Consider the following 72,089-nt stretch of genomic DNA (forward strand, 5'->3'; position numbering starts at 1 on the left):
CCCTGTAACCTTTGTTTTTTCAGCGATCATATATATATATATGTATATTCACTTAAACAAACAAAAGTTATAGGGACTTTATAGTTAGGTTCTGAATTTACTGGCTCAAAACCAGAAAAATTTGTGATCTATTGTTAGAGTTATTTCAAGCAACTGTAACTCGCAACTTAAGACACCAATAACTCACGCCCCAGTCATGCACTGCTTTCTCTTCAATAATTTGACTTCTAATGTTTCACTGATATTATCAATGCAGTTATCAAAGATGTCATAAGTGTTGCAATGAATTGGGTAATTAGCAGTGCATGTCAAGGGTATGAATTATAGTTACCTAAGGGCATGAGTCATAGTTACTTGTGATAAATTATAATTGGCAAATTTCTATGTTTTTTGCGAGTAATTTCAGAAACTAATTATAACTGCCCTACAAACTTTGTTTTTTAGTGAATTTCTATGATTTTTTTCAATTCAATTGCCTAACTATACCGTCCCTGTAATCTTTGTTTTTTTCAGTGAAGTTCTATGTGTTTTTTTAAGATGAGTCATTTCAATTATTTTAAGTTTATCCAATCACTGCAGTGCATGACCTGCAGCCAGACCCTGTGGCCATCACCCTATAAGCACCAAACTCTGCACCACGCATGGCCAATGGCCTTGCGTGGTGGGGGTTGGATGTAGTATCTGTGACCACCCCCTTATAAGCACTGAACCATGTACCACATATGGTCTTTGGCAGTGCACTGTAGGGGTTGACTGCTGGACCTGCCCTGCAGCCAGGCCCTATGGCCAACCCATATAACCACTAAACTGCACACCACACAGGTCCTTTGGCCATGCACCGTAGGGGTCGACTGCAGAGCCTTGCCTGCTGCCAGGCCCTGGTGCCTCTCCCCTATAACCACTGAACCCTGTACCACATGTAATCTTTGGCCGTGCACAGCAGGGGTTGGCCACAGGGCCTGGCCTGCGGCCAGACTCTGTCCCCAGCTACCCACATACTACCAAACCCACTCTGTGCACAAACTGTGGTCATGTACATCAGGGGGTTGGCCACTGCGGCCCGGCACCCCGGCACTGCGACTGATTTCCCCACCCACATGCTGTCAACCGAGCAAATTGTTTTTATTGGGTTCTGGACCTACAGATCCAATCTGGATCTGTGACTACAGAGCAGATCCACTTAAGATTTACATTGGGGAAAGCGCAGAGGCATGAGACCCCCAGGACTCATCTCCATATGTGGAATATTTTTTGAGTCCCTCTGGCACATTTCCATCTGTCCCGTGGGGTGGGTCAGGATACCTCTATCTGTTCACTGTTATTTTTTCCCCACTGCACTGAGCTGATAAACAAAATAGTGACAGCACCTTTTCTCTCTGGGTGTGACCTGCCAATCAGATTCTTTCATTGGCATGTGGATCCACATATCTGCCGCAAAAGGATCTGTGGAGGATACACCTCCCTAGGTATCTATATTTCTTGTTTCCTTTAATATCTCAAAAACTACTGAATGGATTTACACCAAATATCAACAAGCTCAATATGTGCTCCAAGATCTAGCTACTGGCCGAATTTGGTGTCATTCAGTTCAGAGGTTCACGCTGTAGGCATGTCTAAGGACCCCATGGGAAAATGCATGTAGAAAATGCATTCTGGGAACCCTCCTATTTCTCAACCCCAGATTGACAGATCACCCCAAAACTTTCAGGATGACACTGGAACTGGCTGTTGTATGAGTTTTCAAAATGTCAAAAGGATTCATCAAATGCCAATAAAATTATTTGAAAACAAAGAAAAATGTTTTTTCTATGGAAACTAGTTCCTAACTATAATTACCTTCTGGCTACCACCACTATATACACCCAACCCAAGTGCGTTTATGAGTCTCTGAGTGGTATTGTAAGTGGGTACATAAGTCTGTGAGTTTATCAGGGCATGCATGAGTCTCTGAATGAGTCTCTGAGTGGGTGCATGAGTACCTTAGTGAGTCTATCAATGGTTGCATAAGTCTCCAAGTGGGTTTGTAAGTGGGTGCATGAATCTCTGAGTCTATGAGTGCGTGCATGATGCTCTGAATGGGTCTGTGAGTGGGAGCATGAGTACCTTAGTGGGTCTGCAAGTGGGTGCATGAGTTTCAATGTCTATAAGTGCATGCATGATTCTCTGAGTGGGTCTGTGAGTGTGTGCATGAGTACCTCAATGGGTCTGTGACTGGGTGCATGAGTCTCTGAGTCGGTCTGTGAAAATGTCTCTAAGTCTATGGGTGTGTGCATGAGTCTCTGAGTTGGTCTGTGTGTGGGTATTTGAGTACCTCAGTGGATCTGTGAATTGGCAAATGAATATTTAAGTGGCTATGTGAGTGGGTGCATGAGTGTCTGAGCGTGTTTATGAGTGGGCACCAGTGCTTGAGCGGGTCTATAAATGAGTGCATTACTTTCTGAGTGAGTGTTCCTCTTTTATTTTTTGCCAATATGAGCAAATTTGTTGTGACTTTCCACGGGGGCTGTACAGAGCATTGCAATGTGTTCCTGAATATCACACGCAGTAAAAAAATAAAAGACTTTTGAACTTATTTTCTGACTGTCAAACATCCCTATATCACACCTCTGGAGTCAGGTTACCTCCACCCTGATCCCTTAAACCACGTTCTTTCATAATTTTCAGCCAAGGGGCCAGGTCCAGTTTCATAAAATGGAGGTCATAACTTTCTACTCAGGCTGTTCCCAGCCAATCACAGCATTTCTGTGTGTGCATGCATTCACAATTTGTCTGCAGAGATTCACAACAAATAACAACAAGTGTGGTCTCAGGACAAAAAGCTACTTTTCTGCCAAATTTGGTGTAATTCTGTCCAGCGGTTTGGGCTGCATACGTTTCTAAAGACTCCATGGGAAAAAACATGGGAAACACACTATTTGACTCCCCTTTTTCTCAGCCCCCACTTGACAGATCATCCTAAAACTTTCTGTGCACAACAAGACCAAAATTGAAACTTTCAAGAAAATTGGTCAAACAGGACCAAAGTTAAACAACACTTTTTCTATGGAAACTATGCCCTAACTATAACTACCTACAAGTGACTGCCAGTAGGTAATATGGGGGTCACCAGTAGGTAGTTATAGTTAGGACAATTGTTTTCCATAGACAGAAGCCCATATTTATGCTTTTTGCCACAAAACTGCGCTAATGTAGTTTTGCAGCAAAAAGTTTAGCGCCGGCTTGCATCATTTAACAATCCCAGCTGGGCACCATATTTTTTGAATGGTGCAAGCCGGCGCTAAGCTTGGGCTACCGTCTCAGAAGAAGATGCTAGCCGGGTGGGGGTGGCGGTAGGAAAGGAGGGGGTTATGTGTCAGAAAATGATGCTAGCCTGGTTAGAGGCAAAAAAAAATGCCTCTAACCTGACTAGAGCCATTTGCTGGCGCGCAACCACCAAAAACATAAGTCCTGTGTTAGGAAAGACAGGAGTCATGCCCACCACCCCTATGGCCACATAGGGGCCCCAAGTTAGAGCCCCTGATGTAAAAAAAAAGAAAACAAATACTTACCTTGACGTACCTGGGATGGGGTACCCCCTCCTCCGGTGTCCCTGCACCCAACCTCCTATAACCACCCAACTCTACTCTACACACTGCTGAATGGTCGGTCTCTCTGGGTGTCAGAATAGGTGTGAGAGAGTGTCTCAGGGTGTGAGAATGTCTGTCGGGGTGTGAGAGTGGGTATATGAGGGTCTGATTGGGCCTATTAGTGGGTATGTGAGGGTCTAAGTGGGTTTCTGAGTGGATGTGTGACAATTTAAATGGGTCTTGTGAGTGGGTGTGTCAGTGTCTGAGTGGGTGTGTCAGTGTCTGAGTGGGTCTGTGAGTGGGTATATCAGTGTGTAAGTGGGTCTTTGAGTGGGTGCATAAGGGTCTGAGTGGGTATGTGAGTGGGAGAAAGAGATTGAAAGAGAAAAATTGAATGAGAGAGAAAGAGACTCACGAGAGAGAGAACGTTTTTTTAGGCTTTGATGAATGATATACTTAGAATGAGTTATTTATGGAAAAAGTTAACAGAACCATGTATTTGGCAATTAAAGAGAATGACATCACCTTTCATTTGGAGCCTTAATCATTTAACGTTAAAAAGAAATTAAAGAAAGAAAATGATCACTGACACACGTGGAGTAGAACCCTCAACGTTCAGTGTAAGTGTCTATGGCCTTAATATTTAGGCCATAGGTGACTCCTTGATGTGATGCTTGCAGACATACTTAAGACAGTTAACCCAGGCATGTGATTGGAAAAAAACATGAATGTTCCATCACTAGGAAGGTTTACAGTCAAAACACTAGTAAATAAACAAACACAATGCCAAGTAATTTGAACCTTCGGCCTACTGAGTGACAGCACAAGACCTTGACCATTGGACCAAAAGTGACTCCATCTTGCTAGTCTGACTCTTTGAAGTCATTGCATGGAGAGACCATTGCAGTAACAATCTCTCTCTTGTTTCCATTCCTTTATGCAATGGAAGAGAGAGAGAGTGACAGGATGTGAAGGGAGCCCCACAGCATTTCTCCAACAAGCAGGGAGCTGTTTTAAATAGCAGCTCCTTGCTTGTAGGAACAATGTTTTGATCTGTTTCCCTGTACTCATATTTGAGTGCAGGGAAACAAACTTCATACTTATATTTTGATGTCTAATATCAAAAAATAGGAGTTTGCACCATTTTGTTGATGCGTGCACCTACCTTGCGTCAATGAGATGCAGGGGTAGGCGTAAAGAATGGTGCAATCCCCATATCCCCATATTTATCCCCCCTGCTAAAATGACACACAGGTGGGACGATGGGCTAAATAATAGTGCTTAGCGTGCTTTGCACCATTATTTAATGCCTGGTGCCCTCCCCAAGCCACAGGGACACCCCCACCCACACCAGAGGGACACCGGAGGATGGAGGACCTCATCCCAGGTAAGTCTGGGTAAGTAATTTTAAGGTTTTTTTTTTGCAATCAGGGGCCCTAACTTGGGGCCCCCTGCATGGCACAGGGTGCCAAGGCCATGCCCAGGGGACACTTGTACCCTGTGCTGGCCAATAGGTTGGTGGGTATGACTCCTGACTTTCCTAAGACACTAGCCCAAGTTTAGCGCTGGCTTGTGCCATTCTATTAATACGGCGTCCAGCTTGCGTTGTTAAATAAAGCAAGCCGATGCTAAACTTTTTGCCGCAAAACTGCGTTAGTGCAGTTTTGCCCCAAAAAGTATAAATCTGTGCCTGAATCCTGTACTGCACCTGTGCATCTTTGGTGGATGAGTGGATGGAGGAATGGATCAGAAGGATATGGATGGATGGATCGAGGCAAACTGCAGAATTAAATTAAAATTAAAATTAAAATTAAAGTTAAATATTATAAACAATAAATTAAAACAATTACAATTTAAAAATACGAGTACAAATTTAACTATAAATATATATACAATAAAATAAATATAAATATTTAAATGAAAATAAATTTAAAATGAAATTGGAAATGGCATAAAAATAAAAATAAAAAATAAAAATGTAAAAATTATAATAGAAAAAAATAAAAATAGAAACCTTAATATTTTTTTTTAACAATGACACAAAATGGCTGCCAGTCAGCCACATGTTCAAACAACAATGAGCAAGGAGAAGGCATGAAGAACAAAGAACACAGGTAAGCCTATGGCCAAAATGGCTGCCTGTCAGCCAGATGATCAAACAACAACAAAACGGAGCAAGGAGGCATGGCAAACAAAGAACAAATGCAAGCCTATGGCAAAGGGACACTGGCTGCATCCACAACATGGCTGCCAACCACATGATCAAACAACAACAACAACGAGGCATGGCAAACAAAGAACACATGCAGTCCTATGGCAAAAGTACACTGGCTGCATGCACAAAGTGGCTGTCAGCCACATCGTCAAACAACAAGAACAAGGAGCAAGGAGACCAAAAGAAGAACATATGCAAGCCTATGGCAAAGAGACACTGGCTGCTTGCTCAAAATGGTTTCCAGACACATGGTCATGCTCAAACAACAACTGCAAACAAGGAGGCATGGAGAACAAAGCACACCTGCAAGCCTATGGCATGGGACACTGGCTGGATAAAGTTTTATCTTCCCACTTAGAAATTTTGTTGAAGATGTTTCTTCGACTGGGACGAAGTCACAAGTTGAGGCTGACCTCGCTGGAGCCCTTTTCGGATATGCATCCTGGGAGGCCTCGGCCAACTGGTTTATGTTTAGACTTAGAAACATTTTTGGGACGAGCCCCTTTGTCTGGGACCAAGTCAAAAGTTGAGGCCAACCATGGTGGAGCCCTCCTCGGATACAATGCACAGGAGGTCTCATTCAAACTTTTACCTTCGGACTTAGAAAAGTTTTTAGAGCTTTTCTTCCCCGACTTCGGAGAAACCTCCTCAATAAGTTGATTTTGATGCAGTGATATCAGGTTGCCTTTCCCCGAACCCCTTGTAAAAACCTGGAAGTCCAGGGCTCTGGAGCTATTTAGTGGCATAAACCTGCAAGTCAGGCCGGGTTGCAGTTGACGTTGGGCGGCTTGACTCTCGCTGTCAAGTCAGCCCACTTATGGAATTTTTCCAAAGCTGCTCCAAACTTCTACATAGTTCTGGATCCTCTTCCAGAAGTACGTTTAAGGTACTTCAAGTGTCCATATCTCACCCCATTCAAATCTAAACTCTAAGATTGAATTTTTGCCTTCTTGTTTTTTGGAGGAATGTTGCTCCCTGGGATTAAGTTTTGCCACACTTTCCAGGAAGTGGTCAATCAAGAGGAAAATGGCCTACATGTGATTGGACAGGAGCACCCCCCTGCTTGCTACCCCTGGGGCAACGAAAAATATTGCAGAGCTGTCCCACACGTCAGACCCCTACTGGAAAAAGACAAGAAGAAGTAGGACTGCTCTGCTGTATCCCTAGCCTGCACCTGGACACTGTACTCAGAAGGACTGCATCAGCTGCAAACTTTGGGCTTCACCAAGAAACTTTCCCTTACTTCTACAACTTCAAGAAGGTACTCCCTGTAAGCTACAGGTAAAAAGGAGCTGACCAGAGTCCCCTGCATCACTTCCTGCAAGAAGAGCCCAGCTGACCAGCGTCTAGTGACCATTGGAGGATTCTGTCCAGGTGCATTCTAAGGAGCAAATCAGAACTCCTGGATCAAGTTGTGAACACTTCAAGAATCAAAAAACGACCTCTGGGAGATCATCTATTGTAAAAAGCTCCATATGTTTAAGAGGTGCATTAATGGAGTTGTAGTTCCAGATCCTTAGAGGCAAACCAGAGCCTCTGAATCCTTGGCTGGTGCTGTGGACCACTTTACTGAATCAAGAAACACTTCTGAAAGTAAGTGTAACAGTGTTACATCGTGGTTAGCCTGTACAGTGCGACTTTTTCAACCCCTTGAGTTCTATTTGCTTCTAAGCACTAGTTTTACTTTTAATATTTAAAAAGTCATATTTCCGGATCTCTACTTTGGAGTTTTGTTGTTTTGGTTTCATTTGAAAGATAAACATATTTCCAATTTTTATAAATTGGTGTTGGATTTTTATTTGTTTTGTGTTTTAGTTATTTATTGTTTTGTTAATATTAAATGCTTTGCATACCTGTTCCCTGCATTAAGCCTAACTGCTAATGGGCCAAGCTACTAAGGGTTGAGAAAGGATTCTTTTACTGAACCCTTGACTGGACTTAGTGGGGGTTTGTGTTCTATTGCTAAGTGTAGGTACCTACCTGCCCTTACCAATAACCTACTTTCCATAAATACGTACTGCCTTCTCTGGTAGGAAATAGATGTGGAAAACAGCGAGCTTCTAAGTTATTCTCCAAAACACTTAATGGAGCTCCTTTCAACTCTTCCATTTGAAAGAGATCAATAGCATCTCACATAATCTCTTTAGAATATAGAGAATCAATATTGTAGTGTTTGTAGATTTCTTCTGATCTGGTTTGTTCCATCTTTTCAGATTAACTGCTTGATGGTAATGTGTCATCCTCCATATGTGTAATATCTTGAAGAACATCTACATGTTTTTACTAAATGTTATTTTTTCCCAGATATAATGTTGTTTTTTTCCTTTACTAGCATCTGTTAACTCTTGTGATATCTTTTTTCTGTGGTAGCGTTACAATTAACTAGGATTACAAGTCCTTCTTCCAATACTTTCTGCACCCCTACAGTTTCAATATTCTGCTTCAAATCTAATGTCAAGTACACAACTCCACTTTTAAGATTTTTCTGGAGTTCAGTGGGAGGTAACTTTCCTGTCTTTGGCTCCTTACGGACAATAGTTTGAAATGAATGTATACATTGTATAAGTAGAGATTCATAAACATTCAAATCCTGAACTTACTGTGTAACTGAATTTAGTTCTAACTTGTTATTCACTACTCTAGCTGGAATCTTATTGTCCTCTAACTTGTTATAACAATACTTGCATAGAACGTTTTGGGGAATAATCAATGTGTTTCTCTACAAATAAATAAGCTGCAAATTCTTGCAACTTTTCTCTATAGTCATCTTCAGTTTTCGAAGACACAATAACATAACGAGTTTGAGCTTTATAGAGAGTGCGTCACAACATATACAACCACATTCTGGTTTCTATGAAGAGACTGTGACAAACTTTCTAATCTCTTCAAAAAAGGTTTTCTACTATAATACATGTTTCCTGTTCCACTACACCTGCAGATACCAAGGTGGTCATTACAACCCTGACAGGCCGACGGACAAAAAAAGGGAATTACGACCCTGGCGGGAAACCGCCAACTAAGACAGCCACTTTAACACATCGCCCGCCATGGTGGTACAGACAAACAGCGCGGCGGTCACCGCCAACAGACAGGCGGAAGACAATGTACCGCCCACACTATCACAACACACCAATCCGCCACCTTTTCCGGGGTGGATTCACCGTGGATAAAAACACGGCGGAAACAGCTTTTGCTATGGGAAAACGCTCACCTCAACACATCCCACGAGGAACGAGGACACCATGGAGCCGGAACTACAAATCTTACCTGCCGTTGCATTCCTGCTCATCTACGACCAACAGCGACGTAGGCGCAGAACAAACCAGTGAGTACAGCACCTACGACACGGGGGAGGGGGGAGGCAAAAGTTACGGGGACACCCACCAAACACCCCCACCCTCACATATTACAACATACACACCAATGCAGTATCAAAAATCACAGTAACAACCCACAATCCCCCCGGAAGAATGCAAAGACAAAGCGAATAGCGGTCAAACTTTGTATTGTGCCAATATACTACTCATTAAAAAATATACCTTTATAAATATCACAAAATCAGTCAAAAATAAATGTACAATACAAGAAGTAGTGCAGAGATGTACACAACAATGTCCGTGCACCAACAGTCCAAAAATGCATGGGCGACGCCCACAATAGATACCTGACCAAAATCCGAGAGAACACTGCCGGGGTATCAGATAGAAACAATAAAGGCACCTCAGGGGGAAGGGAAGGGGGGGCACCTCAGCCAGATGAATGTGAAGCCAGATCCACGACGGGGCTCCATGACTATTGATGTATCCTGGGGAGTGCAAAGCCACAGTCTCTCAAGTCAATTCAGTGGGTGGGTTGCCCACTGTGCCGTCCTGGGGAGTGCAAAGCCACAGTCTCTCAAGTCTCACAAGTGGGTGGCTTGCCCACTGTTACATCCTGGGGAGTGCAAAGCCACAGTCTCTCAAGTCTCTACAGTGGGTGGCTTGCCCACTGTTACATCCTGGGGAGTGCAAAGCCACAGTCTCTCAAGTCTCTACAGTGGGTGGCTTGCCCACTGTAACATCCTGGGGAGTGCAAAGCCACAGTCTCTCAAGTCTCTACAGTGGGTGGCTTGCCCACTGTGCCATCCTGGGGAGTGCAAAGCCACAGTCTCTCAGCGGTGCTTAGCCATGGCGGTCTTTGCCCTGTTCAGCGGTCTTCACCATGGCGGTCTTTGCCCGGTTCAGCGGTCTTCACCATGGCGGTCTTTGCCCTGTTAAGCGGTCTTCACCATGGCGGTCTTTGCCCTGTTCAGCGGTCTTCACCATGGCAGTCTTGGCCATGTTCAGTGGTGCTTAGCCATGGCAGTCTTTGCCCGGTTCAGCGGTTTTCACCATGGTGGTCTTTGCCCTGTTCAGCGGTCTTCACCATGGCGTTCTTTGCCCTGTTCAGCGGTCTTCACCATGGCAGTCTTGGCCTTGTTCAGCGGTGCTTAGCCATGGCGGTCTTTGCCCGGTTCAGCGGTCTTCACCATGGCGGTCTTTGCCCTGTTCAGCGGTCTTCACCATGGCAGTCTTGGCCTTGTTCAGCGGTGCTTAGCCATGGCGGTCTTTGCCCGGTTCAGCGGTCTTCACCATGGCGGTCTTTGCCCTGTTCAGCGGTCTTCACCATGGCGGTTTTTGCCCTGTTCAGCAGTCTTCACCATGACAGTCTTGGCCTTGTTCAGCGGTGCTTAGCCATGGCGGTCTTTGCCCTGTTCAGCGGTCTTCACCATGGCGGTCTTTGCCCTGTTCAGCGGTCTTCACCATGGCAGTCTTGGCCTTGTTCAGCGGTGCTTAGCCATGGCGGTCTTTGCCCGGTTCAGCGGTCTTCACCATGGCGGTCTTTGCCCTGTTAAGCGGTCTTTGCACTGTTCAGCGGTCTTCACCATGGCGGTCTTTGCCCTGTTTAGCGGTCTTCACCATGGCAGTCTTGGCCTTGTTCAGCGGTGCTTAGCCATGGCGGTCTTTGCCCGGTTCAGCGGTCTTCACCATGGCTGTCTTTGCCCTGTTCAGCGGTCTTCACCATGGCAGTCTTGGCCTTGTTCAGCGGTGCTTAGCCATGGCGGTCTTTGCCAGGTTCAGCGGTCTTCACCATGGCGGTCTTTGCCCTGTTCAGCAGTCTTCACCATGGCAGTTTTTGCCCTGTTCAGCAGTCTTCACCATGACAGTCTTGGCCTTGTTCAGCGGTGCTTAGCCATGGAGGTCTTTGCCCGGTTCAGTGGTCTTCACCATGGCGGTCTTTGCCCTGTTCAGCGGTCTTCACCATGGCAGTCTTGGCCTTGTTCAGCGGTGCTTAGACATGGCGGTCTTTGCCCTGTTCAGCGGTGCTTTTCCATGGCGGTTCTGGTACGGATATTGGTGTGTGGCATTACGATCTCCACACTGGACATTGGTGTGTGGCATGACGAACTCCATACTGGACATTGGTGTGTGGCATGACGAACTCCATACTGGACATTGGTGTGTGGCATGACGAACTCCACACTGGACGTTGGTGTGTGGCTTGACGTTCCATCATTGCCCAGCGGGGCTGTGGGATTCTGGACCCTCATGGGCTGTGACTCCGGCGGTGGCGGTGGTCTCCTGACCAGTGACGATACTTGAGCCCTCCTGGGCTATGACTCCGGTGGTGGTCTCCGGACCAGTGACGATACTTGAGCCCTCCTGGGGTGTGACTCCGGCGGTGGTCTCCGGACCAGTGACGATACTTGAGCCCTCCTGGGCTGTGACTCCGGCGGTGGTCTCCTGACCAGTAACGATACTTGGGCCCTCCTGGGCTATGACTCTGGCGGTGGTCTCTGGACCAGTTACGATACTTGGGCCTTCCTGGGCTATGACTCTGGCGGTGGTCTCTGGAACCAGTTACGATACTTGGGCCCTCCTGGGCTATGACTCTGGCGGTGGTCTCTGCACCAGTTACGATACTTGGGCCCTCCTGGGCTATGACTCTGGCGGTGGTCTCCTGACCAGTGACGATACTTGGGCCCTCCTGGGCTGTGACTCTGGCGGTGGTCTCCTGACCAGTAACGACAGTGCTGGCGGTTGTGTCTGGACCGCCAGAAATGATGACGCACTTCTCCGCCGTGACACTCACAACAGGTTGGGGAGACTTCCTCTGGACCTTCCCCACCTTCTTTTGAGTTACAGATGACTCACCAATCGCCTTGGATCCCATGTCACTGTGTCCCACCAGGAGTCTTGACACGGTCGCGTCGTCCACTGTCCAATTTCTGAGCCTTTACAGGGGGTGGGCTGACAGTGCCTTGGCTCCGGGTCCTACTGCCTGCTCTGGTGGACGGGGCACTCCAAAAACCTGGAACACGCACCACTGGTACTGGAGGCTTTTTGGCTGAGGCGCTACGACAGGACTGATGAATTGGAGGGGGGGCGGGAGCAAAAAGGTCAATTTGACATAGGGACAGTTTCCGACGTACACTGGGATGGGTAGCTGGAGGGGCTCTGGGAGTGGAGGAAGAGGAGGTGGTTGTAGGAGGTGTCACTTTAGCTGTTTTGGGTGCAGGTGCAGGTACTGGAGGCTGTCGTGAGGTGGATAGATGTTGGGTGAGTGATTGCTGGCGTTTGTGTACTTTGGGAGGGGGTGTCACAGACACACTGGGAGAGGACACAGAGGACGTGTAAATGGCAGTGGAGGTGGTGAGTGCAGGTGAGCGGCTTGTGGTGCTGGGTGTCCTGCTGCAAATCCTAGTGCCTGTAGATGTGGTGCATGCAGGTGTGTGTGTAGACGACACTGGGAGGGAGGAGGGAGAAGAGGAGGAGGGGGACACAGTGGAGACAGTGGATGTTGCTGTGTCTGTATGGGTCTAATGCTTGTGTGAGTGCCTGTGGTGTGTGTGGTGCCTATGTTTGCTTGAGCTACTTGTGTGTTTTGACTTGTGTGCATGCTGGTCTGTAGGTGTGCTTGGGATGGGCTGGCGTACAGGGGATTGGGTCTGGGTGGAGGAAGTTGGAGGGGGGAGGCTGGACACAGGGACAATGGCTGCCATCAGTGCTGAGGCCAGAGATTGCAGGGTTTGCTGAAGGACAGCCTGACCAGAATGAATGCCTTCCAGGAATGCATTACCGTGTTTCAACTCTCGTTCTACACCCTGGATGGCATTCACAATGGTAGACTGCCCAACAGTGAGTGACCTGAGGAAGTCAATGGCCTCCTCACTGAGGGCATCTGGGGTGACTGGGGCATGGCCAGAGGTGCCTGGGGCGAAGGTGATGCCCACCCTCCTGGGTGAGCGGGCTCGGGGCGAACGCTGTGGGGCTGCTGGGAGGGCGGTGCTGGTAGGGGAGGTGGCGGCTGTACCTGTTGAAGTGGGGCGCACAGATGGTGCCGCCACCACAGGGGAGCTTCCATCGGCGGACGAGTCCGTGTCGCTGTTTGGTGATCCTGTGGGCGACGTGAAGCTCCCCTCGCCCTCTGTCCCACTGGTGAATTCAGAGTCTGTGGTGTGGCCCTCCATGGCCATGTGGGATGCAGCTCCCTCGTGCTCCGGTGCCACTGTACCTCCGCCTGTTGATGCTGATGTACAGAAGGACAGGGAGAGCAGAAAAATGGTGGAGACAGAAGAAAGAGAGTTTTAGTGCATGGCATACCGCTACCGTTGGCGGACAAGACAAACGCATCAGCCCCCTGCATTACGCCATGCTCCTGCCCTCTGCACATGCAATTTCTGGGATATGGCCTACATGGCAATGGTAGAAATCTGCCCACATGGATGGCAAAGGGGCAACAATACATCAATTTGCCTTGTATTTTGAGCTGGGGTAGAGTGCCACATGGCCTACATAACGGAGGGGCCTTGCCTACCTAACTCGCCCTGGCCTAGGGACACCCACAGCCCACCACCCCCACCCAGACAGCTCCACTCCACGCAAAGTCCATAGATTGAGGTTGTACTCACCCCCTTGTGTCTGCTGTGATGTCCTTAAGCGCCCATCCAACTCCGGGTAGGCCACCGCCAGGATCCGGAACATCAGGGGGCTCATGGTGCGACGGGCACCCCTCCCACGTTGGGAGGCCATCCCCAGCTGAGCCTCCGGCGTCTTCTTGCTGCAGCGGCGAATGTCCTCCCATCTCTTCCGGCAAGGGGGTGCCCCGTCTCTGGTGGGCCCCCTGGGTCCGGACTTCCTTGGCGATGGCACGCCAAATGTCCCTCTTCTGGTGGGCGCTGACCTACGTGACATGCACAAGGAAAGAGGAACAGTCATTACTTACAGCACCGTCGTTGTAATTGGCCCCCTCCCAACTTTATCCCTGTGGCCCATTCATCCCCATGCATGACTGTTCTATGTACTCTGCCCCCTTCCCTCATCCACCCAGCCCTCTCCACCCAGGCCTAGCCCATCCAACGTGCTCCCTGTGTACTAACCTGTTGGTCTGGAGGACCGTAGAGTAGCGTATACTGTGGGAGGACCCCATCCACAAGTTTCTCCAACTCCTGTGCAGTGAAGGCAGGGGCCCTTTCCCCAGACGCAGCAGCCATTGTCGCTTCCAGACCGATGTCACAGCAGCACTAGCAGTGTAGGTCCTCTCCTGTCGAAGGTCAGGTATCTAGTGATTGAAGAGATAGAAAATGGTGGTGACGTCCGCGGCGGTGTGCATCATCACCGCCAGCGCACCTGTTCATTGGCTCCTGGGACCCATAGGGTCCAATGTTAACCAATGCAGCATTGCGCCGCGCTCTACGACCGCCTACCGCGACGGTGTCCAACGCCAGCGCAGTTACCCCACAATTCCAATGTCCCAGTTTAGAGGTCAGGCAGCCGCCATTTCAGGGGCCCACATGGCTTCAATTACTACTGCGTCGCACATACGAAGGCCTACACTAAAAACCTTTCCCGGATGGGTTAATTGTCTGTTGTAGTCTTGTGTGTGACTGTGGGTACATACCTGGAGGAATGCTCACAGTTTCTTCGCTGTTGTCCTTCTTAGGCACCGTCAGTTGGGACATATTGGAAGATGGCGGAATCTGCCGGTGTACCGACCGCTGGTGGACCTGTTGACAATGGAAGAGCGACATATCATCGTGACCTACCGGTTTGACCGTGCCACAATCCAGGAACTATGTACCCAGTTGGAGCCAGACCTGATGTCACCAATCCGCCATCCGACTGGAATCCCCCCTGACGTGCAGGTGCTGTCAGTGCTCCATTTCCTTGCAAGTGGGTCTTTTCAGACAACAGTGGCCATGGCTTCATGGATGTCCCAGCCTATGTTTTCCAACGTCTTGTCCAGAGTGTTGTTTGCCCTGCTGAAACACGTAAGGAGATACATCATTTTCCCTGAGGTGGCGGATTTGCCTACAGTGAAAGGTGACTTCTATGCCCTTGGACATATCCCCAACATCATAAGTGCCATTGATGGTACCCATGTAGCTCTGGTCCCCCCCGCAGGAATGAACAGGTGTACAGGAACAGGAAGAGTTATCATTCCATGAATGTCCAGATGGTCTCTTTGGCAGACCAGTACATCTCGCAGGTAAATGCAATGTTCCCTGGCTCAGTGCATGACGCCTACATCCTGCGGAATAGCAGCATCCCTGATATGATGGATGAACTCCAGAGGCACCGTGTATGGCTATTGGGGGACTCTGGTTACCCCAACCTGTCCTGGCTACTGACCCCAGTGAGGAATCCCAGGACCAGGGCAGAGGAACGGTACCATGAGGCCCATGGGCGGACTAGGAGGGTGATCGAGCGGACCTTCGGCCTCCTGAAGGCCAGGTTCAGGTGCCTCCATATGACAGGTGGGTCCCTATTCTACTCACCAAAGAAGGTGTGCGACATCCTCATCGCCTGCTCCATGCTTCATAACATGGCATTGCGACGCCAGGTGCCTTTTCTGCAGGAGGATGATCCAGATGACGGTGTTGTTGCAGCGGTTGAGCCTGCGGAGCCTGTGGACAGTGATGAGGATGATGCTGATGAAGATGAAAATGACAACAGGGAGTCAGTCATACAGCAATATTTTCAATGAGACACAGGTGAGTACAGTTTCATGTTTCACATCATATTATATTTCACACGTCTACCTCTATCCTATACCTACATTTTACTCCCTATTTGGTAACTGAGTTGTCCCCTTCCATTTCAGTTTCAGTAATGTGGTAACCTACGTGTCAACAGCTTGCACCCTTGAAAGGCTTGTGATGTGTGACATTGGTATGTTGACCCTCCAATGGGTAACCTTTTTTAACACTGTAATTGACAATACAAAGTTCACAATCATTGACTGACTCCAATATTATTGAGGTTTCAAGGGTGTTTATTGAAGTGCATAAAAATGTAGGGGGTTTGTGAAATGGGGAGAGGTCATGGTGGAAGAATGTCCATGGCAGAGTCCAGTCTATTAGTCTCACAGGTACATTGCACATCTGGCCACTGGAAGTGGAGCTGGGGCAGTTCCAAGCTGGACAGGGTAACAAAGTGGGACAGTGGGGGGACAATCAGGGTGGTCTTATTTCCTGGCGGGCGTCTTGCCATCTTGCTCTGTCCTGTTCCTGGATCTCAGGGCCCGCTTTCGTGGTGGTTGTCCGTCTGCAGGGGGTGGGGTGCTGGTGTGTTGGTCCTGTGGTGGGGCGTCCTGTCCACTAGCGCCGGCGGAGGTGGTGGGCATTTCATCGTCCTGGCTAGTGTCAGGGGCCCCTTGGAGTGCCACGGTGTCCCTCAAGGTCTTTTGAATGTCCGTCAGCACCCCTACGATGGTGCCCAGGGCGGAGCCGATGGTCCTGAGCTCCTCCCTGAACCCCAAATACTGTTCCTCCTGCAGACGCAGGGGGCCATATTTATACTTTTTGACGCAAAACTGTGCTAACGCAGTTTTGCGCCAAAAAAATTAGCGCCGGCTAACGCCATTCTGAAGCGCCATGCGGGCGCCGTATTTATTGAATGGCGTTAGCCGGCGTTAGTCGACCGGCGCTGCCTGGTGTGCGTGAAAAAAAAACACGTACACCAGGCAGCGCCAGCGTAGGGAAAATTGGCGTTTGGGCGTCCAAAAATGGGGCAAGTCAGGCTGAGGCAAAAAAAACGTCTTAACCCGATTTGCGCCATTTTTTTGGGGCGCCCAGACGCCATTAACATGACTCCTGTCTTAGCAAAGACAGGAGTCATGCCCCCTTGCCCAATGGCCATGCCCAGGGGACTTCTGTCCCCTGGGCATGGTCATTGGGCATAGTGGCATGTAGGGGGGCACAAATCAGGCCCCCCCTATGCCACAAAAAAAAATTAAGAAAAAAATTACCACAACTTACCTTTTCTTCCCTGGGATGGGTCCCTCCAACCTTGGGTGTCCTCCTGGGGTGGGCAAGGGTGGCAGGGGGTGTCCCTGGGGGCTTGGGAGGGCACCTCTGGGCTCATTCTAAGCCCACAGGTCCCTTAACGCCTGCCCTGACCCAGGCGCTAAAATCCGGCGCAAATGCGGGTTTTTTAGTCCCGCCCACTCCCGGGCGTCATTTTTGCCCGGGAGTATAAATACGACGCATATGCATCGCAGTCATTTTTTAAGACGGGAACGCCTACCTTGCATATCATTAACGCAAGGAAGGTGTTCACGCAAAAAAATGACGATAACTCCATGAACTTTGGCGCTAGACGCGTCTAACGCCAAAGTATAAATATGGAGTTAGTTTTGCGTCGATTTTGCGTCGAAAAAAACGACGCAAATTTGGCGCAAACGGAGTATAAATATGCCCCAGGGTCTCCTGCAACTTGTCCAGGACCGTTGCCATCGTCTCCTGGGAGTGGTAGTATGCTCCCATGATGGAGGATAGGGCCTCGTGGAGAGTGGGTTCCCTTGGCCTGTCCACCCCCTGTCGCACAGCAGCCCTCCCAGTTCCCCGGTGTTCCTGTGCCTCCGTCCCCTGGACCGTGTGCCCACTACCACTGCCCCCAGGTCCCTGTTGTTGTTGGGGAGGTGGGTTACCCTGGGTGCCCTGCAGTGGTGGACACACCGCTGATTGACCTGTCCTGGGTAGGGAGTTATGGGCCCGCTGGGTGGGTGCTGTGCTGGGGTTACCAGAGGGTGTAAGCTCGGTGTTGGGCCGTGGCTGGGCAAGGGGAACCGACTGTCCTGAGGCTGACGATGGTCCTGGCTGGTCATCAAGATCCAGTACGGCAGAGCTGCTGTCGTCACTGTGGGCCTCTTCTGGGGCTGGAGTGGTGTTGTCTGGACCCTCTGGTGTGGTGACGTTCCTTCGGGTTCCTGCGGGGGTATAAGTACATGATTATTGCATGTGTGTGTTTCATGGTGTGCAATGGTTGGGTGTGCGTTAACCCCAGTGCAGGCATTCCTGTGTGGGGGCTTGTGTGGTGATGTTTGGGGGTGTTGTGGGTCTGTGCAGTGGGCATGCTTTAGTGATGGGTGTCCATGCTTAGTTGTGTCATGCAGGTCTTGGGGTTGGGATCGGTGGTTGGTGTTATGGGTAGATTAGTGAGGAGTTAGGGTGATAGGGGAGGGTGTGGGTGTGTGATAGCATGCAGGTAGGGTGGGGGATATGATAGTGAAGATTTGACTTACCAGTGTCCGTTCCTCCAACGACTCCTGCGAGGCCCTTAGGATGCAGGATGGACAAGACTTGCTCCTCCCATGTTGTTAGTTGTGGAGGAGGCGGTGGGGGTCCGCCGCCAGTCCGCTGTACCGCGATGTGGTGCCTGGATACCGTGGAACGCACCTTCCCCCGTAGGTCGTTCCACCTCTTCCTGATGTCGTCCCTATTTCTTGGGTGCTGTCCCACAGCGTTGACCCTGTCGACTATTCTTTGCCATAGCTCCAGCTTCCTGGCTATGAATGTGTACTGTACATGTGAGCCAAAAAGCTGTGGCTCTACCCTGAGGATTTCCTCGACCATGACCCTGAGCTCCTCCTCGGAGAAGCGGGGGTATCTTTGGCGTGACATGGGGTGGTGTGTGTGATGTGTGGGGTGGTGTATGTGTTGATGAGTGTGGTTAGTGTAGTGGTATGTGGTGTTTTGTGCGTGGATGTTGTGTGGGTGATGGTGTAGTGTGCCTCTGTGTGATGGTGTTATCTATTCTGTGCTGTCTCTCTCTGGCCTTCATCTCTAATTGTTGGTAGTAGGGGTTTGTGGGTGATGTGGGTGTGTGTTTTATATTGTGTTGGGTGTGTGGGAGTGGTGTGTGTATGTGTATCAGGTGTGTGTATTTGTAATTGTCCAATGTGGCTGTGTTTTGGAGCTGTGTGTGTCTTTTGAGCGCAGCGGTGTGTACCGCCAATGGAATACCACGGTTGAAAGACCGCCGCGTGGATTTGTGTGTCGTATTAGCATTGGCGTGTTTCTGTTGGCGTGGAGGTGGAGGATTTGTTTCCGCATATTTATCGCTGACCTTTGGTGTGGCGGACTTGTGTGGGTGTCTGAATTTCGGCGGAATCTGTGATGTGTGTCATAATAGCTGTGGTGGTCTCCCGCCGCCGCCGCTGTGTATTGGCGGTCTTCTGCACGGCGGTAAGCAGCTTTTACCGCCAATGTTGTAATGACCCCCCAAGTCTTCTTTTGCCCAGCACTCATCTTCAGGTCCAAAGAAACAAAACTGCACATTATCACAAACCCTTTCTGCCTCTTCCACTGCACCATGCAAAAGAGCTCTATTTCTTTCTCTTAAACATAGTGCAGAAGTCTTCCCATTGCAAGGCCCTTTTAAATAAAATTCACATTTGCCAGTGGTGTACAGCTAACATTCTACAATAATGATAGGTGTTTTGGAAGACTTTCTTTGATAAACATGCTAGTGAATGCCCCTGCAGAATTTTATAGTTCTTTACTGTGCATGAATCAAATCCTTGCAAAAAGACAATTTTCTGTTTAAGGCATTTACAATGGAAAGATACCTAGGAAAAGTCTTAATATGTCAATTGATTGCTGAAGAACACTGCAAATACTGCTATAATTCCACTTGCATACCAGGGCCTGTCTACGCCTTCCCTGTATCTCTTCAGCTATGACTTCCTCTACATTTCTAGATACCAGTACTAGTTTGGAATAGGAGAATCATCTTTCATAACATCGTATAGATTCATCAACTGCATGCACTTTCTTCTCTTGCAAGTAGCTTTCTTCATAAAAAAATGGCTCAGTACTAGAAGTATGTCTCCATGCACCACTGAAAACTTTGCAAAAATTAGTTCTATTGACAAGTCCTTTCTTCTAGTGTTTTCTCTTCATATTCAACACTATCTTATCTAGTGTTTTCATTCTGGTTCAAATCAAAATAAATAGCTTCCTTTTTAAAGCTTATCTCGTACACCCTCATCACATTCATTTTGTGTGACAGCTTCTCTCCTTTTATACTTCTTGATAGTTCTCATTAGATTCTAAATTACTTTGCTCTGGTTTTCTGGTTATACTCTGTGCTTCACTGTAGGATTTTTTACTTGTCACATCACATACTTTTATTCCTTTTTTAGTTGATCTCAAAATTTGTTTTTTATTTTCTTCATTTTGCTGTATTTTAACTCGACAACATAACATTTTAAGAAATGTCTTTTTTCTCTTATCAGTAGCTCATTTCTCTTTAACTACTTTTCTGCATTTTGCTCCTTTGGTTTCTCAGTTGTGGTGAGATAGTATTCTTGTCTCTGTTTCTTTCTTCTCTGACTTTTTGACAGCATTGTATGTGATGTCTGAAAAGAAACAGAGAAAGCTGATTTATGTTTTAATTAGGTACTTTCACATTAAATATTTAAATTACTTAATTAGCAATTCATACAGTTGTCCTATTATTGTATTGCTATCATTGTTCTATTAATTTTCAAGTTTATATTTCTGTGTGTTTCTCTGTGTCACTGCATGCATTACTCTGTCACTGATATAATACCATATGTGTCACTGTGTTCCTAAGAATATACACATGTTTAATACTCTGCATGGGTGAAAAGGTTGTCTCAAAATGTGCCTGCATATCTGAACTAGTCTATGTGTCCAGCTATTCAATATGTCTGGCAACATATGACTGACTATTGTACTAACTGTATGAGTCTCTAAATGTCTATAAAACCGACTGATCTAATATTTTAGGGTTAAGAAAGTGAGGGATATGTAAGTATGTTTGCAACTACTTTTGAGGCTGTTGCATACATAAGTAGTTTCTGAATGTGTGAATGAATGAATAAGTGCCTCTGTCAGTCTGTGAAGGGGCAAGAGATTGGCTGTATGCTTTGGAAACATGTATGTGAGTTCCGTTATGGTAGGCCTGAGAAATGTTTAAAGTACTATGCCAGTGTGTAGCTGTCTACTGGCTCTATGTCTCTCTACATGTGTATGTAAGAGCCTGGAAAAATACCTCAGTCGTTGTGTTAGGGAATAGAGGAGTATGTAGATGTGTCTGCAACTATCTTTCATACTTGTGCATACATAATTAGTTGCTAAGTATGTGACTGAATGTATACGTCCCTCTGTCAATGTAAATAGGTGAGAGAGAGATCTGTGCTAGGGAAACATGTATGCCAGTTCCTTAACGGGTGGTATCCTCTATGTAGTGCTTGGCCATCAGTTCTGGAAGTATATGAATACGTTTCTAAAACTGAAAAATACATCTCTCAATCATTTAAGCACAAAGCAGCATGCATGATGTCATACCTACAGCATATCTCAGGAGTGAGTTATTTCTATTAAAACATGGGTTTAAGACTTGACAAAGTGCTTTTAGCGGCCAGCTTGAGTGTTTAGTGAGAGTGGCCACATGGTCTCTGCACTAGTAGGCCCCACCTATGATTAAAGCAGTACTTGTCTGAATACATGACAAGATTGTATAACTACTTGCCTATGTATCTGAGTGAATGTAGGGGTCCACCTATAGTAGTGCCATGAAATGTTTTAGTAAATGTGTTGGTAGGTGACTGTTTTATTAGCTGTATGGCTCTGTAAATGAGTATGTACGTGGCTGAAGGAATACCTCAGTGCCTGTGTTAGGGAACAAAGTGGTATGTGGGTGTTTCTGCAATTACTCTTGATAGTGCTGCATACCTAAGTACTTTTTGAGTATGGAGTGAATGTAGAAGTTGCTTGGTCACTTTATCACTGGGAAAAATAGAACATCTATAATTTGGAAACATGTATGTCAGTCCCTTTATGAGTGTTATACTCTATGTAGTGCTTGGTTTAGGAGTATGCAAGTACAAGAGTAAGGGCCAGATGTATGAAAGCTTTTTGCATTCGCAAATGGTGCGAATGTCCGTTTGCGAATGCAAAAAGCCATTTCAGAATGTATTAAAGGCATTCTGTAAGCAATTAAAAGGAATCGCTAAAATAGCAGCGATTCCTTTAAATTGCGACCCTGTTTAGAGAGTCGCAAATTGCCACTCTCTAAATAAGAAATCACAAATAAGGATTCCTTATTTGCGATTATTAAACACATGTAAGAAGCAATTCCTTAATGCGAATTGGGTATTAAGGAATCGCTATTTACCACCAAGTTGAACTTGGTGGAAACCATGTGCAAATTTTAAAAATGCATTTAAAATGCATTTTTAAAATGTGCATGTAAAGCACATCTTACATGCCCTAAAAAACTTTTTGGGGTGCAGCAGAGGGGGCCTTAGGCCCCTAGCACCCTGGGGTTTTGCATTTCCAAAATTGCGATTTCCAGGTAAGAAATTGCAATTTTGGAAATGCAAAACATTTGCAAATATGGGCCTACAGGCCCATAAGTGCGGATGGAGACGGTATCGCAATTTGCGATTCGGTAATAGCATTTGCTATTTTTAAGAAATCGCTATTACCGAATCTCAAATGTGATACATTGCATTCTGCGAATTTGAAATAGCGATTTCTTAAAAATCGATATTTCCGACTCGCAAAAGGCCTTCTTGGTACATCTGGCCCTAAGTTTCTAAAACTGAAAAGCACAAACCACCATGCTTGATTGCATACCTTCATCATATCTCAGATATGAGTAATGATTTAAGGCTTGATAAAGAGCCTTTAGAGGCCAAATTGAGGTGGCAGTGAGAGTGCATACACAGGCTCTGCACTATTAGGCCTCACACATGATTAAAGAATCATTAGTCTGGATACATAACAAGAATGTGTCACTGCTTGCCTGTATGTCTGACTAAATGCGCAGTTCACTAATAATAGTGCCATGAGACGTTTTGGTAAATGTGACAGTATGCAACTGTCTGTTTTAGTACCTCTATGGCACTCTAAATGTGTGTGTAAGCAGCTGAACAAATACATTACTGTCTTAGGTATTAGAATGGTATGTGGGTGTGTTTGTAATTGTCTTTGATACTGCTGCATAAATAAGTACTTTCTGAGGATGTGAGTGAATGCAGTTGTCCTTCTGTAGATGTTTCACTGGATGTGATAAAGGCTCTATGCTTTTGTGAACATGTATGTCACTTGCTTTATGGATGGTATACTCCAAGTAGTACTTGGCATAGTAGCATGCAAGTACACAAGTAACTTATTAATTTATGGGTGGTATGCTCTATGCAGTACTTGCCATAGAGACCTGCAAGTGCATGAGTAACTTATTCTTCAAAAGGTATATCTCTTGTTTTAAACACAAAACAACATAGTTTATGGCATACCTACGACATATTTAAGAAATTTGTAAATTCTAATATAACATTGGTTTGACAGTTGACTAACAGCTCGTACATGCCGAGGGAAGCTGCCAGTGTGATTCCATAGACGGGGTCTGTACTATTAGAGCTGATGCACATTGAAACACTGCATGTTTAACTATGCCTAACAGTCCAGTACTACACATCTGATAGTATTAGTTTAAAGGACATATCCAACCATTTAAGCACCTACAAACCAGCCTTATAATTTGCCAACACCTACTCTAAAGAGTATCTAATTCATTGCTCTCAACTTTCACAGTCTCATGCTTCATATTCAACTACAGAGCACGTTTTTTACATATCAATTCTGAGTCTTATTTTCAAATGGAATAAATAGGACTTCAATTCCCAGGATCCAAAGAAAAACATTCTTTGTGAGCAGCACATCATGCACAGACATTCATATCGTTCACATCTTTTAAAACATTGTTAGGTATAGGTTTTGACCCTGAGGATGCAGTTCTTTTCTAGCAATTAGAGCATACAGTAAAGCAGCACATGTACAATATGCAGTTCCAAGGCAACAATTTTTGAACCAACTTCTCACACACCCATTCTACATCTCAGAGAGACTGCATCTTAGTCATGTATTAATAAATATATAAAAGCACTCACACGTCTACTCATAGATCATCTCAGGTTCTACTAGTACGCTTCTATATATTTAATCCTCTCTTTTAACAATTTCACATAGACATATGCATTTTTAATCAATTTGTTTTTTCTCAGAATTAATTGTAATTCACATACCTGAAGATTGAGTTTGTTGGTGAAATAGTTTATTTTTTCTCTTATTATAAAGATTCAATAGTCTCAGGAATTGTGAAAACTAAGCATTAGAACAACACACCACTCTCATGCAAAACAATAAAGGGCGACCTTTGCATATTTGTACTGTCTGATACTGCAAAAGGCAGCAAATAAAAACATACCATTCATATTTTAGTTCTATAAGTCCAGTTCAGAATGGTTAGTATATGTAAACCCTTTCATACACTTTTGTAAAGAAACCCAGTATGGTGGACTTTTTGTACATACTTGCATTTTAACAGTGATCATCGCAACGCTTTAGCAAAAAATAAAGGGTATTCAAAAACATATTTAGCTTGGTAGTTTTATGACTTTAAGAGTACAGTACACTTTATTAGCAAGCCCTCACTAGAAAATGAAAGCATTATTAAACAGCAATGAATTTAAACACCTTTAATATTTTTTTTAAAAGAACTCTGGGGCATATTTATAAGAAACTGGTGCATCAGTGCTGATGCACAAGATTTTTTGCGTCACCCCTGCCCCACCTAATGACACTATGGGTGTGCCGTATTTACAATACGGTGCACCATGGTTCACTTTAGGCAGATAGTGTCCATATATTTTACGTAATTGTAGCGCTTTACTACACTAACATAAAATTTTTTGATGTTAGTGCAGCAAAGTGCAAGAAGACCCATTGAATAAAATGGTGCGTCACTTTAACGCCTGCTTTGAACAGGCGCTGAAAATGATGCTAAAAAAGTGCAAATAAATCTTGTAGATTTCACTGCACCATTTTTGAAGGCCTCCTAATGCCGGAAAACCCCCTTTGTATACATTATGCCTGACCCAGACATAATGTGGCATAAGGGGTCACAAAGTGGTGCAATGCATTTATTTCACTATATAAATATGGTTTGGCGAAAATTGCCTCCTTGAACCATATTAGTGTAAATAAATGACTCTAGCGGCACAAGGGGGCACTAGGGCCTGGTAAATCTAACCCCCTTTCTTTAACACCCTTCCCTCAATACACTCTTAGCACAGTATCCATTGCAAAAGACTAGAATGAGTAGGTCACAAGTTCACAGCACATACTACAAGCACCATAGTAGTTACAAAATGAACTGCAGCAGGTGTGGTTTACTGTACAGTATGTACACTGTACTGTATTGTACTGTATTAGAATTTAGTATTTTAACCATAGCTAATCATGGATCAACTTACAAAGCCTGCATTTTCACACTATCCAAAGATATATGCTTTTATTAAACCAGGAGAACACCTCCAATTTTACTGGCTTACATTTTAAAAACTGCCTCATTCATCTCCAGTGTTCTCCTGTCTGCTACTACTGCTTCACTTCCAAATATTTATAGTGTAGGTTGTGGGTCACAGCTAGGTCTTTTGGGCTTGAGAGGCTGCCAGAAAAAGAGGCTCTCACAGAGACTTGGGTTTGGCTAATGTGGACATTAATTGGAACGGCCAGAGTGGGTTAAAGTGGCATCAATTCCTCCATTTGAGTGAAAGCATTGTTAATTGCAACCCCCTAACCTCATGATTTTGCTCTATGGTAGTAATGACCTTGGCACACTGACCAGGGTAGGACTGAAAATCCTAATGAAGAATGCCTTCGCAGAAGTGATGTTAATTTTCCGTCACACTTTCTTGGTGTACTCCAATGTGTGCCAATGGTAGAAATGGAAGTGGTCAAATCAGCTCTGTTCACAAATTGACCAAGCCAGGAAACATATTAATAAAACTGTTTCTACATTCCTCATAGACTATACCATGGGCTACATCTACAACAACAACCTGCTCTATGACGGGGATGATATCAATAAAAGTGATGGAGTGCTCTTCACAGAAGAAGGCACCAAAGTGATTCTTAGCAACCTGAAACTGTGCATCCGGTCTTATATGTAGCTATTACATACTCACAATAAACACAAAGGCTCTTCCAAGGACTCCACTACAGCCCAAAATTGTCCTTCATTTGTTATATTAAAATACTTTTTATTAAAGTTTTAAATTATTTGCAACAACCACGCAATCTTTGCAACATAGCCACAACTACACAAAAGAAAAGCTGACATTCAATAGACAACATCCCATTCAAAATACATTTTGAAAAACCATTATATATAAGGAATTTTCTACATTACACTAGATACATCACATTCTAAATAACTCTATAAATACATGTATGAGTCTTTTAGCGTTTCTGTGACTGCATGTATGAGACTTTGAGTGGGTCTGTCAGTAGGTGCACAACTGTTTCAGAAGTTCCTCTAGAGGATGTGTGAGACTTTGTAACTGGTAGTGTGACTTTCTGAGAGGGTCTGTGAGTGGGTACATGAGTCTCTAACTGGATCTGTGACTGAATGCTTGAGTCTCTGAGTTGCACTATGAGTGGGTACATGAGTGTTTGAGTAGATCTGTGAGTGGGTGCATGAGTTTGGGACATGCTCTTTGAGTGCACTGCCCCACAAGTTACAGCACCCATGACATCTTTAACACCATCATTAACAATATCAATGTAATATTTGCAGTACCATTTTGATGAAAAAATGTGCATGGCAGGGGCACAAGTTCTAGTTAACTTAGGGCACAAGTTATTGCTACTTGAGATAACTCTAACTATCACAGTTGAATTTATATTATTTAAATTGGGACCCTAACTATAACGTCCCTGTAACCTTTGTTTTTTCAGTGAATATATATATATATATATATATCTTTTCAGATAAGTTGACAGAAACCTGGATGCGCAGCCAGGTGGGTTGACGCATTGTTCCCTGATGCTGCTGCCAATAATCATCAAACCATCTTTACTCTGTATAGTGGAAAATACGAGCCCCTCCATTTGGGTGCTTAAAAAACAACATTTATTATGGCAAGGAAAAGCAAAGAATGTGTTTCGACCAAAACAGGTCTTGTTCACTATAGCACTACTCCTTAAATTGTTATATTTGAGCATGTTTGCCATGATGATTATTGGTGGTGACATCCGTGAATGAAGCCCTGACCTTCCTAACTGGGCATCCATATTTCTGACAATTCATCTGAATTCATGAAGGAAGTTTGCCGGATGCAGCGATTAATGTGTACTTGATGAAGACATTAAGGGCCAGATATAGCAAGCAGTTTTGCCCATTCTGTGTCTATGGGAAAATGTGTTCGTACATATGGCCCTAAATGTGTAATAATGTCTTCCCCCCAGATCAAGGTTATACGTTTACAAGCAAGGCACGCAGTTGGAAAACAGTGTTCCAGGTCCACAGCAAGACCTGACATAGGAAGAAAGAGGAGAACCCAGGAGTTACATGAACTATTTGTGATGGAGCACGCAGCTGGGAATGTTTGTACTAGGTCCGCGGTGAGACCTAAGTGGGGAAGTTTTTCAGTGGCTTTCAACATAGCCAGGGCACACTGTGGCAGAATATCTGTCAACATTTTTGAGTGCTGTGGGATACAAATTATTATGGCAGAGGAATTTTTGAAGGGTAGGGAGGCTTTGGCGTCAGTAATTTTTAAGTCATGTTCAAAAGCACTGAGAGAAATGCAGCCATGCCTATTCAGGGGAGTATTGCCTTATCTATAAAACAAAAGGGAAACCAGCTTGAGAGACTGAGATGCAAAGAAGTGAGTCAATGGGGGGAAGCCACATCTTTGCAGAATTTTCAGGATGTTGGACGTAATCCCCATGGACTGAGAATTGTGATTATTCCTGCTTTATGTAAACTTAAACCCCAGCTTCTGGAGGAGTCGGCTAAGAATACAAATGAGTGTTCAAATTTTGTTACAGCTCCTCGTTAAAAATGCATGGGAAGACCATAAGGAGCTGATGGGACAGATCCAGAGTCTAATTGATGAATTATTGAAGGAAGCGGATCAGGAGGAAACAAAAAAAAACATTAAAACTAGTGGATGACCGAATTAAGATTTTTGAGAAGGAAGTAATAGAAAGAAAACAGCTCAAATTTCAGTGAGTTGAGAGGGACTGTAATACAGGGAGAATACTTACTTTTGCTAAAAAAATTGACAAACAAAGGTTGGAATTAACAAAGGAGAAAACAATAGGGGCAATGGAGAGACACAAAGGAGAATCAAGTACAGATTTGAGTACAGATCTCAAATCTGTGGGTAGCACATCATCAAGGGATGTGTTTGATCTGTCTTTTTCCAAGGAATGCCACCTCTTGCAATCAACAAACAAACAGACAAATTGAGGCAGACAGAAAAGAGGAGGCAGAGGAGGAAAATTCAGAACCAGAAAAAAAGGCAGCAGAGACAAAAAAGATGGAGCTGGCAAGGGGATACACAGCCAGGGTCGCAGGAAACAACTATGATGGATCCGGTATCTCAATTAACGATAACCAATCCTTTTAGTAGAGAGATTAATGATGTTGAAGAACAGGTTCTTAAGTTGGGTCTCTCTTTTTGCCCTGATTTTCCAAAGGACTATGCTCAATACGCATTGATTTATGTACATTTTTATGAAAACTAAAATTGTTTAAATTCCATGTTTTCAAACACCTCTGAGTAATCGGAACCTGGAGTAAGAACATTCTCCTTAATAGATGATATTGAGACTGCATGTTTTGGATGAACGATACACCCCAGGGACTTCTGGTTCCATTAAGGGTGATCTGGATCCCTTCGACCCAGTAGATGCAACTGAGCTAGTGGAATTGTTTGGTGTTGATTTTGGCGCCGCACATGAAACTCCATTTAGGTTAAAATCTACATTTGTGCCTCATATAACAAGGCATAATATTGATGTATTTGGCGATGTTGTAGCTGGTGACATGTTAAAAGTATTAAATGTATTAAATGAAGAAGAAGAAATGTGACTAAGGAACAGTGGGAGACAGTGATGGCCCCCAGCACTCCCAAACCCTGCAGCACCGCTACGACCCCACCTCCCTCCACGCTCTCAACCCGGGGCGCTCCAGAACCTGCTTCCAAGCCAACCCTAAACGCACACATGGACCCTTCGCATGCCTCACCTGCAAACTCACCTTCCACCGCGACTACACCCCGTCCGCCAACCAAGTCGGTGGAGGAATCGGCATCGTTTTCAAGGACTCCATCAACATCACCACTTCCACCAAAGACACCCCCCTCGCCGCCGAACACATGCACTTCCAGATCCAGACCAACTCCAGGACCACCCTCAGAGGAACTCTCATCTACAGACCCCCTGGACCACGCGCCCTCTTCAGCGAATCCATTGCAGACTTCATCTCCCCGCAAGCCCTTGCCTCGCCGGACTACATCCTCCTCGGTGACCTCAAATTCCACCTGGAGCAGAACAACGACCCCAACACCACCACCCTGCTCGACAACCTCGCCAACCTCGGTCTCAAGCAACTGGTGAACACCCCCACCCACATCGCCGGACACACGCTCGATCCCATCTTCTCCACCAGCAACCACGTATCCTTCAGCCACTCCTCCATAATACACTGGACCGACCACAGATGTGTCCACTTCACCTTCAGACACAAGACTCTCCACCTCCGCACACAACCCATCCCACGCAGACATTGGAACAAAATCCCCACGGAACAGCTTCGCTCCACTCTCAACGACAACCAACCCACCTTCTCCACCGACCCCAATGACGCAGCCCTCAGCCTCACTCATTGGATCACCAACTGCGCGGACAATCTCGCACCTCTCAGACGCTCCCAGGACAGACCAGCACCAGGAAACCTCAATGGTTCACAGACACCCTCAAGGAATCCCAAAAAAACTGCCGCACCCTCGAGAAAGCTTGGCGCAAAGACCACACCGCAGAAAACATGTCTGCCCTCAAAAACGCCACCCGCGAACACCATCAGCTGATCCACGCCACCAAAAGAACTTCCTTCACAGACAGACTGGACAAGAACACTCACAACAGCAAAGAACTCTTCAACATCGTCAAAGAGCTCTCCAATCCTAACGCCAACTCCAACTCCATCACGCCCTCACAAGACCTCTGCAACTCCCTCGCTACCTTCTTCCATCGTAAGATCACCGACCTACACGACAGCTTCGGACACCAGACCCAGCCAACCACCACAGAACCTACTACCCCAGCCATCAACCTCAACGGCTGGACTCACATCAGCGCGGAGAAGACCAAAGCTACCATGAACTCCATCCACTCCGGCGCCCCCTCGGACCCCTGCCCACACTTCATCTTCAACAAAGCCGACGACATCATCGCCCCGCATCTCCAGACCATCATCAACAGCTCGTTCGCTTCTGCCGCCTTCCCCGAGAGCTGGAAACACGCGGAAGTCAACGCCCTCCTGAAGAAACCTACGGCGGACCCCAGCGACCTGAAGAACTTCCGCCCCATCTCGCTCCTCCCCTTCCCTGCCAAAGTCATAGAGGAGACCGTCAACAAGCAACTGACCAATTTCCTTGAAGACAACAACCTACTCGACCCCTCTCAGTCCGGATTCCGAGCCAATCACAGCACAGAAACCTCATCTCAGTCACAGACGACATCATAACTTTGATGGACAACGGAGAAACAGTCGCCCTCATCCTCCTCGACCTCTCGGCTGCCTTCGACACCGTCTGCCACCGAACCCTAACATCCCGCCTGCGCTCCACCAGTATCCAAGGACTAGCCCTGGACTGGATCACCTCTTTCCTCTCTAACCGCTCCCAAAGAGTCTACCTCCCTCTGTTCCGCTCAGACCCCACCGAGATCATCTGCGGCGTCCCACAAGGCTCCTCGCTCAGCCCGACTCTCTTCAATGTCTACATGAGCCCCCTCGCCGACATCGTACGCAAACACAACATCAACATCACCTCCTACGCCGACGACACTCAGCTGATACTTTCCCTCACCAAGGACCCCACTGGTGCCAAGACCAACCTGCAAGATGGAATGAAAGATGTCGCAGAATGGATGAAACTCAGCCGTCTGAAACTGAACTCAGAAAAAACTGAAGTCCTCATCCTCGGAAACACCCCGTCCACCTGGGACGACTCTTGGTGGCCCACGGCCCTAGGCACCGCACCAACCCCCTCAGACCACGCACGCAACCTTGGATTCATCCTGGACCCGCTTCTCACCATGACCAAACAAGTCAACGCCGTATCATCTTCCTGCTTCCTCACTCTCCGCATGCTCCGAAAGATCTTCCACTGGATCCCCGCCGACACCAGAAAAACTGTGACCCACGCCCGTGTCACAAGCCACCTGGACTACGGAAACACCCTATATGTAGGAACCACTGCTAAACTCCAGAAATGTCTGCAGCGAATACAAAACGCCTCCGCCCGCCTTGTCCTCGACATATACCGTAACAGCCACATCTCCGCCCATCTAAGACACCTGCACTGGCTTCCCGTCAGCAAAAGTATCACCTTCCGGCTCCTCACCCAGCACACAAAGCCCTCCACAACAAGGGACCCGAATACCTCAACCGTCGCCTCAGTTTCTACACGCCCATCCGTCAACTTCGATCCGCCAACTTCGCACTCGCCGCCGTCCCTCGCATCCGCCGCACCACAGCAGGTGGGAAATCCTTCTCCTACCTGGCGGCCAAGACATGGAACTCCCTCCCCGCCAACCTCAGGACCACCCAGGACCACCCTGCATTCCGGAGGCAGCTCAAAACCTGGCTCTTCGAGCAGCAGTAACCCCCTTCCCCTAGTGCCTTGAGACCCTCACGGATGAGTAGCGCGCTTTATAAATGTTTTTGATTTGATTTGATGTCTTTTAAACAAGATCAAAACCTGGGGATTAACCCCTTCGATAAATGGGGAAATGTGGTTTTGATGCATCGTAGTATGTATTTTAAGGAGGCAATGTGGCAATTAAATAACACTGAACTCTATATGAGAGTGAACAAAACATATTTGGTGGAGTTACAACAAAGGTATTTTGATTTTACTGAGGAATAGTATGAGTTATTCAGTTGGAATGAGAGATTATTTTAGAAGTCCCATACCCCTACAACTCGGAATTTTACTTGCTCCTCCATACATAGGAACTTAAAGAATTCCCTGATACATCCAATTGATCAATCCAAGAAAAGTTTGTTGGAGAATACTTCTATTTTTGTGGACCAGTTTCGTTCCCACTTTGTAAGGGATTTGAATTCCTGTGTGAGGGACATTAAAGTCTGTTTTTAGAAAACAAAAAATCTAGATTGGGATCAGAACATTGAGTTGTCTGCTTAGCTGTTGAAAGCTTTTATGCAAGTATTCTGCACACAGATGGTTTGAGATCATGTACATCTTTGTTTAAACACACACACATGATTCTAAAGATGATTGAGATATGTCTCAATGAGAATGTTTTCATGTTTGGAAAGGAGTGATTCAAACAAATAAAAGGAACTTGGATGGGTACCTTCTTCCCACCCAGTTGTACACAACTGGCAGTTGGCTGGTGGGAGGATCAGGTACTGTGGGATGGTGGCCTGGTGGAATGGAATGACAAATCAATATTTAGCTTAGATATGTTGATGATATTTTCTTTGCATTGGAAGGCAGTGACATAGATTTGCAGAAGTTTCACAAAAAATTGAATGAGAATGATGTGACCTTGAGGTTTATCATGCAATATAGTAGGGAGATTATTGAATTTCTGAACCTGAATTTGGAGAATGGGGTAGTGAACACTGAGCTGTTTTGAAAAAACATAGCTGGATATTCCATATTACATTTCTGGGAGTTGTCCTCCACCTAGTTTTAGATGGAGTATTCCCTACAGTGAATTTGTATGTGCTAAAATAAATTGCAGTTCTGACCATGTGTATCAAAAAGCTAAAAAGGAGCTGATGAAGAGACTTATGGTCATGGCTTATCCTGAGAAGGCTTTGAAGTTTGCAAATTACAGGGCAGTCTTAGTGAACAGGAAGAAAATTATTTTTAAACCAACAGATTCCGTTAGAAATCAGGGGCATACAAATACAATAAGGTTCATCATGCAATTTAATAGTCAGGCAGGATGTATTAAACAGATTTTGAGGAACATATGGGGAATTTTGAGACAGGATCCGGTGTTGAAATATAATATAGGTGGTACCCCAAACATTAGATACCAGAGAAATTTTTCTCTGAAGGATATTCTGATACACAACCATTTTGGGTCATCTGACGTGAATTGGTTGCAACAGCTGAAGGGCTTTCGAAGATGTGGCAACTGCAAGGCCTGTATGTTTAGTAGGAGCATCCAGGAGGTTACCTTAAAAAGAATACATAAGAAATGGATCATTCCCATTTTAATTCAGTGTAACACTGAGTTTGTAGCATATGTCATAATGTGCCCATGTGGGAAGTGGTATATTTGTTCCATGACCTTTTCAGTGAAAAAACATATTCTTGAACACTGGAAGGCTATCTTGAATTATGATCACAGTTATGGCACAGCCAGACATTTCAATGCAATTCATGAAGGAGGTTTGGAACTTAGCAAGGAACCTTGGAATTGACTCCCAAAAAGCCTTGTGGTGAGGATCAGGTTTCTACATTACTTAGACTTGAGTTCCATTTTATATTGCAGGCTGGCTGTATTTTCCTTTTGGAATAAACAGTTTACACACTTATAATCTGGAGTTATCAAACCCCCCCTTCCCTTTTTCTTTGATGGTAGGATGCAACATACCCCTGCTATCCACAATTAACGCAGTGATTGGATTAAAATTACTTTATTTAAAAAAAACACATAGATAGTCACAAAAGGTTACAGGGAGATTATAATTAGGTTCAGAATCTGCACGCACAAAACCCTAGAAGTTCTTCTGTTACAGGAACGTATTTCAAGCAGCTATAACTTGTGCCCTAAGTTAATTATAACTTGTACACCCGCCATGCACAGTTTCCTCAACAATACATTTATTCCAAATTCTGCGGTGCTAATTTCAATGAAGCCATAGAAAATGTCATCACTGTTGTAAAATATGTGGTAATATGCAGTGCATGGCCACTCCCATGGCCAGGCCCTGTGGCCAACCCCCATAGGTACCCAATCCACTCCACACACAGTCTCCATTCAGCCGTGAGTAGAGGTTGCTCAGCTGCAGCCATGTGTTCCACCCCACAATCTCCCTATCTAAGCAAATTATAGCCCCAGGACCACACCGCAAGGGCCACCCAATTGCTAAAATATACTGATATTTATTTATAAAAAGGATTTATTCTTATCTGCAAAATTCGTACATTTTCATTCTAAAAGCAAGATTGGTAAAGGCACATGCATGGTAAAAGTTAGCATGCCAAAAGCGTATGCATTGTAGCATCAACTATATAGTGTTATATAGTTATTGGCCACTCTCATAATTATTTACCCAAATTGCAGGTGACGGCGTATAAGTAGGATGCAATAAATTTAGTTTTTGTTCACTACAGTTAATGGCAATAATTCTATTAGAAGTCAAGGGCTGAAAAGCAAGCTCCCACAGGTTTTTCCATGGCAGCGTTCAGAAGTGAGGAGAAACCGCATAACCACTGGACCACTGGAAGAGTGAGTCGTGGTTGGTTTTAGGCACTGCAAAATTTGCATCCTTGCAGTGTAGATATAGAAGCTGTATGGTGATCACAGCTGAGAAGAGAGGCATGATTGGCTCTTGGTGTTGTGGCATTCACATATGTGCTGTAGCCACTGGGAAATCTGCTCAGATACCAGACTCTAGAGACCTGCTGAGAGAGAGATGTGGGCTGTCTGTGGGTGTACTGTTTTTGATTTTCATTGGATGATGGCCAAGAATAAGAAGAGAGAGAGGAGCCTTTGAAGATGCTGGCAGCAGGGGAGATGCCGTGAGGAGAGGGGCAACAGTAATCAACACGTATGAGGCTGTGGGATTTCTCATGTAGTGTGGAGGTGGCTGGTAGCAGGTCTGTGTATCTTGTGCTCAGTGAGAAGCCCATCCCTCTGCTGCCGCTTTATGTAATGGTGCAGTTTTTCCCTCTGTTGTTGATTTTAGCTTCCACCTTGCTCCCTCATGGTTGGATTTCTGCTAGCATTACATGAGCCTGAAAGGGTGGTTGATTTTCGACCCTTTGACTAGGGATGTAGTGATTCTGGCAACAACAGTCTTCCATTAGCAGCCTGAAATGTTCATTAGTAAAGGCCTACTTCTCTTTGTTTCTAGTTGACCTCACTAAGTCATCCTTGCTTGGAGTGGATGAGCAGTGATTGAAACAATAAAAAAATCCCCCTGAAGTGTCCCTCAGTTGCATTCTGTTGGCCGTATACGTGCCTGCAAGAAATTGTATCTGGAGGTTTTCTTCCCCTGGTTTGGTGGGTCCCACCTGTTTGTCTCTGGTGCTTTGGATAAGATGACACTGAAGAAGTTGCACTCTGGGTGTATTATTGATGAAATCATAATATGAAAGCTAAAAAAAATCAATTACTCACAAATAAAGATCACCGCTTCTATCTGTTAAATCTTATCGAACAATTTCAGATTTTTTGTTAAGTCCAATAAAGAAGTTGTAGAAGTCACAGAAATTATTGATTTCCCCTTAGTTCTGGTTAGTGCCTCTGACCAGTTGAATCCTCACTTGAACTTGAGAATGGACATGACTGTCTCATCCAGAACTAATGGTTAAGAACGGGGTGAGAGTGCCCCCCTTTTTTCTTTCTCAATTAAGATTGCCTGGAAAGAGGGAAGGGGGTGGGGCGGGCAGGGGGGTTGAAGGAATCCACACTCTCTCTGAAATTACTGATGCTAGACCAGGATAGTGCCCAAGAAAAATATTCAGCCGGGAGCTTCTGTGTTATTGCTTCCATAAATTCTTCTTTTCATCAGGAAGTAGCCCTGTCCAATCCAATTAAGTTGGATGATTTTACATTGTTGGATGTAGAGCTGGGTAGGAAAATGTCATTACAGTTGGAGTTTCTCCTAAAGTCCCTGACATACTTTTGAGTATGGGGCTGGGGCATCTCCCTCAAACCTCAAAAATGTGTCTCTCATTGTCTTTTTCATATAGCAGCACTCCTACAACAAGGGAATTCGATGGATCGCAAAATCTTCATCTCATCCAGGTTACAGTGGAAATTGGAGCCATTTAGTGGTGGGGAAAGTATGATGTCAGAGGTATTTTGTATTGAGAAACTTTAATCTCTACATTTTATCTTCCACTTTATAACTCCTGATAAAATCAGTATCAAATTCATATCATCTACTGGATACAATATCTTCCAAACAAAACTTTCCTTAGTGCCACTAGAATGCTCCCAGAAATCGCCAAGTAGTTGAAATCAACTGCTACTGCCACTGTTCAAGTGGGCAAACTCTGTGTTCTAGAGGGTTTCATAAGTATAGCAGACTCTAATAACTCAAAATCAATTGGGAGCAGCAACTTTTAAAACTCATTATTTGAAGAAACAAAGTAAGTGATACCTTTAAAGCCATCAGAAGCTGAGTGATTTGCAGTCGTCAGTAAAGGGTCAACATTAGTTGCGTCTGTAAAGTCTCAAGCTACATTAATGAATACTCCTGTTTCTGCAAAGAGTGATCAAAGTATGGAATGTAATCTAAATACACCCTCAGGCAATAAGCAAATGGAGAAAGAAGTAAGAAGAAAAAGTGAATTACAAAACGAAAGGCAAAGAAAAACATTTTTCAAATGTTCCATTTGTGAATCCTTAGCTGGCTTCAATGCTATCTCTCCTGTCTGAGCTGGCCAGTATTCCATTTGTAGTACATCATATTGTTTAGAGTCAAAATTCATCTTTTAAGTCTGAGGTGGATGTGATTAAAGTGCCTATCATCTTCAAGAGAAGTTCAACGTCGTAGCCTAATAATTGCTGGCACCTCATAATGTCATGGGCTGTATTTCAAATGCACAGGAAGGCGTTGGGGATGACTTAAAATCTCTAGTTTCTGTCAATACAATAGTTAAGTGGTTCACAAAAAAGTATGTTTAGAGCATAAGAATATTAGGTAGGAAGGCACTTCCATCCAAAAGGTTAATATAGAGAATGATTGTAATATAGCCCCTAACTTGCAGACCTTCTCTGTCAAAGTGGATCAGCCTGGAAAGATTCTAGGGCTTCAGGGCTATTAAATCATGGAGCAAATATTTTTGTCCTATGAGTGCGTCAGACAGTTTCTGGAACTGTTTCATGTATCTCAAATAGTGACCGTCTTCGGTAAATACTACAAACTTTGTTCTCTTGTTCAATCATCTAATGTATCCTTTTAATAGATACTCCATTTTCATTCTCTTTCAGAAATTGAGGCACTGAAATGAGTGAAAAGCAGTGATACTGAAAATGTGTATATAAATTCCTCAGGTCCTGTACGGAGCACAAAAATTATCTTTAGGTCAATGATTATTGAAAATCTAATACATCACTGTGATTTTTTTTCTTAAGAGGGATTTGGATGTAATCCCTGTTGTGTGGGGAATGGATTTAGATTTCGACGAGCCTAAGATGTCAGGTCAAATTAAGAGTAGGGAATTATTGTCCCCGGACTTGATATGGTTGTGCTTCAATGACACGTCAAGGATGCTGTTGTATCATTACGTGAGGTGGAATTGTAATGCAAATCATGGACATATTCAACATCGTCTTCAGGCATTAGAGCTAGGTGACAAGCTAGCTAAATGGAGTTTGGTGGTGAGAACTTTGAACAACAACTACTCCGATCTGTCAGAGTCTTGGAGGTACCTCCCTTAAACAATTATCGCTTGGAATCTGGCAGATTTGGGCAAATACTATGTAAAATTAAATTCCCTAGAGTCCTTCAACCCAGCAATTATTTGTCTACAGGAAATGTGGGTCTGTTCAGAGTTTATGTATGAAAATTATTATATTTTTGCATGCAAGGCAAAACCTGCCTTCAAGGGGCATGCTAGTGGGGGAACAGCCCGCCGCCCGCCGCCCGCCAAGCGGGAACCGCCAGAAGACCGTACCGCGGTCAAAAGACCGCGGCGGTCATTCTGAGTTTCCCGCTGGGCTGGCGGGCGACTGCCAGAAGGCCGCCCGCCCAGCGGGAAACCCCCTTCCACGGGGATGCCGGCTCCGAATGGAGCCGGCGGAGTGGGAAGGGTGCGACGGGTGCAGTTGCACCCGTCGCGATTTTCAGTGTCTGCTATGCAGACACTGAAAATCTTTGTGGGGCCCTGTTAGGGGGCCCCTGCAGTGCCCATGCCATGGGCATGGGCACTGCAGGGGCCCCCAGGGGCCCCACGACACCTGTTCCCGCCAGCCAGGTTCTGGCGGTCAAAACCGCCAGAACCAGGCTGGCGGGAAGGGGGTCGGAATCCCCATGGCGGCACTGCCTGCAGCGCCGCCATGGAGGATTCTTCAGGCCAGGGGAAAACCGGCGGGAAACCGCTGGTTTCCCTTTTTTGACCGCGGCTTTACCGCCGCGGTCAGAATTGGCCTGGATGCACCGCCAGCCTGTTGGCGGTGCATCCGCGGTCCCCAGCCCTGGCGGTCTATGACCGCCAGGGTCGGAATGACCGCCAATGTGTACTGGCATCATGTATTGTATATCCTTCCTTTCCATTTATGCCTGTATACAAAACTAAAACTGGCCACTAATGAAGGTTCAAAGGGTTCCTTTTTTTCTGATAGCTAACAAATATATCATGCCGGGCAAAGTTTACAATAATCTCGTAAGCTCAGTCTTTAACTGTATCCATTAAATTGGTGTGAGATATGGCCTCTTTTGTCATGGTAGCCCCCCCCCCCCACTTTTTGCCTTGAAAATGATGAGGCTTCACACTGTAAGTGCCTTGAGCCCCTGTTAAAAATGCTCCTTGTAAGTCCCTAGTAAGTGGTATCCTTGGTACTTAGGACATGGGTATTGAAGAGGGCCCCCCAGATCTTCAGTACTAATTGTGTCACTCTGAGAGGCCCTACACCAACCTCCTGCAGACTGCCCTTGTGAGTGCATGACAAGATGTATCTAAAAATTGCAAACTTGACAAGGCACTCACCAAGAGTGTTGTGTCGACTAACACTGCAGGCACTATAGGTAAGTCACTCCTCTGGCACGCCTTACAGTCCTATGGCAGGGTTCACTATAATGCATGTGCATGTGAGGGCATATGTTTGCATGAGAAAATGTGTTCCTACTGTTCCTAAAGCCTTAAGACATAGTAAGTGTACTGGAAAGACATAGCAAATACATGTTTTGGACACTGGTTATTATGAGCTCCCCAGCTACATGATGGCCTCACTGAAAAATGGTTGTTTGGTGTCAAACATCTCAGAATAATTGTTGGATTTACGTAGTTTCCCCTTCCTTTTTGCCTCTGCTTCCTGTGTTTTTTACTATGTGCTGTTTTTGGTACTCTGGGCACTTTACCACTGCTGACCATTACTAAAGTGCAAGTGCTCTCTGTGTAAACTGTATCTGTAATTGGCTTTTCCATGACTGGCATATTTCTTTTACTAGTAAGTCCCTAGATAAGTGCACTTGAGGTGCCCATGGTCTCTAAATCAAATGCTACTAGTGGGCCTGCAGCACTGATTGTGCCACGCACATGAGTAGCCCTGTGAACATGTCTCAGACTTGCCACTGCAGAGTCTGAGGCCCTCATTCTGACCCTGGCGGTCGGTGATAATGCGGCGGCCAAGCCGCCAACAGGCCGGCGGTCCAAAATATGCAATTCTGACCCTGGCGGGAACCGCCAACACAGCCCGCCGCATTAACACTCCGCCCGCCACGGCGGAACAAACAAACAGCGCGGCGGTCCCCGCCAACAGCCAGGCGGCAGACAATGTACCGCCCACCCTATCACGACCCACCAATCCGCCACCTTTTCCGGGGCGGGAGCACCGCCGATAAAAACACGGCGGAAACAGACTACGAACGGGAAAACGCTCACCTCTACGCACTCCACGCGAGATTCCGGCAGTATGGAACCCGAGTTGCAGGTCATCCCCGCACTCCTATACCTGCTCCTGTACCAGGAGCACGCCCGGCGGCGCGGAAGACATCGGTGAGTACTGCACCTACGACACAGGGGAGGGAAAAGATTACCGGCACACACCCACCCACCCACACCCACTACAACACACACATCAATGCATTCCCACAGATCACTGTCACAACCCACAAACCCCCCCCTCCGAAATAATGCAAAGACCAAAAGAAGAGATCATAAACGGGCAGATATATTGAAATATGGACACCAGTAATCCCAATAAATAAATAAACTATGTACAAAATATATACAGCTACTAAATGTAGTCCAACCACTGTCCGTGGACCACAGGGGTCCTGTGCAAAGGGGCAAGGCCCAGTCCCACGACAAGAACTCCACGGAGAGAACACTGCAGGGGCATCAGAAAGAAAATAGGACAGGCACCTCATGGGGAAGGGAAGGGGGGCACCTCAGCCACTTGAGTACACGACGCCAGATCCACGAGGGGACTCCATGACCACTGGCCCATCCTGGGGAGAGCAAAGCCACAGTCCATACAGTCCATACAGTGGGTGGCCTGCCCACTGGGCCATCCTGGGGAGTGCAAAGCCACAGTCCATACAGTCCATTCAGTGGGTGGCCTGCCCACTGGGCCATCCTGGGGAGAGCAAAGCCACAGTCCATACAGTCCATACAGTGGGTGGCCTGCCCACTGGGCCATCCTGGGGAGTGCAAAGCCACAGTCCATACAGTCCATACAGTGGGTGGCCTGCCCACTGGGCCATCCTGGGGAGTGCAAAGCCACAGTCCATACAGTCCATACAGTGGGTGGCCTGCCCACTGGGCCATCCTGGGGAGTGCAAAGCCACGGTCCATACAGTCCATACAGTGGGTGGCCTGCCCACTGGGCCATCCTGGGGAGAGCAAAGCCACAGTCCATACAGTCCATACAGTGGGTGGCCTGCCCACTGGGCCATCCTGGGGAGAGCAAAGCCACAGTCCAAACAGTCCATAACAGACTCCACTGCCACTGGAGGAGGCATGTTGGCCAGAGGACATCCTGCAGCCCTGCCCGAGACAGATCCTGCCCTGCCACGTCTGCCAAAGGGCCAGCGGTTCTTGCCTGGAAGGGCCCAGTTCAGCGCTTCTTGCCTTGAAGGGCCCAGTTCAGCGCTTCTTGTCTTGAAGGGCCCAGTTCAGCGCTTCTTGCCTTGAAGGGCCCAGTTCAGCGGGTCTTGCCTTGAAGGGCCCAGTTCAGCGGTTCTTGCCTTGAAGGGCCCAGTTCAGCGGGTCTTGCCTTGAAGGGCCCAGTTCAGCGGTTCTTGAGACGGCGGGGCCCAGTTCAGCGGTTCTTGAGACGGCGGGGCCCAGTTCAGCGGTGCTTGAGACGGCGGGGCCCAGTTCAGCGGTGCTTGAGACGGCGGGGCCCAGTTCAGCGGTTCTTGAGACGGCGGGGCCCAGTTCAGCGGTTCTTGAGACGGCCGGGCCCAGTTCAGCGGTTCTTGAGACGGCGGGGCCCAGTTCAGCGGTTCTTGAGACGGCGGGGCCCAGTTCAGCGGTGCTTGAGACGGCGGGGCCCAGTTCAGCGGTGCTTGAGACGGCGGGGCCCAGTTCAGCGGTGCTTGAGACGGCGGGGCCCAGTTCAGGGGTTCTTGAGACGGCGGGGCCCAGTTCAGCGGTGCTTGAGACGGCGGGGCCCAGTTCAGCGGTTCTTGAGACGGCGGGGCCCAGTTCAGCGGTTCTTGAGACGGCGGGGCCCAGTTCAGCGGTTCTTGAGACGGCGGGGCCCAGTTCAGCGGTGCTTGAGACGGCGGGGCCCAGTTCAGCGGTTCTTGAGACGGCGGGGCCCAGTTCAGCGGTTCTTGAGACGGCGGGGCCCAGTTCAGCGGTTCTTGAGACGGCGGGGCCCAGTTCAGCGGTGCTTGAGACGGCGGGGCCCAGTTCAGCGCTTCTTGCCTTGAAGGGCCCAGTTCAGCGGGTCTTGCCTTGAAGGGCCCAGTTCAGCGGTTCTTGCCTTGAAGGGCCCAGTTCAGCGGGTCTTGCCTTGAAGGGCCCAGTTCAGCGGTTCTTGAGACGGCGGGGCCCAGTTCAGCGGTTCTTGAGACGGCGGGGCCCAGTTCAGCGGTTCTTGAGACGGCGGCCGGTCTATGGCCAACTGCTCATTGCCTGGTGGTGCCCTCCTGGGCAGCGGGGATGGTGCTCCTTCAATGCCCACCTGGGCTGTGGGTGGTGGGGCCCTCCTGGCCAGCTGGGCTGGGTCCTCCCTGGCCAGCGGCTATGGGGGTGGTGGGCTCCTCCTGGGCAGCAGGCCTGCAGCCTGACCTCTCCGACTTGCTGCCCTTGCCCTCCTTAGTCGGGAGTCTGTGGCCCTTTCCTCCCTTTGGAGCTGTGGCTGGTGACTGTGTCTGGGTGGTGTCCGGGGGGGATGTAGAAGCCGGGCTCCTGCGGCGCCCCTTCCGCCTTCTGCTCCTCTTCCCAGGGGGTGGGCTGGCTGTCCCCTTGCTGCTGGGCGAAGATCCAGACATGCGGGCTGGTGGGCTCCAATACCCCTGCACCCTTGTTAAGGGGGCTGCAGGGCTGGTGGTGGCTGAGGTGCTCTTCTTACCCCGACGAGAAGGAGGGGGGGGCTCAGGGTCAGGAAAGAAGGTAGCAGTGGCGAGGAAGAGTTTCTTGGGACAATGGAGAGTGGTAGGTACAGTGGGAATGGGAGTGGAGGGAGAGGATGTGGTTGTAGGTGAGTCACGTTTGCTGTCTTTGGGTGCAGGTGCAGGAGGGATAGGCTGTCGTGAGGTGGATGGCTGTTGGGTGGGTGGGTGGCTGCGTTTGTGTGGTGTGGAAGAGGGGGTGACAGACACAGTGGGAGAGGACACAGGGGACGTGTAAATGGCAGTGGGGGTGGTGACTGCACGTGTGCGGACTGGACTGGAGGGTGTGCTGGTGATGGAAACACTGGCTGATGGTGAGGTGAATGGAGGTGTGAGTGTAGACGTCACAGGGAGGGAGGAGGGAGACGAAGAGGTGGGGGTCACAGAGGTGGTAGTGACTGTTGGCATGTCTGCATCGGAATGTTGCGTGTGTGAATGTCTGCGTGATCTGTGGTGCTTATGTTTGGATGAGCTTCTCTTGGGTGTTGAGGTGTGTGCAGGCTGGTCTGATGGTGTGGGTGGGACAGGCAGAGGAACAGGAGACTGGGAGGAGGGAGTTAGTAGAGGGAGGCAGGAGACAGGGACAATGGCTGCCGTCAGTGCTGAGGCCAGAGCCTGGAACGATCGCTGATGGGCAGCCTGACCCGAATGAATGCCCTCCAGGTACGCATTGCTGCGATGAACCTCCCTCTCCACCCCCTGGATGGCATTCAAAAGGGTAGTCTGCCCAACAATGAGCGTTCGGAGGAGGTCAATGACCTCCTCACTGAGGGCAGCGGGGGTAACAGGGGCAGGGCCTGAGGTGCCTGGGGCGAAGGAGATGCCCGGCTTCCTGGCAGAGCGGGCACGGGGCGAACGCTGAGGGGCTGCTGGGAGGGCGGTGATGGTGCGCTGGGTGACGGCTGTACCTGTAATGGCGGGGGGCACGGATGGTGCCACCCCCGCAAGGGAGCTCCCTTCCGAGGACGTGTCCGTGTCGCTGCAGGGTCCCGTCGTCCCCGTTGTGGAGCTCCCCTCGCCCTCCGTCTCACTGGTCCAGTCAGACTCTGTGGCATGGCCCTCCTGGGCCATGTGAGATGCAGCTCCCTCCTGCCCCGATGCCACTTCTCCTCCGCCTGATGATGCTGATGCACACAAGCACAGAAAGACAAACAAAAAGGGGGGGGGAGAGAGAAATAAAGGGATATTGAGTACATGGATCTCCGGTACAGTTAGCGGACATGACAGACACAGATGCCCCCTGCACTAAGTTGCGCACTTGGGGTCCGCTACGCATTCCGTGGAACATGCCCTACACGCCTAGAGTTGACAACTGCACCCATGGATGACACGGACCAGGGATGGCTGTACTGACACACTACTGAGGGTGTTGGCTGGGGACACAGGGGCTTACGGGGGTGCCCAGCCTACAGATATCGCCCTGGCCTAGGGGGACCCACAGCCCTCCTCCCCCACCCAGACACCTCCACTGCGCGACAACAGAGTAGATAATGCTTGGACTCACCCCCTTGTGTCTGCTGTGCTGCCCTCACGCGCCCATCCAAATCAGGGTAGGCCACCGCCAGGATCCGGAACATCAGGGGGGTCAGTTGACGGCAGGCACCCCGCCTACGTTGGGAGGCCATCCCCAGCAGAGACTCAGCGGTCTTCTTGGTCCCGCGGCGGATGTCCTCCCACCTCTTGCGGCAGTGGGTGCCCCGTCGATGGTGGACCCCCAGGGTCCGGACTTCCTTGGCGATGGCACGCCAAATCCCGATCTTCTCATGGGCGCGGACCTATGTGACACGTACAGGGAGGGAGAAATACCACGTTCAAGTTTGTCTGCATTTTCGTTGCCAGTGGGCCAACGCCCCCCATCCCCGCCAGGCCCCCCGCCAGGCCCCCCGCCAGCCCCAACATGCCCCCCATCCCCGCCAGGCCCCCCGCCAGGCCCCCCGCCAGCCCCAACATGACCCCCATCCCCGCCAGGCCCCCCGCCAGGCCCCCCGCCAACCCCAACATGCCCCCCATCCCCGCCAGGCCCCCCGCCAGCCCCAACATGCCCCCCATCCCCGCCAGGCCCCCCGCCAGGCCTCCCGCCAGCCCCAACATGCCCCCCATCCCCGCCAGGCCCCCCGCCAGCCCCAACATGCCCCCCATCCCCGCCAGGCCCCCCGCCAGGCCTCCCGCCAGCCCCAACATGCCCCCCATCCCCGCCAGGCCCCCCGCCAGGCCTCCCGCCAGCCCCAACATGCCCCCCATCCCCGCCAGGCCCCCCGCCAGGCCCCCAAGCCAGCCAGTGGCCCCAAATCCAGATTGAATTAAACTCACTTGTTGGTCTGGAGGACCGTAGAGTAGCGCATACTGGGGGAGGACCCCATCCACAAGTTTATCCAACTCCTCTCCAGTGAAGGCAGGGGCCCTTTCCAAAGGCGCAGCAGCCATTGTCCCTTCCAGACCGAGGTCACAGCAACACTTGCAGTATAGGTCCTCTCCTGTGAAAGTTCAAGTCGCAAGTGGATAAGTAGATAGAAAATGGCGGTCACGTCCGCGGCGGTGCGTACTGCGGCGGTGCGTACCGCCACCGCCGGCGCCCTTCGCCATTGGCTCCTGAAACCCATAGGCTTCAATGTTAACCAATGCGGCTTCGCGCCGCGGTCTTCGCCCGCCGCCCGCCGCGGTGTGCCACGCCAGCGCATTGACCTCACATCCCATTGTCACACTTCACAGGTCAGGCAGCCGCCATTTCGAGGGTCCACATGGCTCAATTTCAACTGCGTCACACAGGCCTAGGCCTTGCATAGCCACTCAGACACGCCATTCACTGCATAGAGAATCGTTTACTGTGCTAGCTGTGAGTACGTACCTGTGGGTTGCTTGACTGTGTGCTCCATGTTGTCCTTCCTAGGCACCGTCCGCTGGGTTTGGCGAGGAGACGGATGAATCCTCCCGTGTACCGACCGCTGGTGGACCTGTCGACAATGGAAGAACGCCACATTATCCTGACCTACCGTCTTAACCGTGCCACTATACATGAACTGTGTGCCCAGCTGGAGCCCGACCTGATGTCCCCCATCCGCCAACCCACAGGGATTCCCCCTCTGGTGCAGGTCCTGTCAGTACTCCATTTCTTGGCAAGTGGGTCATTTCAGACAACAGTGGGAATTGCTTCTGGGATGTCTCAGCCCATGTTTTCGAAGGTGTTATCCAGAGTGTTGTCTGCCCTGATGAAATACGTGAGGAGCTACATCATTTTCCCTGAGGTGGGCGAATTGGCTGCAGTGAAGGGTGATTTCTATGCCCTTGGACATATTCCCAACGTCATTGGTGCCATTGATGGGACCCATGTGGCTTTGGTTCCCCCAAGAGACAGGGAGCAGGTGTACAGGAACAGAAAAAGTTACCATTCCATGAACATCCAGGTGGTGTGTTTGGCTGACCAGTACATCTCGCATGTAAATGCCAAATTCCCAGGGTCAGTGCATGACGCCTACATCCTGAGGAATAGCAGCATCCCTTACGTGATGGAACAGCTAGAGAGACACCGTGTATGGCTATTGGGGGACTCTGGGTACCCCAACCTGTCGTGGCTACTGACCCCAGTAAGGAATCCCCGGACCAGGGCAGAGGAACGGTACAATGAGGCCCATGGGCGTACTAGGAGGGTGATCGAACGCACCTTTGGCCTCCTAAAGGCCAGGTTTAGGTGCCTGCATATGACAGGTGGATCCCTAATGTACTCACCTAAGAAGGTGTGTCACATCATCGTGGCCTGCTGCATGCTTCACAACCTGGCTTTGCGCCGCCAGGTGCCTTTCCTGCAGGAGGATGGTCGAGACGGTGGTGTTGTGGCAGCGGTGGAACCTGTGGAGAGTGACGAGGAGGAAGACGACGGGGCTGAAACAGACAACAGGGACAGAATCATTGAACAGTACTTCCAATAGGACACAGGTAACAATTCAAACATAATTTAGTAAATCTGAACTACTCTCCTGCATCTCTGCTGCCTGTCTATTTGCCCCAGTGCATGATGACTGAGTTGTGGCTTTTCCCTCCCTATTTCAGATCTGGGGTCCCCACTACGAGTCCTGTGCTTCGTTTCCCCATGGACTACAGCTTTGTGGCAGCTGTTTGTTGACTTCACTATGTACAAGGACATATTTGCACTGTCATGTCAATTACAATATTTTGAAATCAAAGCCAGACTCCAGATAGTTTTGTGCAAAATAGGTGTTTATTTAAGTGCTCAAAATGGGATGGGTGGTTTCAAGTGGGTGGGGGCTATGGTGAAGGAATGTCCATGGCAGAGTCCAGAGTAACAGTCACACAGGTGCATTGTCCAGAGGCCTGTGGAGAGATGGAGCATGGGCAGTTCAAGGATGGACAGGGTGACAATGTGGGACAGTGGGATGACATCAGGTGGTATCCTTTGCTGGCGGGGGTCTTGACATCCTACTCTGTCTTCTTGCGAGATCTCAGGGCCCTCTTGCGGGGTGGTTCTTCTCCTGCAGGAGGTGGGGGTCTGGTGGGCTGCTGCTGTGCGGGGGCCTCCTGTCCACTAGCGCCGGCGGAGGTGGTTGGCTGTTCTTGGTCCAGGCTAGTGGCAGGGGCCCTTTGGTGTTGTTGAGTGTCCGTCCTGGTGTTGATGAGGTCCTGCAGCAGCCCGACCATGGTAACCAGGGTGGAGGTGAGGGCTCTGATGTCCTCCCTGTACCCCCGATAGTGTTCCTCCTGCAGTACCTGGATCTCCTGGAACCGGGCCAGTACCGTCGCCATCGTCTCCTGGGAGCGGTTGTATGCTCCCATGATGGTGGTGAGGGCCTCGTGGAGAGTGTGTTCCCTGGGCCCGTCCCCCCCCTGTCGCACAGCTGCCCTCCGAGTTGCCCTGTTTCCCTGGGCCTCTGCCCCCTGGCCGGTGTGCCCACTACCACTGCCCCCAGGTCCCTGTTGTTGTTGGGGTGGTGGGTTATCCTGGGTGCCCTGTAGTGGTAGACACACCGCAGATTGACGCGCCCTGGAGACAGAGGCATGGGCCCGCTGGGTGGGAGCTGTGCTGGTGTTCCCAGAGGGGTTTGGGTCTGTAGTGGCCTGTGCCTGTGTGAGGGGAACTGACTGTCCAGAGGTCCCCGATGGTCCGGGCTGGTCATCAGTGTCCAGGTCGACAGAGCTGCTGTCATCGCTGACGGCCTCTTGGGTGGGGGGTGTGGAGAATTCTGGGCCCTCCGCGGCGGTGTGTTGACGGTCGGGTCCTGCAGGGGTATAGAGGTATGGTTATAGTTTCAATGTGTGGCATATGGGTGTATCTGTGGGTTCCCGTGTCCCCAAGTGCTGGCATTCGTGTGTGGGGGCTTTGGTGAGGGTGGCTTGTGGGGGGGATGTGTATATGCATTGGGCATGCTTTGGTGATGGGTGTCCATGCTTAGTGGACGCATGCAGGCCTAGGTTTTAGGATGTGTGGGTTGTGATGGTGAGACATTGGCAGGGAATAGGTGTGCTGGGGGTGGGGGTGAGGATGGTGGTGGGGGTGAGGATGGGGGTGGGGGTGAGGGTGGGGTTCGAGGATGGGGGTGAGGGTTGGGGTATGATTTGGCATGCAGGTGGGGGGGAAGCAGTAGTGAAGCTTCAACTTACCAGTATCCATTCCTCCACCGACTCCTGCGAGGCCGTCAGGATGCAGGATGTTCAAGACTTCCTCCTCCCATGTTGTAAATTGTGGGGGTTGAGGTGGGGGTCCTCCGCCAGTCTTCTGCACGGCGATGTTGTGCCTGGATACCATGGAACGCACCTTCCCCCGTAGGTCGTTCCATCGCTTCCTGATGTCTTCCCGATTTCTGGGGTGCTGTCCCACAGCGTTGACCCTGTCGACAATCCTCTGCCATAGCTCCGTCCTCCGGGCAATGCTGGTGTATTGGATCTGTGTGCCGAACAGCTGGGGCTCTACCCGAACGATTTCCTCCACCATGACCCTGAGTTCTTCGTCTGAGAAGCGGGGGTGTCTTTGGGGTGCCATGGGGTGGTGTGTATGATGTGTGGGGTGGAGTATGTGCAGTTAAGTGTGTTGAGTGTGGTGGTGTGTGTTGTTTTGTGTGTGGATATTGTGTGGGTGATGGTGTTGAGTGGCTGTGGCTGCTAGTTTGTGGATGGTGGTGTCTCGCTCTGGCCTTCTTTCAGAATTTTTGGTCGTAGGGGTTTGTGGGTGATGTGGGTGTGTGTTTTATATTGTATTGTGTGTGTGGGAGTGGTGTGTGTATGTGTATCAGGTGTGTGGAATTCAAATCGGCCAATGTGGCTGAGTTTTGTTCGTTTGTGTGTATTCTGACCGCGGCGGTGTGTCCCGCCAATGGAATACCGCGTTTGAAAGACCGCCGCGTGGATTCGTGGGTCGTAATGGCATGGGCGTATTTCTGTTGGCGTGACGGTGGAAGTTTTGTCACCTCCACTTTTCCGCCGACCGCTGGTCTGGCGGTCTGTTGTGGCTGTCGGATTTTCGGAGGTTTGCCTGCTGCGGGTCAGAATGACCGTGGCGGGTTTCCGCGACCGCGGCGGGATTATGGAGGATTTCTGACCGGCGGTAGGCACCTTTTACCGCAGAGGTCAGAATGACCACCTATGTATGCAGTCTTGCACTGCCATTTCAACCTGGCACGTGTACCCACTTGCCAGGCCCAAACCTTCCCTTTTTGTACATGTGAGGCGCCCCTAAATGTCATCCTAGGTACCCCATGGGAAGGGTGCTGTGTATGTTAAAGGTAGAACATGTACTGATGTGTTTTACATTCCCTGACAGTGAAATACTGTCAAATTTGGTTTTCACTGTTACAAGGCTTATCCCTCTCATAGGTTGGTATGGTGACTTTAAATATCTTTTAAGTGCAGCTTCCCTTTGGGAGCAGATGGAGATTTGGAGTTTGTGGTCCCCAAACTCACAATTAAAAAATGCACCTTTTGGTAAAGTTGTTTTTTCAATTGTCAGTTTGAAACTGCCACTTTAGAAAAGTGGGCATTTTCATCTTAACAATTCTGTGCCTCTGCCTGCTTGTGGAATCCACATCTCGGTGGAAATTGGGGCTGTTTGCAAATTCCCTCTGCACAGTGACACAAGCGGAGCTGGGGTGTAAACTGCATATACTGATGAATCTCCTAGGCTAGAGTGGGGAGGGAGGAGCTTCCACTTATACCTGAAAGGGCTGAAGGCTTGTCCTCACACAATGCAGTCTCCAACCCCCTGGTGTGTATCTAGGGCCAGAGCATGGCAAAGTAGAATCTTGTGAACAACAGAGACCTTCCTTTGAAGTTTGCCTTCCTCTGAGGCAGAAAGGAGAATAATTAGAGGACCCAAACCCCCAGTTTTTTAACACTTCTGGATCAAGAGGAACCTCTGTCAAGGAGAAGAGCTGAAGGAGGAGTAATGCCACTTTGCTGTGTGTGCTTTGCTGGATTGGCCTGCAGTTGCTGCTTCTGCCTTAGAGGGGACAAAGACTGAACTTTGCTGTGTATCCTGCTTGTGAAGTTTCTCCAAGGGCTTGGACTGAGCTTACCCCCTGTTCTGAATTTTCAGGGCCATCAAAGACTTCCTCTTCCAGCATCCAGACTCTCTGCTGAGACTCCTACCCTGCCAGATGGTGCCTAATCGAGTCCCTGGGCACATTAAAGGAAAAGCTTGTGAAAAAACAAGTGCACTGATTTCAGACAATGCCCAGACTGATGCCGCTGCTGGATCCCGTGACACAACCTGCAACTGAAGCCGTCGTCCTCGCTGGAATGCGACGACCCTGCAGCCTCGCTGAACTTCATGTCTCTGTGAGACCCGAAGTGTCTTGTCACTGACATCCATGATGCCCGACTCAGCTGGAAGCGGAAGGATCCAACGCTTTGTACCAATGCTGCCTCACCTCCACCGCTCTGCAGCAAGGACCCAACACCTCACACTGATGCCTCTGCTTCTCTGCTCCCCAGCCCTGGAACCAACGTGGCACTGGATCTAGCGAAACCTCGATCCCCAACTCTGTGCACCAGTTTGTTTCCTCAGTCTCACAAGGTATGGATTGTTGAGAACGACTCCTTTACAATGTCGTAACATCACCAAATCAAAGCATTTGTGTTTCTAAACACTATATTGATGTTTAATCTTTAAAAAATAATAACTTTGTTTGTGTGCTTTGGATTTTTGTCTTTTTGGTCTTCTTTTACTCAGATAAATATTGACTATTTTTCTAACCTGGTGTTGAGTCTTGTTGTGGTGTTTCCACTCTCTTACTGCATGTGATTCTACAAATGCTTTACATATTGCCTCTGAGATAAGCCTGACTGATTTTGCTAAGCTCCCAAGGGGGTGAGCAGGGATTATACTAGGTATATATATCCCTTACCCTGACTAAAGTGAGGGTCCCTGTTTGGACAGAGTGCATACTGACTGCCAACCAAAGACCCCATTCATAACATTGGTGACAGCGTTGTAATAGGACTTGCTCTTGCACAATACCATTGTGACTCATTGTTGTGTCACAAATTGCATTTAGACCATCACATGTTTTGTTTCTCCTGATTTCCTCTCATTGCTCATTTTTTCATATTTTCAGCTCTTACGCCTGGGTATTTTGTTGTTGCACTTGTGTTTAGTGTACCTTATCAAAATGAAGCTAACCTTTAACCTACACGACCTGCTGTATTATACGCAGGAGGATTTAAAGGGGTTCTGTAGAAAAAGGGGACTGCCAGAGAATGGGGACCTTGTTAGATCTCTGAAAGGTTTGTGACAAATGCCCAGGGGGGAGTGTTCTTAGGGGATACCCAGAGGACCCTTACTGTGGTGAGGGTTCCCAATGGGAGAGTTCCCAGACCTCATCCTTGGTGGGTGGAGAAGAGACTGACCAGGAAGGTGAGAATGACTGGGAGCAGACACCAGTTGACAGGTAAGGACCCATTGATTGGAAATCCCTTGCTGGGTCCAGTGTCAGGAGCAGTGACAAATAACATTCCTTGGCACCTGATGAGCTCAGAGGGGAAAAGAGGGACCTGAAATTGCAGCTGGTGCATCTGACTGTGGAGGAGAGTAGGGCTGAGGTATAGAAGGCCTTAGTTCAGGAGAAGATGGTGGAGACAGAGAGGGTCTTTGAGAGAGGGAGACTCGCTGTTGAGCAGAGTATGAAAGATCTGGACACACCAGCATTGCAGGTGGAGTCCAGTGGTTACAGCAATGTTGAGTGCAGTGCCACAGACAATACCCACATGCCCCCAGATCTGGTACCTAGGTTCCAGAAGGGGGAGGACATACATTGGCAGTTAAGGGAATATGAGGTGGCTCTGGTAGAGCGCAGGATCCCTGAGAAGGATTGGGCTACTGGCCTGGGGAGCTATTTTCCTGAAGAGGTGAGGAATGCCCTGCTGGCCCTGGAAAGAAGTGACAAAAAGGAGTATCCCCCTATGAAGAATACACTGATGAGAAAGTATTGTTTCACCCCTGAGGAACACACAAAGAGGTTCATGGGCAGTAAGAAACAGTCCCACTGGTCTTGGGGGAGTTTGGGGAGGATTTCTGCATGGCACTGGATGGGTTAGTGAAGGGTAGCACAGCAGACAATTCTGAAGGGCTGTTTAATCTGATTATCAGAAAGTAAGTGATTCATTGTTGTTTTTCAGGGCTACACCAGCACTTGTCAGAATGTGAGCTCTCTGACCTAGGAAGCTTGCAAAGGAAGCAGACCTCTGGGTGAGTGCCAGAGGGTCTGGTAAGGCATTTGGGTGTGCTCCTGAAGGGAGTGGTCTAAGTATATCCCAACCAGGTTTGTTTGGAAAGGCTTGCAGTGTCACAGGTTGGACCCAATGTGGTAGGATGGGTAAGGCATCCCATGTCTGGTCTCAGGGGATAGGGAAAGGGGGTGGGCTGAGTCCCAGGATGCCAGAGATCCAGTCCCAGAACCTGAAGGGTCCCATGAGTGAATGCCAGGAGGGGAGCATAGCCTGTACCGTAGGGCCATCTGCTGAGAGGGACCCCATAATGTCAGGAGGACTTGGGCGGGCAGCTGACATCACCGTTCCACTGCCGCCTGGTGGTCTCATTCCAGAGTGAAGGAGGCAGGAATCCAGAAAGAGGGTTGAGACGGGGTTGCAGGCCCAGAGGAGAACCTGGAAGGTCAGGGGTCAGCTCTGAGGTCAGAGCCCCCCAGGAATGACCTTGGTGATACCATTTGTGGGCTGCAAGGGATTCAGGTTCTGTCAGATGGGCAGGGGACACCAGACTCTAGTGAAGCCCTTAGGGTAGGTGTTTCCCTTGTGGTGAGTGGTTGTACTCCCCAGGAAGTCCTGGCCTGCCGGGCACTGGTCCAGTCTTAGGGTGGTGACCCGGGGCTGGGTGGTCAGGTTCAGGGGGGTAGCTCTGACCTGATTGGCTGGAAGCTTGGCCCAGTCAACCCCCCTGGTGTGATTTCTAGGGATACTCTCTATGGTAGGGGGGTGTGGAACTCTGGAAGTGGGGGTCGAGGAGGGCGAGACGCACCCTGGACCCCAGTGTAAACCATGGGTGCAGACCTTGGGCTGGGAGGCCAGTTGCAGCATGGTGCCCCTGGACTGGTGGGAGAAATGTGCAGGAAGGTTGTTCCCAGCGCCCTGAAAGTTCTGGATTCTGGTAGTACCACTCCTAGAAAAAAGTAGCAGGACCCTAGAAAGAGGGGGTAGCTGGGTGAGAGCCTCAATCCTAGCCCCTATGTAACTTACGGGTGCGGACCCTAGGCTGGTGGATCAGTGGCAGGGTAGAACCCCAGAACCGGTGCGGAGTGGCGTGTAGAGAGGTTGCTATGCACCTGAAACTACCGCCCCCCCACTCAGAGAGGTTTCAGGACCAGAGACCCCTGGATGGCCTGGGGCCTGGCTCTGGCCACTGGCAACTAGGGAGCTCCCATGGGTTAGCCTAGGCTTTCCGGGAAGCATTAAAAGAGGGATCTAACTGGGATCAGATTGGGGTAGAACTGGAGCATGCCCCTACAGTTGCAGACCAGGGTCCATGGTATATTGTTCCGCCAGAGAAACCCATCAAGATATTTATTGGTCTCCCCTGGCTTTAGGCCGGTGAGGGGCTGTGTGGGACCTGGCCTCTTTTTACAGGGCCATCGCCAAACCTTTTGCTTCCTTCCTTCCATTTTATCTGACCTCTTGTTGTTGGCTCTAGGATTGTTGATCAATGCTAAAGTGCAGGTGTTATCCCTTCTAAAGTTGGTATGATTGGCTCACACCTATTTGGCACATTTAATTTACCTGCAAGTCCCTTGTGCAGTGTTATCCCTATACCCAGGGCCTGTAAATTAAATGCTACTAGTTATCTTGCAGCCCAGCTTGTTCCACCCACAGAAATAGTCTTTCAAACCTGCCTCAGGCCTGCTAGTGCAAGGCCTGCATGTGCAGTTTACTGCCACAGGGACCTGGCATCTAAATTTACTTGCCAGGTCTGGAACTCTCCTTTTACTATATGTAAGTCACCCCTAAGGTAGGCCCTAGCTAGCCCTATGGGTAGAGTGCTATGTTTGTTAAAGTCAGGACTTGAGCCTGGTTGTGTGGCCTGCCCGGGTAGTGACAAACAGACCATTTGGTTTCTCAGTGCCACCTTGCTCATTGGATTGCATTGGAAATGCCCTACCTTATATCTAGGTAGTATTGTCTGATCTATGAGGAGCAGCATAGGCATGTTTGTTATGGTTATAATGGCAGTGAGAAATGCTACTTACTGGTGTAGGTCGATTTTTTATGACCATTATGGAAATGCCACTCAAGAACATGAGCATTTCTCTGTGCTTATGACTCTGGTGTTTTGAAGCTTGGCTCCAATCGACATCTGGAGCAGAGTGACAGTTGGGCTTTGTGCATACTTTTTAGGCAGACTGTACATACCGGGAGGGTGGAGGTGTCACAGAGCATCTACACATTGAATGGTCTTCCTGGACTGAGTGAAGGAGAGGCAGGAACACCTGCATTTGTAAAGGCTGTGCCCTGGCCTCACAGAAAGTGCTTGTTTACCCCCCACTGATGTCTGGAGCCTGTGCTGGAGGAGAGAGGGGATACTCCTAGACCAGTTAGGACTGGTTGGAACCCCTTCTCTCCCTTTTGTGAAAGTTGTATGTAACTGAATATAAATACAGGTTCTTTTCCCAATGTTAGAGACACTAATGGACTAACCTGGACACTGGATGCTTCTGGCAGGACTCGCCAAGAACCGTCTTGGGACTGCTGCTGTTATGCTGACCTATCATCTGTTAGGTCTTTCAGAGGGACTTCCACTTCTTCTTGAACCTTGTGCTGGCATGATAGCTGGAGCCCCACAACCCAGTGTCCCATTCTGCTGTCTCCAGAGGGTGTGTGGTGTGCACCCTGTCTCCTGTAGCTTTTTGTGCCTTACAGAGCAAAGGAACACTTTACCATTTATTTTTCCCAGCGCGAGGATAGTGCTGACTTTTATTATCCCTAAGCTTGTGAAGAACACTTCACTTGTCCTTCTAGGGTTACGGAAGCGCCCCTGTGTCCTCCATTGTGGGCCCCCACCTCGTCAATGTTCGAGAGGTCATGGGCAGCAGAGAAGCTACCATGGTCCATCACGCTCACAGTGATGCCCCTGGGGCACAAACAGGGACTGGTTTCCTGGGATCCTTACCGTCGTGACCCAGGTCAAGCCTACAGAGCCGTGGGCTGGCGGCCATCCTGCCGAAGAATGTCCCAAGGTGTTGGACTCTGGGGGGGAAGGAAGAGTCCCTGGAGGGCTCCTGGTGAAGAGCCTCAGTGAAGCAGCACTCAGGAGAGGGGAAGCAGTCACACCGCATGCACATGGGCGTCTGCCGGATCATCTATTTCCCTCCTACATTTGGAGACACTGGGACTATCTTATCCCCAGGAAAGGAGCGCAGGAGGGCCAAGTCCGGTCTTCTGCAGGAATAGGTAATGTTTCCCCCCCCCCAAAGGCAGGGCCCTCTTTCTCTAACCGCATAAGTTGTAGGCCAGGGTGGCGATCTTCAACGGAGGTCCCCGGCCCTGTCAATGCTATTTTCACATCACCATAGGGGCTATGCTCCAAGGTTGGGACATGTGAGTCCCGAGTTACTGCATTTCAAACAAACTAGGAGCACTGGAGCTTCTCTACTGAGACAAATGGGTCCTGGTTTGCCCTCATCGTTCTCTTTCCCTGATTTATGTGATAAGTCATACTTGCCCGCTTTGGGGGGACATGTATACATTCGCAGGGTCTGCAGTACAAAGACATCGTAGGGTGGATTTATAACCTACCAGTGGGAATGTTTCATTTTGTGTGCATTCAGGGTAGTGTCTGGGCCCCTCTGATAATGTGTTTATTACGCTATGTGCACCCCTGGCAATAATGAGGACCTGATGTCACACTATATGTTGTGCTTCTTCTGATAAGAGCACTGGTACCCTCTACAGGAATTGTAATCTTTGCTCAGAGGTGTAATGTTTATTCTGTCATGAGCATTTTTGGTAATACTAATATGTGTGCATTTTTGGTAACGTGCTTAGTATGACATGTGCATTGTTGGTGATAATAATGACAACCTGACTACTGCTTATGTTGCAGGATAATCAGTAACGTATGCATTTTAAGTGACTACTGCTGGCTTTTGCATAGTACTTGTGACTGTGTAATGCTCTGACATATGCTTGTGTAGCAGGACATTACTGACAAGTTTTGTGTGGTCTAATGATGTTTTGTGCAATACAGTTTACTTTTATATAACTTTGTGTTGTGTTTCTTGTGGTGTATTTCTTGCATCACATGTGTTGTGTGTGTTGTGCAATCGCTTTATACATGGGATAGGCCTGGCTGCTCGTGCCAAGCTACCAAGGGAGTGAGCAGGGATTAACTTGGGTGTGTACCTCCCTGACCCTGACTAGAGTGGGTGGGTTCTTCCTGGCTTAGGTGCATACCCTAACTAACCAGAAACCTCATTTCTAACAATAAAAAAACCCACAATGGTGCCAGTGTTGTATTTATCACAACATGTAACCAGAGGGCACCTTAGAGGTATCAGCCTGCCACCACCAGATACAAATCTGGACTCCTGGGGTGAGATCCTCTGCTTTCAAGAGCTAGAAAACAAAGCATTTCCTGGGTGGAGGTATTACACCTCCTCCCCCAAGCAGGCACCCATGCCCAGCAGTCAGCTTCAAAGACTTTACCGCTTTTTAAATCTGATCTCCAACTCTGCTGCTTCCAGCAGAGAGCTGCCCAAGGGATTTACCCGCACTATGATTGGAAAAATCATCGGGAGAACTTTGTCAAGAGTGGCCCTCCCTTAGGCTGCACCACCCCCAGGTGTGGCAGGAGACGTGAGCACTCCATTTCATTTTCCTCCATCTTGGATGGCAAGAAAATAGCCTATCAGGGATAGGGATCTGACCCCTTCCCACAGGAAGTGTTCATGTAGGCCACTACCAGGTACTCCCCTTAACACCCACTAAGTCCAATGTTTATTAGACATCCCTAGACCTGCAGATCAGATTTGATGGATGCAAGAAGATCACTGACAAAGAAGACCCAAGACTGAAGAACAGAGGTCCAGCTGCAAGAATAAACGGGCACCGAACCCTGTCTGCTGCATCCAGGACTCAACAATCACTGCTGAGGGTCGACTGGACATCAAACAGACTCTAAGAAACCCAAGAGGACCTCCAACCTTCTATAAAATCTCCAAGAACCTCTCTCCGATTGAAGTCATTACTCCCTGCACCCTGCAGCCAAGTAACCAATGAAGTCCAGTTCACTGACTGGATGCTGACCAAAGACCCAGATAAAGCAACCTGACCAAATTCAACCCAATGGACCCAGAGGACAAACCCTGCCAAGATTGGTGGCACAGTGACCTCCAGTGGCTGAGATGTGCCATATTCCTGGGTACCATTCCCCAACATCGGACACTCAGAAGAAAAGTCCACCCTGGACTCTCCAGGACCAGAAGTAAGTACCAGTCAATGGTCTTCAGGACACCCAAGAACCACCCCTCCAGAGTGGCCATGTTGACCTGCAATCCACCATCAAACTGACCTGTATCTGGCTCCAAAGACTCTGTGACGCACAACCTTTGCCTGACCTATGTGCACTGCACCTGGTCTCCATGGCCCCTGCATTGAAACACCAGCTGTGCTCTAGGGGTCCCTAACTCCTTGTGACCTCTACACTCCTAGGGAGTCCACCAGACTTACCTTTGAGTCCACCTGTGTTTCCAAATTGTTCCATTCTCCGTCCTGCTCCAGCTCCAAGACTTTCAGTGGCTGCTTCTTCTTGAACCAGAACCCACCCAAACATTTCTGGCTAGCCCACAGGACATCTCGACCACCTCGACCTAAAATCTCAAGATGACACTTGTGAGGGCATTGCCTGATTTTCTATATATTTTTAAAGTTTTTCACATTGATTCCTAAGTTACATAATTACACATAAAAAGTCTATTTTTGGTATACTGTGAAAAATCATAACTTCAAAATTAATTTCCTAATTTTGATGATCTTGGTCTTAGAAAATTTATAGAAATCTGAAGTATTTTTGGAAATTGGTTTGAAGTTATATTTTTGAGTGTGTCCACCTTTATTGATACTGTGAGTACAAACAATGCTTAGGACATCTCCAAGATAAGCCTAACTGTTCACCCACACTACCACAAAAACAGAGCATTAGGTGGTCTGCTTTTTTCCTTTGGATTCCAAAGTGGGGTTGTTTTGATCCTCTGCACAGTGCACATCTTTGTTTACACTATATGGAGAGCCAGCCTCCTACATCTGGTGATACAGCAGTGAGATAGAAGACTTTGCATTTGCTGACACAACTTTGTCATTAGGTGCCTGATTACATACAACCTTGGTGGATGGGATACTCCATGAAGAACGTGACGGATATCCCACCCACCATTTTCTAAGTTCCATAGAATATAATGGAACTTTTAAAATGGCTGACAGGATATCTGTCCTGTTTGTGAAAGAGTATCCCATCCGTCAAGGTCGTAATCTGGCCCTAAGTGTTCACACAAATAACTCATAAATTGTCTGTAATTGTCTTTACTGTAGTTAGGCCTTAGAAAAAGTTTCCAAAAGTTTTCAAAGGTTTGAAAATGATTTCCAAAAAGGTCCCAACTTTAGTATGCAAAAAGTCTGATGCAGAGAACCAGTCTTAGGAGCTCAACTTGACCCCTTGACTGGAGTTGAAATGCCGCAGGGTGAGGGCTCTCTGCAAATGACACCAGATTTACACTGGTCCTCATGCCACCACAGAAACTCTTAGGAGGCTTGTGGCAGAATAGGAGGCTGCACATGCAGCAGATGAGGAGAAACCCTCAACCACAGAGAATCAAGAAAACTCTGATGAAATTGGAGGTGATGAGGTAGGATCTTCAATCTCAGAAGTAGGAGCCCCCTTAGAAAGGTATCTGACTTTAGCAAGGCTAACCAAAAGGCTGGCTTTAGAAGTTCATTTTTTTGGAAAAAGAAGTTACAAGGACTCCTCTTTGGTGACAGTATCTAAGTAACTAGGGAGAAAGAGAAGCCTTTCAACCTAAAACTCAGAAAAAAGACTTGTCCAATCTATTACAAAGTGAGGTGATATTGCCAAGTGGTTATCTGCCTATGAGAGAGCCTGCATTGTCAAGGAAGTAGATAGGAAACAATGGGACTCTCAGTTGTGGGAACTCCTCTAAGGCAAGTGCAGGGATAGACTTCTGACCTTGAATGAAGCAGATGCCATGTCCTATGACTTCATGTAGGCTACCTTGACTGACGGCTTTGGGATAACAACTGAAGAATACAGAATTAAATTCAGGTAGGTTCTAAAAACCCAGAGTCAGTCCTGGATAGAATTTGTAGGCTGCTCAGTAAAAATGCTGTGTGGCTGGTTATAAGGTAACAAGGTATACAATTTTAATGGGTTTTATAATGTACTTTTGAAAGAACATCTTTTGGGTAATTGTTCCAATGAGAAACTACATCAGATCCTGGTATACCTAGGTCCACTTTGTCCTCCAGAGTTGGGGAAAAAGGCAGACCACTTGGTCAAGACAAGAGTGACCAAAACAACCACTGGTGGGGGATACCAAAAAAGAGACTGAAACGTATCTTATAGGAAAGATGGGAACCAAAATAAATACAAAGAGTCTTCATCAGGTGCCCAAAGACTTGATGAGGAGGGTGGGCCCAGAGACACCTCACAGTCTAAGGGTGGGTACAGATGTAGGAACTTTGATCTCAATAAGGCTTGGTGCCATGATTCCAAAACCAAAGGGCATCAAACTGGAGACCCTAGCTATAAAAACAAGAAAGATGCCTCAGTTCACCTCAGTAAATGCAATTACCAATCTCTGGATGGGTTCACAGTTGTAGCCTGACCATTACAGTGAACCCACAGAGGCAACATTAGTAGTCACTGAGGAAGGGGAAGATCTCTCATGTGTTGCCTGGCCCACTACCATGCAAAACTACAGGCAGCACTCTTTGAATAATGGAACGAAGTTGGATGCCTTGAGGGACATAGAGGCTAGTGTCACCATGGTCCACTCAGATCAGTACCTGATAGGGAAAACTTATCCTGTCACCAATGATGGCAATGTCACAAAGATAAATCTCATAGCAATAGCATCTTTTGACTGGGGGAGTAGTTGGACAGAAAGGAGAAGTGACCGTGTTCCATCCACCCCTGTAAATTGTTTCCTTGGAAATATTTGTAGCAATCACCCTGGGCTGAAGTAGAACCGAGGACCCATGCAGCAATGGTTGGGCTCCCAAATGAGGTTGGGTCATAACTAGGGCACAGAGCATACTCCAGAGTGAAAAAGAGAGGTTGGATACTGAAAGAGTGGACCAACCCTCCAAGAGAAAAGGTAAGAAGAATGGGGGACCAGATTCCAAACTGATCACAAGTCGGAACCCCTCTTCCCAGGGAGAGGACTTGTTATCCTAAGAGGGAACTCAGCCTGTAGAGCTTGGGCCTTACCACTCAGAGCTCTACGGAACAGGGGGACCCTCTAGGTTGGATCTGTACCAGGGACAAAAAAAAAAATCCCATTCTTGAAAGCCTGAGGCAGAAAGCTGCACAGGAAGAAAAGTGTACTGTCAGTGGTACCCACAGGGTTTATTGGGAGGATGGATTACTGTTTACTAAGGCCAGAGACCTCAAGCCTGGTGCAACCAGGAGGTGGTAGTGCCCAGCAATACAGAGAGAGTTCCTTCTCTCTCTAACCCATAACATTACCTTAGCTGGCATCTGAGTCAAAACAAAACCTCGAGTTGTCAGTCCTGTGTCAACTGCTAAGCCAGTCGTAAGGCAGGAGGCCACCTCAATTACCTATTAATCCCTGTGGTTGGGGTGCCCTTCGAAAGGGTAGGGGTTGACATTGTTGGCCCACTTGACCCTCAAACAGCTTTGGGAATCAGGTACATTTTAGTAGTAGTGGATCATGCCACTAGGTACCCTGAAGCCATGCCATTTTTGACTATCACTGCACCTGCAGTGGCCAAGGTCCTCCTGAGAATTTGTACTGTGGTGGATTTTCCTACGGGGGTAGTATCAGCACAGGGGTTCAATCTTCATGTCTGCATACTTAACACATGTGGGAGGAATGTGGAATGACTTAGCAGTTGATTACCCCATACCATCCATAGACCAATGGACTGGTTGAACGGTCTAACCTGACACTGAAAGGCATGATTTGAGGACTACTTAAAAAAAACAGAAGGATATGGCATGTTTTACTTCCAGGTCTGCCTTTTGGCTACTGGGAAGTGTCACAAAAGGGAGTAGGGTTTTCCCCCTTTGAACTTTTGTTGTGGCATCATGTTAGGGGGCCATTAAGTCTTGTGAGGGAAAGCTGGGAGAGGCCTCTCAAAGAGCATAAGGACATTGTGGACTATGTACTTGGCCTTTGTTCCAGGATGGTTGGGTACATAGAGAAAGCTATTAAAAATCTTCAGGCCAGTCAGAAGCTCCAGAAGCATTGGTGTGACCAGAAAGCTGCACTGGTGGAATCCCAACCACGGCAGAAAGTGTGGGTATTGGAACACATGGGTCTTAGGGCTCTCCAAGACAAGTGGTCTGGGCCCAACCCCAGACTTTAAAGAAAATGGGATGCCACCCACCTGGTTGACCTTGGCAGTTGCAAGAATCCCAAAAGGATTATTCATGTCAACTGCCTGAAGCCCTATTTTGACAAAGCTGATGTGACCATCTCCCTGATCTCCTCTCTAGCAACCCACAAGATGGTTCTGTGGATGGAGTGGTGTTCACAGACACTCTCAAAGACCAACAACAGGCTTATTGTAGGCAAGTCCTCAGCCAGTATGCTGAGCTATTCTCTCTGACCCCTGGAAGGACTAACTAGTGTTCATATGATGTAGACAGTGATGCCAGCTTGCCTTTCGAAATCAAAATCTATAGACATCCAGACCAACACAGAGAGAGAGTATAAGTGGAAGTCAAAACGATGATGGATTTGGGTGTCATTGAACCCTCTGAGAGTCCCTGGGCTAGCCCAGGAATTTTAGTCTCCAAGAAAATTCCCAAAAAGATCAACTGGACAGTGAGTTGTCAAAAGTCTTTTGACACTCTGAAGAATGCAATATGCTCTGCCCCTGTCCCGAATTCCCCAGATTACTCCAGGCAGTTTATTGTCCAAATAGATGCCTCAGAACTTGAAATAGGTGCAGTCCTAGCCTAGACCAATGATGAGGGACATGACCAGCCTGTTGCTTTTATAAGTAGAAGGCTACTTCTTAGGGGAAAAAAAATTGGACTGCCATAGAGAGGGAAGCCCCCTGGGGTGAGATCCCCTGCTTTCAGGAGCTAGAACACAAAGCCTTTCCTGGGTGGAGGTGTTACACCTCCTCCCCCAGGCAGGCACCCAGGCCATGCGCTCAGCTTTAAAGATGTTACTGCCTGTGAAATCTGACCTCGGACGCTGCTGCTAGCAGAAGATGGCTGCCCAGGGATTTTACACCCACTTTGAGCAGGTAAACTGGTGGTCAGAGTAGAAGGCCTACCCCTCTCAGCCTGCACCACCCCCAGGTGTGGAAGGAGAGATGACCACTCCATTTCATTTTCCTCCATCTTGGATGGAAGGAAAATAGCCTATCTGGGTTAGGGATGTGACCCCTTCCCACAGGAAGTAGTCACATAATGGATGGAGCCATGCTTAGGTAAGTAGACACATTGGCCACCACTAGGTACTCCCCTTAATGCCCATTAAATGCAGTATTTAGTGGCATCCCTACACCTGCAGATCATATTCAATGGACACAAGAAGACCAGCAACAAAGAAGGCCCAAAGCCTGAGAACAGAAGTTCTGCTGCAAGAAGAACAAGCATTTGCGATGCAATACGTCTTGCATTTGCTTGGGTTAAAGCTATTTGCATTATAAATTCATAACTAAACAAGACAGCCATGGAGGAGTAACGAGAGAAATAAACTGGAAGGGTCACCCATACATATCAAGAGTGTTCAAACAGTCATAGTGTAATAAGGACATTAAGTTGGCCTGAAGTATGGTCATAATTGTAATAAAGAGACTTTATTAAAACGTATACAATAATCATATAAACCTTTATCACAAATAAACTTTCGCTATTAGACTGTAATGCTCAAAAGATCCCCTAGAAGGCACCATAACAAAAATATTATTTGTTCAAAACATATTCATGTAAAAAAATTGTTATATAGTAGAAATTAATGCAGTGCAACCATACTCTAGAGAGACATTTTAGAGCTAGATGGCATACTGTAATGATATTACAAACAAGGGCTTTAAAACATTTCTCTCAGCTGTAAATCAAAAGTTGTAGCCATGAGAAAGCTTAAAAGGTAGTGAATGGTGGAAGGGGTTATTATTTTGGGGTCCCCACTAACCTTTTGTGGAGACCTAGAGATGATGTACACAGAAAGAGCGTTTTGAAGGTGGTCCCGTTGTCCTAGGACTACCAGAGGCCGAGTTGTGGGCAAAATTGTTTTGTAAAAGGAATGCCCTGCAAAGCATTATGGGACAAGTTTCCATGACACAAATATTTTATTATGTTGATATGACTGTAATGCTTAGAGCAGCCCCTATAGGACACCACAATTAAAGCAGTATTTGTAAGAAATATGGTCATGTAACTGTATAGTTAAGCCCTAGAGGGCATAACCACTCAACAAAATGGCAAAACGTAATGCAGTGCAACCATGTATTTAGCCCCTAGAGAGCCTAGTACATTACGCATATTCAGGGCTAACACGCCTAGAGAAATGATATTACAAAGAAGGTCCTTAAAACACAACCTACTCTCAGATGTAAAACAAAAGTTCCCTGAGAAAGGTTAAACAAACAATGACTATTGGGAGGGGTTATTATTTTGGGGTCAACACTGACCTTGTATGGGGACCCAAAGATTATGTAGACATAAAGACCATATTGTTGTGATTGTTTTGGTGGTGGTCCTGTTGCCCCTAGGACCGCCACAGCCTGAGCTATGAGCAAAAATGTTTTGAAAAAGAATTATGGGATGAGTTTCCCAAGTGCAAAGAACATTGTAGTATCGTCTCTCCCGCTATGACGGGAGAGGCATGTTTGCTTTGAGAATTTCTGTTTTAGTAAAGCATTGACCAATGTCAAGTTTTTTAAGAGGAGAGCCACAAGAAATAACTCTGATTAGGTAACTTTGAACAATATGACCAGCTCTCTAATAACGCCAATCAAGTTCATGCTGTTGTGCCTGTCTACGCTGTGATCGTCATGGCCGCCATGCAGCACGGAGGGGAGAGACAAAAGAAATAGTTCTTCCACGCTGAAGTACATTGGCAATTGTGCAATAATCCATGTAAGGGAGGCAGTCTGCAAGACGTGACAAAAACAGCATCAAGGCTGGACAAACGTAAAGCAATTATCAATGTAATCAAGTGATTTTTGAAAGGCAATACCAGGATTGAGTTAAAGTGATGGGTGTGAGGGGGGTGTGGCTGTAAGACGCAAATAGTTACATCAGGTCAAAGTGCTTGCAGGCACAAAAAAAACACAACAACAGATGAGGGGTGCCAAAATCAACTGACTCAAAAATCAAATCTTCCAACCTAAATCAGTACCCCCAAAAACCTCCAACTTTCTAACCCACTAAATAATTCCTTAGCATGTCCAGGCCATCTTGTTAATTCTCTTCATGGTCTCCATTTTGATGGCCTCTGAATATAATTCTCAATGCAAGCTTGAGAGACATTACTCTATGATCAGAACTTTCAAATCTAGTTATTAGCAATGTCTCAACTTTCCTGAACATCTGCTCCAAAGATATAAAAAAAATGACATGGTCAGATAATAATTCTTAGAACAATATATAGGGGGTTTTTGTCATTGTGTTGTAATCTTCCATAGTGGAGTTCTTGTGAACATCTTGCTCACAATTCTCTGTCACTTTTTTATGCATCTATTCTATGAGATTCCATGAGTTATGGAATTTGTACACATTCCAGGTGGAAATAAGAGCAGCATATATTATAGAAAAGTTAAAGTGAATGATAATATTTAGCTCATTGTATGACTTGTGACAAGGTTATGCACATCCAAAGACCTGCAGTCCCACTAATCCCTTTGCCCTTTAGAGGCGAATAACAGGAGACCCATTGAGAAGGATACCGCCTAATGAGCACCCTCTATGAAAAGCCGAAATGACTTCAGCCAAAGAGAATGATGACAATGTTTGCATTCTAGGTTCAGTGGCAGGGACGTCCATTGGTCATAAACAGTTCCCATATTTTTGTTTGCCTGAATTATGTCGGATTAGGAGGAGTAAGGACTAATTGGTTTATGAAAAAGATATTATTGGGTATTAACTGCTGATAGTTGTGCTTATTATGCGTCATCTATGGTCGGTGATTGTGAGCACTTTGCGTGGCTTTTCATGGCTTTGTTAGTATGGCCAACTTTCGCACATAAAACTGCGTGAAAGGGGAGGCATAGCTGTGTGATCGAACATGACAGACATGTAATTTGTTTCAGCTCTGCACGGGCCCACAACAATTATCCTGATTCCGGCATCAGCAGCCGAAGTTCAGTGCCCAACAGTCCAGCGCTCATTGTAGAGCAGCCTGGAAACCCAGACACCAGGACGGCGGCATTGCCCATGAGCAGGGGGTGCGTGTGGCACCCGAGGTTCGGGCCTGCGGGCCGCTCTTCCCTTCCCCATGGTGTGGCATTGTTGGGCTGGGGCCCGGTGCATGGCAAGGATCCTGCTACAGTAAGAGAAGGGGCCGAAGACGAGAGTGCTGCGCACCAACCCTGGCACAGCAGGGGCCCGGAGGAGTGTGGCGGAGCCACCAGCGAGAGGTCGTAGGGGATGGCTGAGCACCCCATCACATCGTCACCAGCAGACAGGCAAAACGAGGTGATGCAGGAGGTGAGGCTGGGTGTCCGGATCTTGGACAGAAAATGGAGGCGTGGACTCCCGGTGGTGGGTCGCTGACAAGCCGGGAGGCCAAGCTGGCCTGGCTGGCCTGATGGGGCACCACAGTAGGGAATGGAGGACCTACTGAAGAGCTCAGAAGGCCCCATCCTGTGGAGGACTGCTGCGGGGGCAGCACGATTAACCCCGGGATATGGACGATGATGGGCCTGGCCCAGCTGGGCTGTTGGCGTTGCAGGGAGCACTGGAATAGAGTAGCCCAGCTCCTTTCTTGCCTACAGTGAAAGGTAACCCACCATGGGATTCATCCGACACAAGACCAGAGGTATAAGCTACTCTAATCCCTGAGACAGAGTGGAAGTGGATCCGTAGAGATGCCCTGGATGCAGAATCGACTGGAAGTGATCCGAGGATCTTGTATATAGTCCGTGGATTGGCCCTGCTAGAGAGAGCCAGCAACAGAGGCACGTCGCACGACCCAGTCATGTCCCGTAGGTGCTCGCCATGGGGAAAATGAAGCCCAAGTTGCAGGGCCCTGTTGGTCAAATATCTGTGGCCTTGCCCGACCGGATGCTTGAGGTGGCCACCTCTGTCAGAAGAGATGAGTGAAACCTTAAACAAAATATTGGGGACTATTGAAGACTCCAAACTCATCCTGCAATGAGACATTAGCAAGGTGGCGGCCGAATTGGGTTTGTACAGACCATAAGAAATTGTCCAACAAAGTGCGTGAAGTAGAATCTACAGTCACAAACCTCCAGCCATCCCACCAAGCACTGAAACTTCAAGTATCACATTTAGCTGACAGAGTGGATCACCAGAATCGACGGTCAGAAGATGCGGAGGGGTTCAGCCGTCGCGACAATATTCACATTGTCAGACTGCTGTAAGGAGTAGATGGGAGAAACATGGTGGAATTCCTGGAACCATCGTTGCGTGCTCTTATGGATGGCCATAACCTCATGCCCTTCTTTGCCCTGGAGAGGGCACACCGTGTACTGGTGCAGAGACTACAGCCCGGTAGGCCGCCTCGACCCGTTGTGGCCAAACTTCTTCATTATCGGGACTGAGATCTGCTGTTGCAAAGGGTCTACGTGACTGGGCCTTTCAAAGTAGATGGAGGACAGGCAAGTCTGTTTCCAGTCTTTACAGCAGCTGTACAAGCCAGGATGGCCACCTATACGGCAGTACAGAGAGCGCTCAGAGAAGAAGGGATAAAATATGCACTACTCTTTCCATCCCGGCTGATACTCATGGTGGATGGAACTGCATACTTTTGCCAAATCACGAGGAAGCATGGGCTTGGCTGGAACACTACAGATCGGGCATGGCTGGGTCCCCAAAAGAAAAGGAAATGGCTCTGGCTACCCAGCGCCAACAGAGAAGGAGGAAATGCCAGAGCCGGGCCTGCCAACCCCAGCTCACCAAACCCTCACCCACCCAGTCAGAGGAAAGGAAGAAGCTGGCGATTCAAGCTGCTGCCTCCTTAACGGAACCTGAACTTTCAGATGGGGTGGGGTCCGGAAAAGACCAGCACCATGATTCGGACCCCCATCTGTCAGACTTCGATTCACGAACAAGCGCATCAGAAGATCTCCCCCACGTAACTCCTCAATCATCCGACTATATAATTTAAATGGACCCCACTTGACTGCTTAAAGCTGCCGATGATTCCACAGACTATTTGGGGTTATAGGAGAATGGGCCAGACTAAGAAATGATGACCCAGTAGTTTCCTCACCCCCCTTCTTCCTGTCTCTTCATCTTTGTAGAGGCGGTATCATATGTCACTCATTATGATTCCTGTGTTCTGTTTGGGCGGCCAGGCAGTGCTGGACTGTCCTTGGGAGGTGTGAGACTGTGTCTATTGATATGCAGAATGTTGCAGAGGTGGTGGAGCTGCTGGAGGTTATGGCTCTCGAGATGACCGAATACTATTACACAATGTCAGTACCATTGACTGCACTTAGTGTAATTGCCTGGGATGTTCAAGGGTTGGAATCTATGGCCAAACAGCATAAAATTCAGTCATATTTGAAAATGCCACAGGGTACATATTGCTATGTTGCAGGAGACAAACTTCACACAGACAGAAGCTGACCATCTCCTCCGGTGTTGGAGAGGGCAACTGTTTATAACCACTTATTCTGCATATGCCCGGGATACACTGATATGGATCAGGGTAGGGGTAAATTTGGAAGCAACAAATGTGGTAGTGGATGATGAAGGGCGGTTTGTCTTAGTGGGAGGGCACCTTCATGGTAGACCTGTTGTGCTGGGGTCGGTATACACCCCTAATTATGACCAGGTGGCCTATCTCCATACCCTGTCTGTACACATGGCTGATTTCCCGGGGCAGCATACCTCATTGGGGGACCTTGATGGGGTCTTGGACACAGACCTCGACCACTCTTCCCCGCCGGTGCAGGGAGCTATGTCGATTAGGATTGCTGCGTGGCTGATCGTCTGGCTGTCTAGCTGGGCCTTGGAGGATGTGTGATGAGCACAACACCCAATGCATCGGGACTACTCCTATTATTCTCATATCCACCAGGTACATACTAGAATTGATAGGTCTGTGTGCAGTGGGCCAATCAGTGGACAGATAAGGCATTCAGAGTATCTAGACCACACATTCTCAGACCACAGTCTGCTTCTGCTACATATGCAAGTGGTAGAACCCTGACCCCCTATCCCGATTTGGCACATACAGCCGACTGCTCTGGAAGATGCCAGTTTTAGTGAAGCGCTGTCTGAGAAGGTGGCGGAGTTCTGTTCCTGTGATGAGGGCTCAGCAACACAGTGGGGGATGGAATGGGAGACCCTCAAGATGGTGGTGGAGGGCAACAGTGTGGGCCAGACGACGGGCATTAGGCAAGTTGTGGAGGGAGACCTCATGCATCTCAAAGATCGATTGCTGGAAGTTTGGGAGGAATACGCAGTGGCCCTTGAGAAGCTTGGGTGTCATGATCATGTAGGGTATATGCGCAGGGTACAGAAGGAGGAAGGTAGGGCTGGACGTTACTGGCCTGGCCGGTTCACCCCCACACAGCTGGGACCCTGATTACTGGGATTACATTGCCTGATGGTTCTTTGGTACATGAAACCCTTGGTATAAATGCAGCGTTCCATGATTATTACTTAGCGTTGTATACCCACCCGGAGACTCCGCTACCAGACACACTAGATGACCTATTGGCAGGAATGCAGCTGAGAACCCTCACTGAGGAGACCTCTGCACTGCTGGGTGCAGAGGTGATGGAAAATGAAGTGAAGTTGTCAATCAAGGACTTAGCGACTGATAAGACTCCCGGGACAGATGGCCTTCCTCCAGAGTTTTACAAATTGACAGTAGGTATCTTGGCCCCTAGGCTAGTAGCAATGTATGTGGAAGCCTTGGGGCCGGGCCTTCTCCCTGTGACTCCAAGGGAGGCGCTGATGGTACCTCTCTCTAAAACTACTGATCGACATCATCACTCATTACTGATTTTCAAATTCTGAGTAAGGTCCTAGCCACCAGGCTCCAGCCGTATATGCAGAACCTGATCCATGATGATCAATGCAGGTTTATACCTACCAGAAACACCTAACAAAATCTCCATAGACTGTACACAGTATTATATAGTTCCCCACACATGACGGAATCAGATGCAGTGGTAGTGTGAGTAGACCTTGAAAAACTTTCCGACACGGTGAGATGGGATTACCGCAAAGTTATGATGCGACGGTTGGGATTAGGCGAAGATGGCTTAAATGGTTTCGGCTGTTATATGGTTCCCCATCCGCAAGAGTCAGAACTGGGTGGTAGCTCTCGGACGAGTATGATAGCCAAAGAGGTACCAGGCAGGGGTGTCCGTACTCCGCATTGCTCTTCGCCTTGGCTATGGAGCCCCTGGCGAAGTGGTTCAGACAGAAGGGGAGTGGTAGAGGAAAATGTCGGGGAGGAGCGGAACATATCATATCGTTGCACGCTGATGACTTGTTGATTTACCTAAGAAATGGGGAGAGAGACTTCCCGTGGGCGCTTGAGACACTGGAAAGTTTTGGGACCTACTCAGGGTTATGCCTTAACAGAGGGAAGATGTGTGAGTTTCCGGTAGTTGCTGGCAATGCCCTGCCCAACACCTGCACGACAGATGTTAAATGGGCCCCTAGTACATTCAAATATCTTGGGATTTAAATCTACCACAACATAGTCGATTTGCGGGAGGGCAATCTGGGAAAAGCAATACTATCCCTTAGATCTGGGGTTGGTTTTTGGTGCTCCCTTTACTTGACCTTCATGACACGTATTTCACTGTCCAAGATGATTATACCCCCACGGCTTCTTTATTTCTTTGTTAATCTGCCGGTAACTGTTCCGGTACACTGGTTTAGAGCATTAGACAACCTCCCGAGAGGATTATATGACGGAACACCGAATTAAAAACAACTTCTAACCTTAACAACGAGGTCGGAACACCGACCTCGTCCTTACTACTAATGATTTTACCACGAATGCCTTAACAACGATATTTCGTTGTAAAGGCATTCCTGATAAAATCATTAGCAATAGGCACCATTCACCCTACATCCCTCACCCCACCCCCCCAACCCCACCCCAAAACCTAAAACCCACTGAGCCCCCACCCACTCCCCAAAACCAAAAATGCCCCACCCCCCAACCCCACCCTAAAACCTAAAACCCCCTGACCCCCACCCCCTCCCCCAAACCAAAAATGCCCCACCCCCCCAACCCCACCCCAAAACCTAAAACCCCCTAACCCCACACCCCCTCCCCAAAAGCAAAAACGCCCCACCCCCCCAACCCCACACCAAAACCTAAAACCCCCTAACCCCCACCCCCTCCCCAAAACCAAAAACGCCCCACCCCCCCAACCCCACCCCAAAACCTAAAACCCCCTGACCCCCACCCCCACCCCAAAACCTAAACCCACCACTTACCTTCGCCAACTCCCTTCTTTGTACCTTAACCACGCATGTTCGTTGTTCAGAACATACGTAGTTAAGGCACAAAAATACGAAGTCGTGGTTAAAAAAAGCGTTGTTACGCTTTCGTTAACCACGACTTTCTTAATAAAAAAGTCGTAAAAAAGGATGTTTCCCTCCCGAGAGACCTAATCCAGAATAGCGACCGCCAGAGAGTTGCATTGAACACCCTGCGCCCGGTCCCGGGCTTTGCGCTCTACTATATGGTGCCACAGCTCCAGTGGCTGACGTGGTGACTGAATGCCCATGCATTGTCAGATGTGTATTGGGATGGGGTTGGACAGCGTGTTGATAAACTAATGGCTCGATTATTCCGTCCGAGAGTCCTGTCCCGGCGGAATGGGGTTCTCATGATTGCAGCCTATAGGGCCTGGCGTAGAGCAGTTGTGCGTATTGAGGTCCAGACGTCCTATGCACCTGAGATCCCATTGGTAGGTCTTCCACTTTGTGAACCCCTACATTGCTTTACAGCGAGACAGATGTCCCTCTGGATGGAGGTGGGGCTGGTTACCATGGGTGACTGTTATGCCCAGGGTGAGTGGTTGTCTTTTGCTGAACTACATGACCGGATGGAATTCCCCAATGATCAGTTCTTGAGATATGAGGCAGTGACCCCAGCAGTACAAGACTTATGGGGGGAGGGTACGGAGGAGCCACCCACACATGCAGTGCTCCAGACGATACTCCAGATGGGTGGAAGACCCGACTTGGTGACCTGGCTGTACAAGGCACTAAATGAAATGGCGAGTAGGCCACTACAATCCCTGAAGGCTTGATGGGAGGCAGATGCTGGCAGGGAACTGATGGAGATTGAGTGGGGACGGGTAGTTGCATCTGCATCTCATGTCTCATGGAACACTCGCCTTAAACTAATTCAGTTCAATATCATACACAGAACATACCTTACCTCGCTTAGGCTCCAGTCCATCTACGGTTGGGAACCCCAGGCCTGCCCTAGATGCCAGGCTTGGGACGCAGATGTCAGACACATGGTTTGGTGGTGCCCTACCCTGGGACTCTACTGGGTTGGGGTGGTAGTGCGTCTTAACTTAGCCCTTGATAGGTTCCTACATGTGACCCTAGAGGTC

This window comes from Pleurodeles waltl, chromosome 7 (genome assembly GCF_031143425.1).
Source record: "Pleurodeles waltl isolate 20211129_DDA chromosome 7, aPleWal1.hap1.20221129, whole genome shotgun sequence".
Classification (NCBI taxonomy): domain Eukaryota; kingdom Metazoa; phylum Chordata; class Amphibia; order Caudata; family Salamandridae; genus Pleurodeles; species Pleurodeles waltl.